Consider the following 72,089-nt stretch of genomic DNA (forward strand, 5'->3'; position numbering starts at 1 on the left):
CTGGGAAGCCATCTGGCCCTGGGCTTTTGTTTGTTGGGAGATTTTTGATGACTGCTTCAATTTCCTTAGTGGTTATAGGTCTGTTCAGGTTTTCTATTTCTTCCTGGTTCAGTTTTCGTAGTTGATACATCTCTAGGAATGCACCCATTTCTTCCAGGTTATCTAATTTGCTGGCATAGAGTTGCTCATAATGTATTCTTATAATTGTTTGTATTTCTTTGGTGTTGGTTGTGATCTCTCCTCTTTCATTCATGATTTTGTTGATTTGGGTCCTTTCTCTTTTCTTTTTGATAAGTCTGGCCAGCGGTTTATCAATCTTGTTAATTCTTTCAAAGAACCAGCTCCTAGTTTCGTTGATCTGTTCTACTGTTCTTTTGGTTTCTATTTCATGAATTTCTGCTCTGATCTTTGTTATTTCTCTTCTCCTTCTGGGTTTAGGCTTTATTTGCTGTTCTTTCTCTAGCTCCCTTAGGTGTAGGGTTGGGTTGTGTATTTGAGACCTTTCTTGTTTCTTGAGAAAGGCTTGTATTGCTATATACTTTCCTCTCAGGACTGCCTTTGCTGTATCCCAAAGATTTTGAACAGTTGTGTTTTCATTTTCATTGGTTTCCATGAATTTTTTAAATTCTTCTTTAATTTCCTGGTTGACTCATTCATTCTTCAGTAGGATGCTCTTTAGCCTCCATGTATTTGAGTTCTTTCTGACTTTCGTCTTGTGTTTGAGTTCTAGTTTCAAAGCACTGTGGTCTGAGAATATGCAAGGAATAATCCCAATCTTTTGGTATCGGTTGAGACCTGATTTGTGACCTAGGATGTGATCAATTCTGGAGAATGTTTCATGGGCACTAGAGAAGAATGTGTATTCCGTTGCTTTGGGATGGAATGTTCTGAATATGTCTGTGAAGTCCATTTGGTCCAGTGTTTCATTTAAAGTCTTTATTTCCTTGTTGATCTTTTGCTTAGATGATCTGTCCAGTTCAGTGAGGGGGGTGTTAAAGTCCCCCACTATTATTGTATTGTTGTCAATGTGTTTCTTTGCTTTTGTTATTATTTGCCTTATATAATTGGCTGCTCCCATGTTAGGGGCATAGATATTTACAATTGTTCAATCTTCCTGTTGGATAGACCCTTTAAGTAAGATATAGTGTCCTTCCTCATCTCTTATTACCGTCTTTGTTTTAAAATCTAATTTGTCCGATATAAGAATTGCCACCCCAGCTTTCTTTTGGTGTCCATTAGCATGGTAAATGGTTTTCCACCCCCTCACTTTCAATCTGGGGGTGACTTTGGGTCTAAAATGAGTCTCTTGCAGACAGCCTATTGATGGGTCTTGTTTTTCAATCCAATCTGATAGCCTGTGTCTTTTGATTGGGGCATTTAGCCCATTTACTTTCAGGGTAACTATTGAAAGATATAAATTTAGTGCCATTGTATTGCAGGTAAGGTGACTGTTACTGTATATTGTCTCTGTTCCTTTCTGATCTCTGCTGCTTTTAGGCTCTCTCTTTGCTTAGAGGACCCCTTTCAATATTTCTTTTAGGGCTGGTTTTGTGTTTGCAAATTCCTTTAGTTTTTATTTGTCCTGGAAGCTTTTTACCTTTCCTTCTATTTTCAATGACAACCTGGCTGGATATAGTATTCTTGGCTGCATATTTTTCTCGTTTAGTGCTCTAAAGATATCATGCCAGTCCTTTCTGGCCTGCCAGGTCTCTGTGGATAGGTCTGTTGCCAGTCTAATGTTTCTACCATTGTAGGTTACATATCTCTTCTCCCGAGCTGCTTTCAGGATTTTCTCTTTGTCTCTGAGACTCGTAAGTTTTACTATTAGGTGTCGGTGTGTTGACCTATTTTTATTGATTTTGAGAGGAGTTTTCTGTGCCTCCTGGATTTTGATGCCTGTTTCCTTCCTCACATTAGGGAAGTTCTCTGCTATAATTTGTTCCGATATTCCTTCTGCCCCTCTCTCTCTTTCTTCTTCTTCTGGGATCCCAATTATTCTAATGTTGTTTCGTCTTATCGTATCACTTATCTCTTGAATTCTGCCCTCGTGATCCTGTAGTTGTTTATCTCTCTTTTTCTCAGCTTCTTTATTTGCCATCATTTGGTGTTCTAAATCGCTGATTCTCTCTTCTGCCTCATTTATCCTAGCCGTTAGTGCCCCCATTTTTGATTGCACCTCATTAATAGCCTTTTTGATTTCGACTTGGTTAGATTTTAGTTCTTTTATTTCTCCAGAAAGGGTTTCTCTAATAACCTCCACGCTTTTTTCAAGCCCAGCTAGTATCTTTAAAGTCATGATTCTGAACTCTAGGTCCAACATCGTACTAATGTCCGTGTTGAGTAGGTCCCTGGCAGATGGTACTACCTCTTGTTCTTTTTGCTGAGGTGATTTTTTTCATCTTGTCATTTTGTCCAGAGGAGATTAGATGAATGAGAGAACAAAATGCTAACAGGTTAACAATGTCCCCAGCAAATATACTCTATACAAATCAGAAAAGACCTGAAACCAGGGAAAAAGAAAGGGAAAGAAAGAAAAAACAAAGAGAAAAAAAAAGAAAATGAAAAAGATAAAAACAAACAAAAACAGAACAAAACAAAACAAAAGAAAAAACAGAATATGATCAAATATGATCAGGCTAGTGCATAGATCAGTGCCACACACTAGATTTTGGGCGTATTTTGGTCTGTTAGAAGAAAGTGCCTCCTAAAATTTTAAAGGAAGAAAGACTTATATATGTACAAATAAGGGTTGATAAAATGAAGGGATGGAAGATGACTGTAAAATGAAAGGTTTTATAAGCGGAGTTGATAAGAAGTTGTTTGAAAGAAGAAAGAAGAAGATTTAAAAAAAAGAAAAAAGAAAAGAAAAAAAAATGGGAGAGACTGTCATCAGGCAGGAGACTAGAACAAAGCCATACACTAGTGATTTAGGGTATATTTTGATCTGTTAGAAGAAACTGTATATCAAAATTTTAAAGAGAGAAGAACTTATATATATATATTGCCAAAAATAAGGGTAACTACTCTGAAGGGATAAAATATGACTCTAAAAATGAAAAATAAAAAATGTTTTTTTAAAAAAGGGATTGATAAGATGTTGGTTGAAAAAGGGAAAAAGAAAAATTCAAAAAAAATAAAAAACAGTTAAAAAATTAACTTTGAAAAACTAATGGATTATGGTACAAAAGCCATGAATTCTATGTGCAGTATTCCCCTAGTGCTGGAGTTCTCCCATTCTCCATCGGTAAACTTGGTCTTGGCTGGCTGTTCTTGCCGATCTTCTGGGGGAGCACCTGTTTCTGTGGTTCCCAAATTTCTTTGCCGGAGGCGGAATTGCCCTGCCTTTGCCGGTCCGGGCTAAGTAATCTGCCCGGATTTGCTCTCAGGAGCTTTTGTTCCCTGCAAGCTTTCTGTACAGCTTTGGAGGACAAGAGTGAAAATGGCGGCCTCCCAATCTCTGCCCCAGAGGAGCCGAGAACTTGGGGCTCCACTCCTCAGTGTGCCCCCAGAAAAAAGCAGTCAACCACTCCCATCTCCCCGGTCTCCTGCCGCACTACATGCTCACGTGGCCTGTGACGGAGCATTTCTTTCTCTGACACACAACCCCATGTGGAGTCTCCAAACCCAGCAGATCCCTGTGGTGAGCTCCCGTGCCACTCCTCCTGGGGGAGGAAGGGGAGTCTCCCCAGATCTGCTGCTTGTTGGGTCCCTGCTGGAGGAGCAGTGGCCCGACTGGCCCGCGGATCATAGTTTATGGCAACCCCGAGCTGAGAGCCCACGCCTCGGCTCCGTCTCTGCAGCCGGCTTCCCCACTCCGATACCTGGGGGCTCTGCCGCACTCAGGCACCCCCGGTCTTTCTGTGACCCCGAGGGTCCTGAGACCACACTGTCCTGCGATGGTTCCACCCCCGGCTTAGCCACTTTATCGAGGTCCCTCAGCAGAGCAGACTTTTAAAAGTTCCGATTTTGTGCTCCACGGCTCTATCACTTGCCAGAAGCGGCCGTCGGAGGCCCCCTCCCCCGCCGTCTATCCTCCCGAATATCGCCTCGGATTCACTTCTCCGCACGTCCTACCTTCCAGAAAGTGGTCGCTTTTCTGTTCAGAGTGTTGTTGCTATTCTTTTCTTCGAAATCCTGTTGAGTTCGTAGGTGTTCAGAATGGTTTGATCGCTATCCAGCTGAATTCCTGAGAGCAGACGAAATCCAGGTCTCCTACTCCTCCGCCATCGTGCTTCGCCTGTTTTCAAACATTTCATCTGCCCTCCTCAGATTCTTTATTATGAGCCCTTTCTGTTTCTTCTATGTCCTTATTCTTCCATTCCCCTCTCTTGCTCACTTTTTCTTGAACCCAAACAAGGAAAAGATCTATGAACCATTTATAACTGAGTGGACTGTAAGTTTGTTCGTTCTTGTAGAAGTTCTCACTTTATATTCGTTTCTATATCTCTTTGTGCCTAGAGGAATCCCATTTAATATCTTTTGAGGGGAAGAAGCTCGTAACACATGTAGCCACTGTTTAAAATCTAAATACATCCTTCGTTTCTCTTACTCTGATATTGCCCTTAAGAGAATGTTGTGTTAGGATGAAAACCTTTCTGGCATGGTGGTAGAAAGTGGGCATATTGGAAGGAGTCCTGGATCAAGGATGAAACAAGTGTAATAAATGTAATCTCACAAATACCAAACCAAAGTCAGCCAAAAGGGAATTCTGGATGGTGGATATCATCTCAAGTTGGATCAGGAAAATCAAGGATTAAATGAGGCAGAAGTATGTACCCCAAGTACATAGATCACAGTCCAGAGGCAAAGATAGAATATTTATATTTCAGCCTATATATACCTATATACCTATATATATCTTTTTTAGGGTCACATCTTGTCAGTAGCCATGCTCAGCAAACACAGTCTGACATCTGAGCTCTTATCTCAATAATTCTTTCTTATCATCCATAGATCTATGTTGTTCTTTTTAAACCAGTCTAGTCCTATGACTACATAATTGGAAATTTTCTATGGTGCGTAGAACCCTAAATCTAGAATTACTTCTAGGGAAACTGACAGATAAGAAAGTGATGCTAATAAGTATTGAGTGTAGGTCATGTCTATGCATGCAACTAGAAACTACTTATAGGATCTAATTTAATATTCACTTCTATCTTTATTATCTCTATTTTATAGATGAGTTTCAGAAAAATAAGATCCCTGAGTAAGGTGCACAATGAAGTAGACCTCTATGGCAGCAAAGCCCATACTCTTTATTATCTCATGTTTTCCCCAAACCTGTCTGATCACTAGAATCACAGATTCCTTGGCACCTATCCAACAGAATGTATCAGAATCTCTAAGTCACAGGCCTAGGAATCTGTATTTTAAATAGGATCCCTGATAATTCCCAGGACCAGGCAATTTGGGAAACTTCTAAGCCCTGCTGTGGCCTAGAGAGACTGCTTTCCAGATGGGGTGTATCTTGGGACCTTGGTCAGTAAGGTGCTTGTCTACTTTGCTAGTTGTATTGGCAGAAAATCTTTGTCACTAGGATTCCCCAGACAAACTATTGTAATCTCGAAGCACAGAACAGGGACACAGGAGATGTATGTTGGGTCCCCTCTGGATCTCTGCCTAATCTCTGCTCTATCTCCTTTCCCATTCCTACGGCCTCCTTTCACTGATCCTCTAGGACCCTTTAGCAGTTGAGCTTGCCATGATCTGCCTTGACCTATCTCTCCCTTAGTTTCCCTGGCTGCTCTTCTGAGTTCTTTGGTTACTTTGTGATGCTAAGAAAGGTGTCTGAAGCAAGTTATCCCTGACTCCTTTTCTCAGCGAGGAGTTTATCCCTTTTGTTTTCTATTGGTAGATCAGAACAATCAAGATGCTATTACTTCTTTCAACTTTTTCCTCTGTTTCCTCATAAGAAAAATAAAGGTAGAAGGTGGGAAAAGATTTGGGGAAATGTGGTAAACTAGATCAACTCTTAAGGAGTCTTCCTAATACAACATCTTGTAATCCTATGAATGTTATTTAGTAGCAGTAGATGTTATTTCTAATGAGAAAGGAACACAATTGTTGTCTTAAGCCTGAAAGAAATGATGAGTTTGTTTTAAACATCTTGGTGTCTATGAAAGTACCTTTAAAACAAAAATTCAAGTGTGCCTGGATGGCTAACTCAGTTAAGCAACCGGCTTGATTTCAGCTTGAGTCATGATCTCAGGGTCAGGAGATCAAGCCCTGCATTGGGCTCCTGCTGGGTGTGGAGCCTGCTTAAGATTCTCTTTCTCCCTCTCCTTCTGCCCCTCCTCAGGTTCTCTCTCTCTCTCCTAAAAAAAAATCAATTGGCATTATTTACATAATATTATCTTCAAGAACTCCATAGGTTTCCATACAATTGATAATGTCATGCCCTACAGTAATCAGGGAAAAGAAGAGCTATGAAGGCAAGAATGTTTATAGCTATGGTTTCCTTGGTTCTTTTTGCCTATACAGAGAGGGCTTGCCTTACTCATGAATGGGACCCATGTGGGTGATCTGGAAGAAGATGAAGACTCCTTCCATTCTTCTCTTCTCAGCCTTCCGTTTTTGACTTGCCACAGTTTCTGAAATTTCACTATTTGAAATTCATGGCTTTGACTGAATTTATGAATCCCATGCTAAACTGCAAACACAACAGCAGAAGAATATTCTTCCACAATTTTTAGTCATTAACATGAGCTTATTAAATTATAGGAAATGAGTTAATAAGCTCTGAATATTAGTGGACATAAAATAGAAGATTCTAGAATTAAGAGACTGGTGTGTTGGTGTACAGGAATGTAGAAAAAGACAGCAATAAGGATGTTCGTGTGACACCCAAACCTTACCTGTAATAATAATTTAACAATATCTCACAGTTTCTCTCTCATGGATATTTTCTTGGAATTAGAACAATAATATATATTAAGGTCTGAAAACTTGACCAAGATCATAGAAAAAAATTCTATTCCCATGGATTCTTCTCCTTTTGAACATTCTTTCTCTGTTACAGACATTACTCAATCTGATAATACTCTGGTCACCTTGCTTTTCATTAGCAAATTCAGATTAATATAAAAGCAATCTTTAAAAAATCTTGCAGAATTTCAATGACTCTATCAATACCGAAATTTATATTAATATAGCTAGAATATATTACTCTGAATTATGGACCGGATCCTAAATGTTAATGGAGATAGCAAGAAACATTTTGGTAAGGTTTTAAGATATTAATATAGATTAATTTCTTCTTGCAACATGCTTACTTTTGGTGAGGAAAATGGGCAAGTGACTCCCTCTAGAGTGATTTCTCTGCTATTATATCATCCAGCATCTGCAAAAGAGATGCTTTGGAATGGCAAAAATAATTTAAAAAAAAAAGAAAGAAAAAAGAAAGAGAGAAAAGATAAAAAGGAAAGAAAAGAGTAAGTATGTCTGAATTTTAAGTCACAGTCTCTCCCCTGTGACTAGGTATTTACAAACATATTTGATTATAAGAAATAACATTTTGTTTGTTTTATTTTGTTTTGTTTTCACTTTCCTTCATTTGATTAGGGCTATTTGGTTACCCTGAAATACAGTTTCTACTGCAAAAGGCAAGACAAATGCATAATTGTTTCCCTAAGTTACTAATTTTCACAACAAAGAATCGGTGCAATAAGCACCTTCAAAGGATGGAAGCACACTGCACTGTGCAAGAAATTCTTTTTTCAATTTTCTGAATTTTAACTCAGAAAAGTTGAAAGTTGGATTGCACTAAGGCACCCTGGCTTTTTATTTCCTGAAACATGAAAAGATATTCTTGGAAGAAATACAAACATGGAAGAGAATAGATCTGGAGCCATACTGGAGTCACATCTCACATGTGTCTCAATGGATCGGTGCTCATGGGCACAATGCTTCATCTCTCTATGGCTCATTTTCTTTTTTTAATCTGCTAAGTGGAGATGGTGATAATAGCATTTCAGCTTCCCACTTAAGTACTATAGGAAGTACTGCCCATAAACCTGGTCAGGAAGCAATCCTGCACTGGGCCCTGTCCTTTAGGGGCCCCCCTACCATAAATAAATAAATAAAGAACATGATACCTGGTCTCCTTTGTCACTCGGGATTCCAGTGTCAGCACTGCCACAGTGTACCCTATACCTCTAAGCAGCCGTTAGTGTGACTACCACCACTCAGGCCTTAGTAAGTTCAAAACAAAACTTCACTGTGTCCTAAAGCTGTTAAGATCTGTAGGTCATGCTGATGCTGACATCAGAAATGGATACTGTTTCAGAGCACAGGGAGAACTTGGAAAGTGAAGGGCTTAGGTAAGAGAAGAAATCAATCAAATTTGTCACAACTTCTTTTCAGACAGCATGTGTGCAATATGTTTAATAACAAAATTGCATTTCCCATTAGTGCTGATCATCCATTTTCTTGCTCCTTTTTGGGTCTATTCCCAATGTTAGAGCTATAAGTGCAGCATTCAACACTTGCACAGGGAGGCTAGGTCATATTTTGCAATATTAAACATTGCTCTGAAGTTTGTATGTATGTTGGTGTAGACATAATATATTTGAAGCATGATATTGATGGCAACTAGATGGACACTGAATTCCACTTTTGCAAACTGTTTTATTTTTGTAAATATATTTAATAAGATATGATTAAATTGAAGGTATTTATGTGCATTATTATAATTTTATTTTACATTTTAATTTAAATAGATAATTCTGAATACTTTAGAAAAATAACTTTTTGAGAAATATGAAAATAATTTTAATTTTATATTTCCACATTTATCTTATTTTATATTCTTTGATAAAAATACTTGTATTAAAAAATACTTGTATTTTGGGGCGCCTGGGTGGCTCAGTTGGTTAAGCGACTGCTTTCGGCTCAGGTCATGATCCTGGAGTCCTGGGATCGAGTCCCGCATCAGGCTCCCTGCTCAGCAGGGAGTCTGCTTCTCCTTCTGACCCTTCCCCCTCTCATGTGCTCTCTTTCTCTCTCAGTCTCTCTGTCTCAAATAAATAAATAAATAAAATCTTTAAAAAATACTTGTATTTTGTAAACTTGAATAAATGTTTTGTTATCTAATCTTTAGTTCATTTAGAATGATTATATATTGGGATTATAATGGGAAAAAAAGATTAAAATGGAGTTCAACAAAATCCAGAAATATGAATTTAAAGATAGAAATGGATATATTCAAAAAGGCCATGTCCTTAAATACTTAAAAATTGGAAAGAATAAAAGTGAGCAGCCTGCACATACCCATAAAAAAGCACTTATGCAATTACTAGAACTAACAAAACCCTGAACAAACAGTAATAATTGAGAATATTTAACAAACACCAATATAACTGCAGAGTGAATGTGGTGGGGGTGCAGACAGTCTTGTAGAACCAAATTCTTAACCTGTAGGATGTGATGTTGTCTCTAGATGGATAGTGTCAGAATTGAGTTGAATTGTAGGACACCCTACTGGTGTCCAGAGAACCGCTTGTTGGTGTCGGGAAATCCTCTTCCCCAAGATGGAAACAGGATTTTAGGACACATTTAACTTACAACTATTTGTAAACACAGTAGAAATGTTGACTAAATACCTTTGAAGTAACTAGAATTAATTTAAGTAAGATAGAATTTATACTGAAGAGTTAAGCTAAACAACATTAATATCCACAAAGGTGAATTATGTTTGGAGGAAATTGAAATAAATTTTGAATGTGTGTTCTCTCCACAATTATCAACCATTTTTAAAATTGTAAGTGATGTTAGCAAAATTTATAAAAAACCCAAACAGATCCAGGTTCTGCTATTTTACTTTTAAAAGAATTACGATATATGTTATATATTGTCATATATATAATACATGTATTTTTTTAATTTAGAGAATTTCTTTGTCTAAATTAAAAGAAACCATGTGACGTATGTAACATTATATGACATTCCAATATAATATAAATTCTTGTATCTCTACATAGGAGAATATTCCTATGCACAAAATACTGGTAATAAGTTCTATAGACACTATTTTCTGGCAGTAATAATTAAGGTATAGTCTCAGTTAAGAAGAGATTTAGACTAATTGAACAAAATATTGATAATTCTGTTTTTTATTTGATTTCCCACCATTAAAAATTTGTAATAAGAATAATTTTAAAAATAGTGTATAGATGTAGGCATTGTTTTAAGAGATGATAAATATGACATGTGATAATTTATATGATAAAATTAAAATGTTTAAAAAGAATCCCGTAATGATAATAATTTATCACATATGGTTCCACTGCAATGTTTAAACATGATATGTAAAGTACATTTGAATCTAGTGTTGTGTAAAAATTTTATTAAGACTTACATTTCCTATTGCCTTAGCAGTTTCTCCAGATCAAAACTAATAAAAAGGAAAAAATGTAGAAACAACAAGATTGTCTCATCTCACATTACTTACTCCCAAATTACACAGATTGTGTTAAAAGCCTGATTCTGTTAAAAAATAAAATTCACAAGATTTAATTGGCTTTATTGAGCTATTCATAAATTGGACAGCATCCCAACCAGCAAGTAGAAAGGAGCTCTGAAGGACTACAGAAAGGGAAAAGTTTTTAAAGGCAGGACAAGGAAGTCATAAATGAAGGAAGGGTTGTTTTGGGTGAGGTCACCTTCCTTTGGAGGACAAAAAGGACCTAATAGGGGGTTACCTCATCTTCCTTTGGGGATTGGTAAGGGCCTTTGTGGCAGATTACCTCATTGGTAATTCTGAAAATTCCAGACTGACTGGTTAGAATTACGTTCCTGGGGAAAGTCGAAACTGCAATTAAGTCATGTATTAAATCTTGGTTTGGTGTCATGGGCTTAACTCAAGTGACTCCACCTTGGGCCTGTTGCTTCTTTTTAACAGTCATAACAATATAAATAAGAGCTTTTTACAGATATGATGTCACAAAAATAATATGTAATAATCTATCAAATATACATGTCTTTATTCAAATTATTCAACTGAACATTCACTGGCCCTTGAACAGAACATCTAGCCATTGAATTGTCTTTGATAATTACTGACTTTTAGTGATTAAAAAAATGCTTGTACTACACATATTTTAAAAAATAGAGCAAAGAGTTAGAAACCGCTGATAAATTTACCCAAAAGCAGTGTCCAGGGGATTCTGGAAGAGGACAGTTTACAATGGGTTGAGGAGTGAATGGCATCTGAATACTTGAGACTGGATCTTTTTATAAGAAGTATGACTGAAAAGGGAGTTGCCTGGCTGGCTTGATCAGTGGGGCGTGCAGCTCTTGCTTGATTTTTGGATTCTAAGTTCGAGCCCCATGTTGGGTGTAGAGATTACTTAAAGATAAAGTCTTAAAAAAGAAAAAACAAGTATAGCTGAGAAGTGAGTGAGAGAGATAATGAAACACTGACAGAAAGAAGCAATAGAGGAAGAAATTTGAAGATGGAATTGGGTCGGGGGAGGGAGAGAAACTGAGAGAAAGATAGGAGGTATGGCAGCTATGAAGAAAAACTGTCTGATCCTTATGTTCTCCATAGCATGAAAGATATGGAAAGGAGCTGGTGTAATGGTGAGTGCAGAGGCTTCCCCAGTGGAAGGCCTTGTGGGGTGGTGGGGGCATCAGTGGGTGTGAGCTGGGGGCAGGTAAAGATGGGCAGTCACCGTTGGTAGGTGGAGAAAGCATGACCAGGTAAATTGGAAAGGGGGAGCTTCTCAGAGAAGGGTAGATGTTCAAGATAGCAAATCCTAAATGCAAATCTTTCCTGATGTCAGGTACATTTTCATGGTTTGTTTATTTTTGAAAGGTGAAAAGGAATCTGGGTAAAATCACTAAGAAATGTAGACTCTCTCACTGAAAATCGTAGGTCGAGAGACTAGTGCCCAAATCACATGGCATCGAACTCCTCTGTACAAACTAGTTGGGATGACTGTTTCCAAAAATACTGATACATGCACATATATGAATGTAAACATGACTTCACAAGCACTTCCTTATTTCCAATTACATCTAATGCATGAGTTAAGAAATGCTTTTGACTTTTTATTGATTTCTCAGAAGCTTGTCGAGGGTTGAATAAAAAATGGCCAGATAGTCATTTTTTCTTTTTTTCAAGATTTGCTGCAAAATCTTTGAGATGCTGTGGTGGGGTATGATAAAAGGAGTGAAAGAAAGGGGGATAATTGTCATTCTATAATACCCTTATTTTCACGTGTGATTTGGCTTTCTACTAACAAAAGGATCAATGTGTGGCCAGCTGAAGCATAGATACCTAAATCCAACAGTATAGATTTAAGGAAAATCAGAGGATGGAAAAAAACATTCTGGTAATTTCATATTGAAGTATTCAACAGTAACTGGCAGACTTGGTATAAGATAGACATTAATCCTAAGTTTTAAAATACTTTCTGTTTCCTTCTTTATTCATAGAAATGCTTTACTGGATCACCATCTTGGGGCCTCGGGGATGCCACTTACCATTTTCTCATGCTTTGGTTTCTCAAAACAGGTGTTAATATATTCTTCATAGGGCTTCTGGGATGCTGTGTCTCACATTACACAATATCATAACATACGAATAAGTATTAGATCCTTTTTTTAGTGCTTTATCTTCTTTTTCCAACTTGAATGCAGAGATGATGCAAGTTGCTTCTATATATCCCCCATGTTGCATGTAGAAAGGCATAGCTTTGCAAAGTGTTTAGTACAGTATATGTTTATTAACAATTTTGAAACATCTCTGTTTGAAGCAGAAGGGCTGTTGTTAACTCTCTCTCTTATAGATTAAAAAAAATGGAGTCTCAGGATTATGGTGACCACATGTTTTTTTTCTGAATTAAAAGTTAGTGTGACAGGCAATGTGGAACTGAGACATACTATTTAATAATACTTTAATAATTCTCAGATATATGTATACTCTCTCCTAAGATGTTATATGAGTTGTTGAAGGGTGAAAATCCGGCTTTGCTGGTGCTGACTCTAGAGCCCAGAGCAAGGGATTTCTTGAGATGTACTCCAACTAGGTAGGGATAAATGAGTGAGAGAAGGGCATGGAAATGATGTTGAATGCAAAATCTTTTAAGTAGCTTGGGAAAAAATAGGACAGCAATCTAGAATAAGTGATATTTATATAATAGCTCTGAGTGCACAAATTGTCATTTTTCTCATCATTCCAGCACCCATAAATTGCTAGAACTCTACAAGTGAGAGTGACTCAGGATCAGCACCTTTTTTAAATGTGAGGACTCTACCACTGTTGTTCATTTTAAAAGAAAACTTTTCTGGGATTTACATATATCCATTAAGGAATATCCATTGAATCTCAATTAAATTTGGGGGGAATATGTGCTTGATTCTATAGAGAAGGGAGAGAAAGATGCTAGAAGAAAATAATGATTCTTTTTCCTTTAATTCACACTCATTTGTAGAAGAAAAAGTTTTAATGAAAGTATTAATTCAATGAAAATCATTAAACAAAACAATCTGTGGATTTAATTGTGGACTGTACATGGAAAGTTATTTCAAAGCAAATATGTGGATTCAAACACTGGTGTTTAAAAATCTATGTAGTAATTGGCAATTTGACTTAATTTAATCATGGCATTATTATTTTTTAAGTATCATTTAAAATAGCTTTTTTACTTTTACAAATTTACTGTAAAAATAAGAAACATACATTCAGCTTGAGGTAACCGCTATGATCACGTTGATCTCTAGTCCTCTAAATGTGTGTTGTGAAATATATAGATTTCTACTCAAATGCAAGTTCTGTAATGCCATCAGGGAGTGACTGAATGCATAAGTGCATGTTAACATAACTAAATCACAATGTATATGCAAATTTTTAAATATGCAGTTTTCTCATAAAATATTTTTCTGTTAACTATATGTTTATACTTTTTTTTAAAAGATTTTATTTATTTGACAGAGAGAGACACAGCGAGAGAGGGACCAAGCAGAGGGAGTGGGAGAGGGGAAAAAAAAGGTTTCCCACTGAGCAGGGAGCCTGATGTGGGGCTCCATCCCAGGACCCTGGGATCATGATGCGAGCAGAAAGCAGATGCTTAATGACTGAGCCACCCAGGTGCCCCAATACTTTTTAAGGACTACATGTAACTATATGACTTTTAGCAGTCCCTGATTTTGAATATTTAGATTATTTCTAATTCTTTTGCAAATTTATTTTTAAAATTTTCTACTTTATTGAATTATAATTGGTGTAGAACATTATGTACATTTAAGGCGTACAATATGATGATTTGGTGTACGAATATTACTCAACAATCACCAGAATTAGGTCAGTTAACACATCCAGCCCCTCACACAGTTTCCATTTTTATTTGTGATCTTTTGCAATTTTAAACAGTACTGCAACTGACATCCTTTGGCTACATTTTTGAATATATTTGTACTTATTTTATTAGAATCATTACCGAGGCATGGGGCTGTTAAAAATATGTGCCCATTTGAAAGATATACATCTCTCTCTCTCTCTCTCTGTATATATATATATATATTTCAAATTGTGCTAAAGAAAGATTGTGCCAATTTATCTTCTCATAGGACTAACACTGTCCATTTTTTACTCTTACCACTGATGAGTTATAATTTTTATGCAGTTTGGTATTTTTAAAAATCACATTGCCTGGTTTTAATGTTATTTGGTATGGTATGCTTAAACATTGTGTTAATATATTTGAGGGTCATTTCTGTTTTGTTGAAGATTTCAGAGACACTTTTCTCATATTAATTAAGCATTCTTTTCTTTTTATATTAGGGATTTGTCATATAGATTTTAGTGTATCCCCCAGTATTTTAATAGTATTTAAATTTTAATTTTTACTTATTTATAAAAATTTTAATTATTTAATATTTTAATATTAAATGTATTTGTTTTCAAATTAATTGTTCTTTTCCTTTAAGATACTGCCTTTGGGGCCATATTTTGGAAGAACTAAAATATAAATGATATTATATAGATCAATATTTCTATTTTCTTCTAACAGATTTTTTTATTTAAGCCACTATATATTTAATAAACTATTTTTAAAAAATTTCTCCTACCACTCAATCTTGAATTTGCTGGAATTTATATTGTTATTGGAAATGAGGTTTCTTTTCTTTTCACTGTATTTTCTGTATTGCCAACACTTAGGGAAGTGATGGAATTTTATTTGTCTGGTTTCTTCCCCTGCACCTTGGCTGAATTTTCTCATTGGTCAACTTACTGCCTCCCCACGCCCATACTTACTTAGCCTGAGGCCCTGCCACGTGAAAGCCAAGAGGGGGCAGTGCTGCTCATTTTTCTTCCTGGGTGTTAGCAGTGAGGAGTTTTTCCAGAGACACTGGTTGCATCATGATCTAATCTGCACTGATAGTCCCCAGGCCTGACTTTCATGGTTAGTGGAGTCTGCTGGGGCTCCCTGACTCCCTGCCTCCATCAGGGTCAGGTTTTCCTTTCATTCAGTGATTCAGGTGCTGGTCAAGTGACCTCTCACCTTAGTCTTGTCAGCATTGTTTCTTGCAGAAATCCCTTGAAATTTTGTGCAAGTGAATGGCACTGTTTCCTAGTGTTAGAGGTGTAGATTTTCCTTTTTGACGTTCCTTTTGTTATATTAATGGGATTTGAGAGGCAGGGACAGTTAAGTATGTAGGCTCCATTTTTGCCTTGAACCAGAATCTTCAAGGTCATTTCTGTTTGTTGGTTATCCAGTGTATATCATAATTTAGAGATTCAAAAGAGCAGAAATGAAAACACTTAAAATAGAAATGGTCGTTTCTTGAAGCCACATTTGCCTTTGTCTCTATCCATTTCCTATTACAGCTCTTAAGCTATGCTCTGCTATAATTGACGAGCACTGTCTTTGACAAGTAGATGAAGAATCAATGCGTATCATCTACTTCTTGATTGCATGGAGGAGGCTCACAATCTGGGGCAAGGGGGATTTGTGATTTTTTTTTTCCTGCTATGAATGTGTAGTCATCTACAATTCTGATTCTATTTCTAATTAAAGAATAGAATCAGTTGTTCACTTTTAGGAGCTTCAGGCAGAAGGAATCGTAATATTGAAGGAAGGAAGGCTTTCAGTACCGCAGAAATCACAGCTCACAGGTGCTTTAACTATGTTGGTTGCTTCTGTGCAGTGGGATTTCCAACACTTCTACCGCCCACTTAGGTATGAGCTTTAGAATAGCTCTTAGTGTTTGAAAGCATCAGTCTCTCGATAGCCAACACCACATTTCTGGAGAAGTGGCCACAAGGCACAAGGACATGCAAGGGGGAGCTCACTAGCTGAATGTTCTGCCATGTAAATCTTGTGACCTATACATGTTGGCCATAGGGCATGGAGAGCATTAGAATAGTCAGTTGCTGTGAGTGGCTGAGATTGGGGGTGGGGTAGGCTAACTGACTTCTCTGACTTTGAGAATAGTCGTCAGGTCTATGGAACACAGGGACTGCAGGAAGGTTGTTATGCCCTTGTCTCATTAGGGAACAAGATGCTCACAACCACTCAGGAAGCTTCTCATAGTACCTAGATCTCAGGTAATGCTTAAGCCCAGCCAAGAGTTTCTTCTTCTTTACGGTAAATAGAAATACCAGGCCTGTGTGATAGAGTTTTCTGGGCTCAAGTCTTTGCCTGCTATTCTGTATTGAGTTGCAGATCTGCTGGGATATTGTCTGCTATGTGAGCAACTCAGCTTCCATTCTGAATATTTTATACATTCTGTGTATGCTTGGCAGAAAAAGGGCTTTCACCAGTGATGAATTCATAGTACACACACTTCCTGAACTGTTTACTTTAATGACATCATTGGAAATTAGCCCTTGAAGTAAAAATTTAAATGAAATCCACAAACAAACAAGCCTTTGAATCAGCTAATAACTGCAGATGGGCCTAAAGAGGCCCTATATAATTAGACAGAACAACAGTTGGGAGGAAATTAATCGAGGGAAGGAGCATAAAGAGCACTGGATTCTTTCACTACAGCCTTGAAAAATTATTTAATGCCAAAGGGAATAGAAAAGGTCAGAATATGAAATGGGTACAATCAATCAATTCTTCTTTATTCTATATATTGACACACTTCCTGTATGTGGCCATGGGAGATACAAAAGAAAGGAAGGGAAGAAGAATTATTTATTTAACAGCTTCTGTGTGGTAGATGGGATACTTATTTTTAAAATATTTTATTATCTTTAATTTTGACAATATTCTGCAAGTTAGAGATTTTATAGGTAAAGATTTTACAGATAAGGAATCACCTCAGAGATGGAAAAATGCTGCACAAAAGAACATGAATGTGAATGTTTTTAAGGAGAAAGTCCCCCAGTTTGTGGAAATACAGAACACGGATTCCAACTGCAGCCAGAGTTCAAGGAAGGGAGGGGGCAACATAGGTTGGAGCAATCGAGAAAGGCTGCATGGAAATTAAGACAATAAATATGGCTCTTAACACATAAATAGAACCTTAAGGGGAGGTCAGAGGGATTAGCTTTTAGGAAAAATATTCTCTTTTGCTACTTTTTTGTCAAGTTATTTTTTTTCTCCTGAAGGGATGACCTATAAATGAGGGAGGAGACTAGAAGGAGATTGTGTGTGTGTGTGTGTGTGTGTGTGTGTGTGTGTGTGTGAGAGAGAGAGAAAGACAGAGACAGAGACAGAGACAGAAAGAGAGGAGGGAGATAGGGGTAGAGGCAGTGGGTAGTCAGGGGAAGCAACCTTGTGCAAGCTGGAGGAGGTGGTGGTGGCGGTGTAGAGAGCACCAGAGAAACATCTAGGGACAATTTCCTTCACAGCCTCATTTTTCTTACATGTGTGTGTTAGAGTGTGAGCTGCACTTGGTGGGGCTGTTTCTAAGCCTCTTCAGCCTGCTGGCGACTATGAGGGAACTGGCTTAGCTGAAGCTAAAGAGTCTGAAATGGAGATTCTCCATATGGAGGAAAATATACGTGTTTCCTTTAAGAATTTTTAACATGTTGAGTTTGTTTCAGAGTCAAGTATTAGAAAATTCACAATGTTATTTAACTGTTCTGGAAGGTAACTTTATAGTTCAGGAAGATCTTTCACTTCACTTCTTTTAGATTTTACCTTTGCAAGGATTCTGATGATGGAAAAGCTTATAAATATAATGTGTTACATACAATTATATATTATGTTTTATTATATTTTAATATAATCTATATAATTTAAATACAATATATTTAAATATATTATCTATTATATTTTATTATATACAATTATGTATTAAATATACAGTATATTAAATTTATATATGTATATAGAAGTGTATATATGTATATATAAATACATATATTTTTAACGCTGGTTTTTGCATGATGAAATCAAGGCTTTGAGGCATAATATAATTTGGCTGAGGACACACATCCATACATCCTTTTGTGTTCAAGATGAGTATCATTGTTTTGGTAAAGATATTTATGACATTCCAGACAAGGCAGAATTTATGGATCTCTCTTCTCTGTTTACTATCCTGAGTAAATATTTTAATCACGTTTATTACTTTCTACAATCATTACTACTATAGCTCTCTCTTGTTGCCTGTGCCTTACTGCTATTACCCAGAAATGCCTGACATTTAACAGGTTCTTATTAAATGTTTTTTTAATGAGCTGATGAAGAGAGTTTTGTGAAAATCAGAGAGACTGATTCTATGAATTTGGTGAGTCTAAACTGAAAAGGCTCCCCAATAGAAGGCTGTCTTATAATTTATACAAATAAGGGTGGCCATTCCAGACCCTTCACTTCTCTTTATGGCTGTCCTGGATCAGTCCACTTTGGCACAGGTGTGGTGTTAGAAACAAGTGAACGAGGTTCTATTTTCAAACTAAACAACAAGGTGTTTTCTACAGATAGACTGTCTCTTTTTCACTTTGGTTTGAAAAGGTAGCCACAAGCTCAAGAGTCATGGCTTTAAAGGCAGAAGGGGGAGAAAAATTAGTGGCAAGAAAAACAACAACAACAACAACAACAAAATTAATGGCAGGGTGGTAAACGTTCATTGAATGGATTTAATTATATTGTTAATTTGCAATCTCGTTGATTAAGTTTGAAGCCCTGGGTGTCAGTTATGAGAAAGGTATTTAATTCTCATTGTCAATGCTAATTTACTTTAGTTGAGTATCTCACTTGATTATCTTTTTAATATTTAAACTATTCTACACGTATCAGAAGGCTTCCTATCTTGTTTAGGAAGCCAGTATCCAGGTACTACCTGAGGACAGCTATAAAAACGCGAATAGTGTGCTGAGATTGGTCTTGGAACATCAAGCCTGCAGCATACTAGGCAATATCACTACAAAATTATCATTAAGAGTAGGGACTCTGGAGTCTGACTGACCCCAGATTTTTTTTTTAATTTATGTTAGTAATTTATTGAAGTGAAAATCAAATAACATAAAATTAACCATTTTAATCTTTTTAAAAAAGATTTCATTTATTTATTTGACAGTGAGAGAGCACAAGCAGGGGGAGCAGCAGAGGGAGAGGGAGAAGCAGGCTTCCTGCCCAGCAGGGAGCCCGATGTGGGGCTCGATCCCAGGACCCTGGGATCATGACCTGAGCCGAAGGCAGATGCTTAACTGACTGAGCCACCCAGGTGCCCCCCTGAATTAACCATTTTAATATGAATAATTTAGTGATATTTAGTACATTCGTGGTCCAACAGCCACATCTAATTCCAAAATATTCCTAAACTTTCCTTCACTTTTTAATCAGTTTCTCCCCCTCTTCCCCTCTTCTCAATGCCTGACAAGTACCCATCTGTATTCTGTTTCTAGCACTGGAATGAAATCATACAGCATATGGCCTTTTGTATCCAGCTTCTTTCACTTAGCATAATGTTTTGGAGGTTATTCACATTGTAGCAGGTATCAGCACTTCATTCCTTTTTATGATTAAATAATATTCCATTGAATGCATCTATCACGATTTGTCCATTCATTTGTCATTGTTATTGTGAGTAGTGCTACTATTAACATGTGTATACATGTACTTGTTTGAGTACCTACTTTCAATTACTTGGGGTATACACCTAGGAGTAGAATTGTGGGGTCATGATTAGGTTAACATAGTTAATTCCATAATTAAGTTTTTGAGGACCCATCAAGCTATTTTCCACAGGGCCACAATGGCCAAACCATTTTGCATTCTCACTTGCAATATTCAGAATTTCAATTTCTTCACATCCTCACCAACACTTGTTATTTTCCATTGAACTTGATTATAACTATCTTAGTGGATGGGAAGTGGCACCTCATAGTGGTTTTGATTTGCAGTTCCTTAATGGCTATTTTGAGCATCTTGTCATGTGCTTACTGGCCATTTGGAGAAATGTCTATTCAAGCCCTTTTTCTATTTTGTGAACTGGACTGGTTTTCTTCTTGTAGAATTGTAAGAATTCTTTTATAGTCCAGATACAGGACCTTTATCAATAAGTTACATGATTTACAAATACTTTCTCTCATTCTGTAGGTTATCCCACTTTTTGATAGAGTCCTTTGTTATAGAAAAGTTTTCAAGTTTGTGAACTCTAATATATCTATTTTTTCTTTTGTTCCTCGTGTTTTTGGTGTTATACCTAAGAATCCATTGCCAAATCCAAGGTCATAAAGATTTACCCTGTGTTTTCTTCTAAGGGTTTTATGATTTTAGTTCTTATATTTAGATTATTGATCCATTCTGAGTTAATTTTTATATGTGGTGTGAGGCAAGGGTCCAAACTCACTTTTCTGCATGTGGATAGCCAGTTGTCCCAGCACCATGTGTTGAAGAGACTACTTTTTACCCATTAGAACAAGACAAAGATGCCCACTTTCATCATTCCTATTCAACATTGTATTGGAAGTTCTAGCCAGAACAATTAAGCTAGAAAAAGAAATAAAAGGCATCCAATTAGAAAAGAAGGAGTGAAATTATCTTTATTCACAGATAACATAATCCTATCATGGAAAATCTCCAAAACTCTACAAGAAAACTACTAGTTTTATAAACATGTTCAGTAAAGTTGTAGGGCACAGGATCAACAAAAAGTTAGTTGTGTTTTTACACATCGGCAATGAAAAATTAGGAAAAGAAATTTTAAAAAATCCCAATTACAATAGCACTGAAAATAATAAAAATAATTAGCAATAAATTTAATCAAGGAAATGAAAGCATATACACTGAACACTATAAATTTGCTGAATTAAATTAAAGAAGGTTTAAGTAAACGGAAAACATACTGTGTTCATGAATTGGAAGATCTAACATTGTTAGGATGTCTATAATACCTAGAGTGATCTACAGATTCAATGCAACCTCTATCAACATTCTTATGGCCTTTCTTGCAGAATTGCAAAAGTTGATCCTTATATCTATATAAAATTATTTATAAGGGCCCCTGAATAGTCAAAAAAATCTTGAAAAAGAAGAACAAAATTTTGATTTCAAGATTTACCACAAAGCTGAATAATGGGATATTGGCATAAGGATAAACATATAGATCAATAGAATAAAACTGAGAACTCACAAATAAACTCATACATCTATTGCCAATTGGTTTTCGATAAGGGTGCCAAGGTCATTCAATGGGTAAAAAGTAGTCTCTTCAACACATGGTGCTGGGACAACTGGCTATCCACATGTAGAAAAGTGAGTTTGGACCCTTGCCTCATACTACATATAAAAATTAACTCAGAATGGATCAATAATCTAAATATAAGAACTAAAATCATAAAACCCTTAGAAGAAAACACAGGGTAAATCTTTATGACCTTGGATTTGGCAATGGATTCTTAGGTAAAACACCAAAAACATGAGCAACAAAAGAAAAAATAGATATATTAGATTTCACAAACTTGAAAACCCATCTTAAGGGGAACATTTTAGTCTTCCATCACTGAGTATGTTGTTAACAGTGGGTTTTTCACAAATGCCCTTTATTTATGTTGAGGAATCCCTTATATTCCTAGTTTTGTGTGTATGTGTGTGTTTTCTATCATGAAAATGTGTTGGATTTTGTCAAAAGTCTTTCTGTATCAATTGAGGAAGTTATGTGTTTTTTTTTAATCTTTATTTTATTAATATACTATACTGATTGATTTTCTTATATTGAAGCACCTTTACATTCCTGGGATAAATACTATTTGGTCATGGTATATAATCCTCTAATATGCTATGGAAGTTGATTTTCTAATAATTTGTTGAGGATTTTTGCATCTATATTCATAACTGATATTGTTCTGTAATTTTCTTTTCTAGTGATGTCTTTATCTTTGGTATCAGGGTAATTATGGCCTCCTAGAATGAACTAGAAAGTGTTCCTTTCTCTTCAATTTTTGGAAGTGTTTGAGAAGGATTAGTGTTAATTCTTTACTTGTTTGGTAGAATTTCCTGGTAAAGCTATTTGGTTTTGGGATTTTCTTTGCCGGGAGGCTTTTGATTACCGATTCAATCTCTTTACTTGTTGTAGGTCTGTTTAAATTTCTTCTTGAATCAGTTTTGGTAATTTATGTTTCTTGAAATTTGTCCATTTCATTAATGTTATTTAACTTGTTGGTATACAATTGTTCATAGTATTATTCTCTTATAATTATTTTTATTTCTTAAAACCAGTAGTAATATCACCACTTTTATTTTTTATTCTAGTTATTTGTGCCTTCTGTTTTTATCTTTGTCAGACAGCACTGTCTCTCCAGCATCCCATAAGTTTTGGTATGTTGTCCTTCCATATGTGTTTGTCTCAAGGTATTTTTTGATTTCCCTTTTGATTTCTTCTTTCACCCATTAGTCATTTAAGAGTATGTTGTTTAATTTCCACATATTTCTGTATTTCCAGTTTTCCTTTCAATAATTATGTCCAGCTCCATTCTATTATGTTTGGAGAAGATATTTTGTATGATTCCAATCCCTTAAAATATATTGAGTTTTTTTCGTGTGTGTGATCTACACATGGTCTATCTTGGAGACTCTTCCATGTACACTTGAGAAGAATGTGTGTTTTGCTGTTTTGGGCAGTGTTGTATATATGTCTACTGGGTCTAATTGGTGCATAGTGTTGTTTAATTCTTGTATCTATTTGTTATCCTCTAAGTGTTTTATCCATTATTCAAAGTAGAGCCTTGAAACCTTCAGCTATTATGGCAGGACTACCGACTTCTCCATTCAATGTTTGTGTCAGATTTGGGGACTCTATTATTTGGTGCATAATATTTATAATTGCTATATCTTCATTAATTGGCCCTTTAATCTGTATATAATGTATGTTTTTGTGTCTTGGATAGTCTTTGAACTAAAGTCTGTTTTGTTTGTCATTACTGTAGCCACCGCAAGATCCCTTTTGGTTGGTATTTGCATGGAATAACTTTTTTTTCTTTCTTTCGCTCTCAATCTATGTGTCTTTTTGGATCTAAAGGGAATCTCTTATAGACTGCATATAATTGTATCATGTTTTTTTAAGCCATCCTGCCAATCTCTGCCTTTTTAGTCCTTTTACATTTAAAGTAATTACTGTGAAGAAAAGATTTCTGCCATTTTGTTATTTGATTTCTGCATGCTTCATACCTTTATTGTCCCTCATTTCCTCCATGACTGCCTCCTCTTGTGTTTAGCTGATTGTTTTCTATTGTTCTATTTTGATTCCCTCTTCATTGTCTTTGCATATATTTTTTATATATTTCCTTAGCAGTTACCATGGGGATTACAATTAACATCTTAAATCTATAATGTCCTAGTTTAAATTGATGCCTACGAAGTTTCAATGCATATAAAAACTCTGCTTTTCTACAGCTCTGTTTCCCTTCCTTTATGTTATTATTCACAAGTTACATGTTTATTTGTTGTGTGTCCAATAACACAGACATAAATTTTTATGCATTTGCCTTTTAAAACATGTACAAAATTTTTTTTTTTGGGCATAAATGTAGTTTTTTTATTATGATGTTATAAACATGTACAAAATTTTTAAAAAAGTGTTATAAACCAGAATGCAATAGGTACTATCTTTTATATTTACCTTTACTGGAGATCTTTATTTTCTCTCTTAGCTTAAAGTTTACTGTCTAGTATCCTTTCATTTCGTCCTGAGAAACTTCCTTTAGCATTTCTTGTAGGGTAGTTCTACTGGTAACAAACTTCTTCAGCTGTTGTTTATATGGGAATGTCTTAATTTTTCCTTTAATTTTGAAAGATAGTTTTTACCAGATATAGAATTCCTGCTTGACAGTATTTTCCTTTCAGCACTTTAAATATATCATTTATTTATGTCACTGCCCTTTGGCCTCCATGGTTTCTGAAGAGAAATTGGTTGTTAATTTTATTGAGGACACCTGTATGTGACAAGTTACTTCTCTCTTGCTGCTTTGAAGATTCTCCCTTTGTCATTGGTTTGTAATGGTTTAATTATAATGTGTCTCAGTGTGGATCTCTTTGAGTTCATTCTTGGAGTTCATTGGGCTTCTTATATGTAGAGTCATGTCTTTTGTCAAATTTGGGGGTTTTCAACTTTATTTCTTAAAATATTTAATTCTACCTTTTTCTTTCTTCTTCTTCTTCTGGAACTCCAATAATGCATGTACTTTCTACTTGATGGTGTCCCACCATTTCCGTAGGCTCTGTTCACACATCTTCATTCTTTTTTCTTTCTGTTCCACAGATTGGATAACATCTTCGTTTCCTGATTCTTTTGCCTACTCCAATCTGTTTTTGAAACCCATAGTGAATTTTTCATTTCAGCTGTTGTTCTTTTCAGCCCTGTATGTAAAATTTCTTTTTATTTACATTCTCACTTCATTCATACAACATTTTCCTACTTTTCTTTAAATGTTTGTTTATGATTTCTTTCAGCAATTTGGGCCTATTAAGACGATCTATTTAAAACCTTTATCGGGGAGCCTGGGTGGCTCAGTCATTAAGTGTCTGCCTTCGGCTCAGGTCATGATCCCAGGGTCCTGGGATCGACCCCCGCATCGGGCTCCCTGCTCAGGAGGAAGCCTGCTTCTCCCTCTCCCACTACCCCCTGCTTGTGTTCCCTCTCTCACTGTGTCTCTCTCTGTCAAATAAATAAATAAAGTCTTTTTAAAAAATAAAATCTTTATCTAGTAAGCCCAGTGTCTGTGATCCTCAGGTAATTGTTGTCAATTAATATTCTTCCCTTCAATGAGCCATTCTTTACTATTTCTTTGTATGGCTTGTGATTTTGTTACTGAAAGTTGGACATTTGAATATTAAAATGTGATTGCTCTGAAAATCAGATTTCCCCTTCTTCTAGACTTGCTGTTCTTGATTGTTGAAGGCTGAAGTTGTTTAGTGACTTTGACAAAATATTTTGGAAAAGACTGTATTATGTTTTATGTGTGGTCATTCAAATCTCTGTTCTTTTAACTTGGATTTAGCTAGTATTTTGACAGATTTCCTTGAATGACAGGAGCATTTTATTTTAAAATTTTTTTTCAAGTTTTTATTTAAATTCCAGTTAACATACAGTATAATATTAGTTTCAGGTGCAGAATTTAGTGATTCATTGCACACATACAACACCCAGTGCTCATCCCAGTGCCTTCCTTAATACCATCACCTATTTAACTCATCCCCCCACCCATCTCCCCTCCAGTAACCCTCAGTTCATTCTATACATTGAAGAGTCTGTTCTATGGTTTACCTCTCTCTTCTTTTTGCCCTCTATGTCCATCTGTTTTGTTTCTTAAATTCCACATATGAGTGAAATCATATGGTATTTGTATTTCTCAGACTGGCTTACTTTGCTTAGCATAACACTTTAGCTCTGTCCACATCATGGTAAATGGCAAGTTTTCATTCTTTTTTATGTTTGAGTAATATTCCATTGTATATATGGAATATATATCCATATCTTCTTTATGCATCCATCAGTCAATGGACATTTGGACTTTTTCCATAATTTGGCTATTATTGATAACGTTGCTATAAACATTGGGGTACATAGATCCCTTCAAATCAGGATTTTGTATCCTTTGGGTTAATACCTAGTAGTGCAATTGCTGGATTGTGTGTAGCTCTATTTTTAACTTTTTGAGGAACCTCTATACCGTTTTTCAGAGTGGCTGCACCAGTTTGAATTCCCACCAGCAGTGCAAGAGTGTGTTCCTTTCTCTGTGTCCTTGCCAACACCTGTTGTTTCTTGTGTTTTTGAGTTTAGCCATTCTGACAGGTGTGAGGTAATGTCTCATGGTAGTTTTAATTTGTATTTCCCTGATGATGAGTGACATTGAGCATCTTTTCATCTGTTTGTTGGCCATCTGTATGTCTTTAGAAAAATGTCTATTCATGTCTTCTGCCCATTTTTTTACCTGGATTATTTGTTTTTAAGTTACTCAGTTTTATAAGTTCTTTATAGATTTTGGATACTAACCCTTTAATCAGATATGTCATTTATAAATATCTTCTCTAGTCCATAGTTTGCCTTTGAGTTCTGTTTATTGTTTCCTTCACTGTGCAGAAGATTTGTATTTTGATGAAGTCCGCAATAGTTTATTTTTGCTTTTATCTCCCTTGCCTTGGGAAACATATCTAGTAAGAAGTTGCTATGGCCAATTCGAAGAGGTTACTTCCGGTATTCTCCTCTAGGATTTTAATGGTTTCCTGTCTCACATTTAGGTCTTTAACCCATTTTGAGTTTATTTTTGTGTTGGTGTAAGACAGTGGTCCAGTTTCATTCTTCTGCATGTTGCTGTCCAGTTTCCCCAGTACCATTTGTTATCTTTTCGCCTTGGATATTCTTTCCTGCTTTGTCAAAGATGAGTTGACCATGTAGTTGTGGGTCCATTTCTGGGTTTTCTATTCTGTCCCACTGATCTGTGTGTCTGTTTTTGTGCCGTACCATAGTGTTTTTGTCACTACAGCTTTGTAATATAACTTGAAGTCTGGAATGGTGATGCCTCCCATTTTGCTTTTCTTTTTCAGAACTGCTTTGGCTATTTGGGGTTTTTGTGGTTCCATACATATTTTTAGATTGCTTATTCTAGCTCTGTGAAAAATGCTGCTGGTATTTTGATGGGGATTGCTTTACATGTGTAGATTGCTTTGGGTAGTATAGATGTTTTAACAATATTTTTCTTCCAATCCATGAGCTTGAAATATTTTTCCATTTCTTTGTGTCATCTTCAATTTCTTTCATCAGTGTTTTATACTGTTCAGAGTATAGTTCTTTTACCTCTTTGGTTAGGTTTATTACTTGGTATTCTATGGTTTGGGGTGCAATTGTAGATGGATTGATTCCTTGATTTCTCTTCCTGCTGCTTCATTATTGATGTGTAGAAATGCAACAGATTTTTGTGTGTTGATTTTATATCCTGTGACTTTACTGAATTTGTGTATCAGTCCTAGTAATTTTGGGGGGGAAGTTTTTGGGTTTTCTATATAGAGTATCATGTCATCCACAAATAGTGGAAGGTTGACTTCTTTCTTACCTATTTGGATGCCTTTTATTAATTTTTGTTGTCTGATTACTGAGGCTAGGACTTCTAGTATTATGTTAAATAACAGTGGTGAGAGTGGACATCCTTCACAGGAGCATTTTAAAGTTTCCTTTTTTCTTCATTCAGTATTTTCTTGTTTTTTGTACACCCATGACTACTTTTCAGATTTCTGGAAAAAAATGATTTTAACTCTTTCTTTCTTTTTTTAATGTTTCTGTAAAAGGTTGAGTGTTTGGGACTACCTGCTGTACCATAGTGTTGATGTCCCTTGGTGGTCTGTTTTGTCCTAGATTTTAATCTGTCACTTATTAGCTGTAGGATACTAGATAAAATATTTTAACTTTCCTTGTGCTTCAGTTTTCACATTTATTAAAAGTAGGTAATAATAGAACCTTCCTCTAAGGTGTAGTAAGAATTGAAGAAGATAATGCATTGTAAGTACTTAATGTCTGACTTATAACATGTGTTTAATATATGTATGAATTATTATTAATAATGATTAACCTAATAATGAGTTAGAATGGAGTGTTGGCTTAATTTAAGATCACACATAACAAATGATTATAAAAAGAAATACTCTTAGTTGTTCCACTGAAATACCTGATTTTATCTCTGACATCATCTTGGATTTCATATTCCTATATTCAACTTTTTATTTGTCATATCCAGAGAAAAACCTGAGACTTTTATTGTTTAACATGTTCAAATCTGAGCCCTTGGTTCTACACCTTCCCCATTAAATCTACTCTTGCTCCAGCCTTTCAGTGTCAGCAATAGTACCTCATTCCATCCAGTACCTCAGGCCACAAACTTTGGAGGCTTTCTTGCCATTTCCCTTTCTTTGATATCCAATTTGTCACTATCATGACTCACCTGAACCACTGAGACAGCCACCTAACTCCTTTCTTAGCTTTCATTCTTAATCTATACCCCTAAAGCTGATTTTTGACACAGCAACCAAGATAATCCTTTTCAAAAGGAAACAAGATCATGCAACTCCTGTACTTTGAACCACCTAATGACTTCTCATCACACTTAGAATAAAATCCACATTCCTCACTATAGCCAACAAGAACCTGTAGGGTTGGTCCCTGCTGCCCCCTGTTCTCCTTTTCTACTCTTTCCCTACCTACTTGGCTCCAGCAGTTCCAGCCTTGCCATTTCTTCACTATAGGATAGGCAATTGTCTCTCAGAACATTTGCACTTTCTTTCTACTTTACCAGGAAAAATCTTCCCACAGGTGTAAATCTTTCTCCCTTTTCTTATCTGTATTCAGCTCAGTATTATGTCTTTGGAGAGGCCTTTCCTGACCAGAAATAAGAAGCCTTATTTAAAGTAATATTCCATTAGTCCCATCCCATTTCCTACTTTGCATTTCTTTATAGAATGATTACTAGAATGTAAGATCCATGTGAGTAGGGACTTTGTTTCATTCACTGCTATAATACTAACATCTAGAACTGTGTCTAATACATATTGGGCATTGAGTAATTTCTGAATGAAGGAACAAATGAATGAATTCTCCTCCAGAGAAAGAGAAGTTGAAGTAGAATAATAAACATAAATAAAATAAAATTTGGAATGAGGCAGAATTTGATTTTCAACATCAGTTCTGTAATTTATTGGGAAGTTATTTAATCAGTCTGGACCTCAATTTGGAGAACATAAAATGGACACGGTAATATTTACTTTGGAAAGTTGTGCAAGCTTGGTTGTTAGGCATAGGAATCCCTGGTATAATGATTGGCAAAAGGAAGTACTTAAATAATCGCTGCTGTTGCTTCGGAGATTTTTCCTTACCCTCAGTTAGGTTAAAACTCACGAAACACTCGTTCATTTAAAGACAGTGTTATATTTTGGCCTCTGGACTCATAGCTACAGTATTGAAATTACTTGGTGTCTGACTATAAAGGTGGGTTTTCCTAAAATTGCTCAGTTGACTTAGAGGGGGTTATTTTCTCTTGTTTATTGTCTTTCCCCTTCCAAGAAGGTGCATTTTGGTTCCTATGTCTATGAGGTATCTCAAAAAAGATACCCTGTATATTGATAAATGGAACCAAGCTTGCTATTATGAACACTATTTTGAACTTTCAACTTATGAAACCAATTTCAATGGTGTCATAATTAATTCCTTCTTGAAACCCACATACAATTTTTTTAGTGAGTTGTTGAAAATTTAGTAAAATTGTATAGCCAGTCTTAAACTGTACTGTGGATGACTTCATCACAATGCAGCCAGAGGAAATAAAACAGATTACATAAGCCATACCATCCACTCAACCCCATTACTTTATATTCATAGATTAGTCTTTTGCCAGGGATTATATTTTATTGTGTCTAATTCCAGAATTGGGAGATGGAGTTGCATTGATGATCAGAGGACTGGCTTGGTACATAGCCAGGTCCAAATGGCTGAAGCTTAGTGTTTGATTCTGCTGATGTGCTTTTTTTGCTCAGATACTGGAACATCATCCCTACTGTTTCCCTTGGCTGCTGCCTCTGCTACAGGCCCTCACATGATGTTAAAGAAGCCTTGGGAATCAGTCTTTTAGACAGACATGAACTAAAGATTCTGACATAATTGGATTGGCTTCAAGAGACTAAATTTGTACTGAAAAAAAAAAAAAAGGCAAAATAAACCAGATTTAAGAAACCAAAGCACCAGAGGGTAGATGGGCACCTGCAGGATAAATGTTCTTAATTTTCTTTTTTTAAAACAATAATTATGCGTTATCTACAATGCTGAGTGGTAAAGATGAAATCTATGCAGTAACTCTGTGATTTGACAGCTGTACCATGCTTGCTGATACAGCTTTACATAATGCATTATACAGTTTGTACTCAATAAATATTTTCCCTGCACAATGGTTCTCATATGCTTCTTTGTCCTCTGCCTTTGATTCAGCAGCCATGATACTTAAGGAGTCTTCATCTTGTTAGGGAGATGCATTATCTTGTTGGCCACCAAGAGATTGAAATGGGGGAACAGCTGGGAACCAGCAGGGATGGGTGGGGGGGGGCAAAAGCTGTTCTGTAATGATTTCATTCCTCTTCTGTGACAGCTTCCTCCTGTGCTAAGAAGTGGATTCAACGTGACTGAGTACTCCCTTCCTATCCTATGGCAAGGATTTATTTACAAGACAAGCCTTGTAAACGGGAGTTTCAGAAGCTGCTCTATTTCCTTGTCACAGTGAAATAATGTGCTAAACCCCCACCCTGACACAGAGAAAAATCAGAGCTTAAATGTAACTGCAAAAATCCTCACATCTTTCTTTATTTTTCTTGGTAACCTAAATGGAGATCCCATGTGATCCTTAGCTTTGAGCAGTACTTTTCAGGGACATGGGATTTATTTAAAAAAGAGCTACTTTTAAAATTTGGATTCCAGTTTTTCACTGTGTTTTAATCAGAGGACTAAAGATATTTTGAAGACAATTACTAAGTTCGGGTAAAAACTCAATTTATATCTTATATTAATTATATTTCTTATGGCCTTCTTGTTCCCACGCCCTGTTTAGATGGAAACAAATCAAAACAAAGGGGTTAGACATAAATAAATATGATGACAAAATCAAGTGTACTGATTTGGCCAGATGTGTCTGGTTTAGTGTCTGGAAACATAAAAAAAATGCATGCACAGACAGTGTGAGGCATGGTTAATTATAATGAACATGCGAACATATGTTTAATTTCATATCTGTGCTAATCACTTTGCATATACTATTTCATTTATTATCCAAAACAACTCTGGAGATAGAAACAGCAAAGTAGAAATATGGCTAATAAACCTTGCCAAGTTTTAGAAGTGCTCTAATAACATAGGTAGGTACACAAAAGGCAAAATGTATTGTACATAATTTATGCATAATAATAATTTATTTCCTTTTTAATTTTATATTTTAAAAAATCCTGGAGTTTAATGAAGTCAAGTCACTTTCCCTAGGTTTTATTATTGGCAAATAATGGCATGACAGTTCTAGAACCCAGGTAGTATGCGATTCCTTTGGTAAAAAAGGGTTTTAAAACCCTGAATTCCTCCAACCTTGCCATTGAAAAGATTTTTCCATCTTACAGAAAGCAGGTGGGACAAACAGACTAGTAAGACAATAAGGTTTAGTGCATTCTTTTTCAGGAATTCAGTAAGAGAAAAAAATGTACAAGATTTGAAAGTTCCCTTTAAAAGACTCCTTTGGCTTTAAATTCAGACTTGCTCTTTTTTTTTTTTTTTTTACGTCTATTGATGAGAGAACTGGGATATGTATAAAAATATTCTCAGTAGTGTTATTCATAATGGCCCTAATTAGAAAAAAGTCCATACATTCATTGACAGAATGGATACAATTTAATAATTTATTTTATATTATTATTTTCTTTAGTGTTCATATACAATCTATTTTTTTAAATTAAAAAAATTTTTTTTCCATTCAGTACGTGCCCTCTTTAATACCCATCACCAGGCTAACCCATACCCCCACCCCTCTCTCCTCCAGAACCCTCTGTTTCTCAGAGTCCATAGTCTCTCATGGTTTGTCTTCCCTCCGATATCCCCCCCTTCATTTTTCTCTTCCTACTATCTTCTTTTTTTTGTTAACATGTAATGTATTATTTGTTTCAGAGGTACAGGTCTGTGATTCAACAGTCATACGCAATTCACAGCACTCACCATAGCACATACCCTCCCCAATGTCTATCACCGAGCCACCCCATCCCTCCCACCCCCCACCACTCCAGCAACCCTCACTTTGTTTCCTGAGATTAAGAATTCCTCATACCAGTGAGATTATATGTCTTTCTCTGATTGAATTATTTCGCTCAGCATAATACCTTCCAGTTCCGTCCATGTCATTGCAAATGGCAAGATTTCATTCCTTTTGATGGCTGCATAATATTCCATTGTGTATATATACCACTTCTTTTTTATCCATTCATCTGTCGATAGACGTCTTGGATCTTTCCAAGGTTTGGCTATTGTGGACAATGCTGCTATAAACATTGGCGTGCACATACCCCCTTGCATCCCTACATTTGTATCTTTGGGGTAAATACCCAGTAGTGCAAATGCTGGATCATAGGGCAGCTCTATTTTCAACATTTTGAGGAACCTCCATACCGTTTTCCAGAGTGGCTGCACCAACTTGCATTCCCACAAACAGTGTAAGAGTGTTCCCCTTTCTCTGCATCCCCACCAAAATCTGTCGTTTCCTGACTTGTTAATTTTAGCCATTCTGACCGGTGTGAGGTGGTATCTCATTGAGGTTTTGGATTTGGATTTCCCTGATGCCGAGTGATCTTGAGCACTTTTTCAAGTGTCTGTTGGCCATTTGGATGTCTTCTTTGGAAAAATGTCTGTTCATGTCTTCTGCCCATTTCTTGATTGGATCATTTGTCCTTTGGGTGTTGAGTTTAAGAAGTTCTTTATAGATTTTGGATACTAGCCCTTTATCTGATATGTCATTTGCAAATATCTTCTCCCATTCTGTCGGTTGTCTTTTGGTTTTGTGGACTGTTTCTTTTGCTGTGCAAAAGCTTTTTATCTTGATGAAGTCCCAATAGTTCATTTTTGCCCTTGCTTCCCTTGCCTTTGGCGATGTTTCTAGGAAGAAGTTGCTGCTGCTGAGGTCAAAGAGGTTGCTACCTGTGTTCTCCTTTAGGATGTTGATGGACTCCTGTCTCACATTTAGGTCTTTCAAACATTTTGAGTCTATTTTTGTGTGTGGTGTAAGGAAATGGTCCAGTTTCATTCTTCTGCATGTGGCTGTCCAATTTTCCCAACACCATTTGTTGAAGAGACTGTCTTTTTTCCATTGGACATTCTTTCCTGCTTTGTCAAAGATGAGTTGACCATAGAGTTGAGGGTCCATTTCTGGGCTCTCTATTCTGTTCCATTGATCGATGTGTCTGTTTTTGTGCCAGTACCATACTGTCTTGATGATGACAGCTTTGTAATAGAGCTGGAAGTCCGGAATTGTGATGTCACCAGCTTTGCTTTTCTTTTTCGATATTCCTCTGGCTATTCGGGGTCTCTCCTGGTTCCATACAAATTTTAGGATTATTTGTTCCATTTCTTTGAAAAAAGTGAATGGTATTTTGGTGGGGATTGCATTGAATGCATCGATTGCTCTAAGTAGCATTGACATTTTCACAATGTTTGTTCTTCCAATCCATGAGCATGGAACGTTTTTCCATTTCTTTGTGTCTTCTTCAATTTCTTTCATGAGTATTTTATAGTTTTCTGAGTACAGATCCTTTGCCTCTTTGGTTAGATTTATTCCTAGGTATCTTACGGTTTGGGGTGCAATTGTAAATGGGATCGACTCCTTGATTTGTCTCTCTTCTGTCTTGTTGTTGGTGTATAGGAATGCCACTGATTTCTGTGCATTGATTTTATATCCTGCTACTTGACTGAATTCCTGTATGAGTTCTAGCAGTTCCGGGGTGGAGTCTCTTGGGTTTTCCACATACAGTATCATATCATCTGCAAAGAGTGAGAGTTTGACTTCCTCTTTGCCGATTTGGATGCCATTTATTTATTTTTGTTGTCTGATTGCTGTGGCTAGGACTTCTAATACTATGTTGAATAGCAGTGGTGATAGTGGACATTCCTGCCGCTTTCCTGAACTTAAGGGAAAAGCTCTCAGCTTTTCCCCATTGAGAATGATATTCGCTGTAGGTTTTTCATTGATGGCTTTTATGATATTGAGGTATGTACCCTCTATCCCTATACTCTGAAGAGTTTTGATCAAGAAAGGATGCTGTACTTTGTCAAATGCTTTTTCTGCATCTATTTAGAGGATCATATGATTCTTGTTCTTCCTTTTGTTAATGTATTGTTTCACGTTGATTGATTTGCGGATGTTGAACCAACCTTGCAGCCCAGGGATAAATCCCACTTGGTCATGGTGAATAATCCTTTTAATGTACTGTTGGATCCTATTGGCTAGTATTTTGATGAGAATTTTTGCATCCGTGTTCATCAAGGATATTGGTTTGTAATTCTCCTTTTTGATGGGGTCTTTGGTTTGGGGATCAAGGTAATGGTGGCCTCATAAAATGAGTTTCGAAGTTTTTCTTCCATTTCTATTTTTTGGAACAGTTTCAGGAGAATAGGTATTAATTCTTCTTTAAATGTTTGATAGAATTCCCCTGGGAAGCCATCTGGCCCTGGGCTTTTGTTTGTTGGGAGATTTTTGATGACTGCTTCAATTTCCTTAGTGGTTATAGGTCTGTTCAGGTTTTCTATTTCTTCCTGGTTCAGTTTTCATAGTTGATACATCTCTAGGAATGCACCCATTTCTTCCAGGTTATCTAATTTGCTGGCATAGAGTTGCTCATAATATGTTCTTATAATTGTTTGTATTTCTTTGGTGTTGGTTGTGATCTCTCCTCTTTCATTCATGATTTTGTTGATTTGGGTCCTTTCTCTTTTCTTTTTGATAAGTCTGGCCAGGGGTTTATCAATCTTGTTAATTCTTTCAAAGAACCAGCTCCTAGTTTTGTTGATCTGTTCTACTGTTCTTTTGGTTCCTATTTCATTGATTTCTGCTCTGATCTTTATTATTTCTCTTCTCCTGCTGGGTTTATGCTTTATTTGCTGTTCTTTCTCTAGCTCCTTTAGGTGTAGGGTTAGGCTGTGTATTTGAGACCTTTCTTGTTTCTTGAGAAAGGCTTGTATTGCTATATACTTTCCTCTCAGGACTGCCTTTGCTGTATCCCAAAGATTTTTGAACAGTTGTGTTTTCATTTTCATTGGTTTCCATGAATTTTTTAAATTCTTCTTTAATTTCCTGATTGACCCATTTATTCTTATTAGGATGTTCCTTAGCCTCCATGTCTTTGAGTTCTTTCCGACTTTCGTCTTGTGATTGAGTTCTAGTTTCAAAGCATTGTGGTCTGAAAATATGCAGGGAGTGATCCCAATATTTTGGTACTGGTTGAGACCTGATTTGTGACCTAGGATGTGATCAATTCTGGAGAATGTTCCATGGGCCCTAGAGAAGAATGTGTATTCCGTTGCTTTGGGATGGAATATTATGAATATGTCTGTGAAGTCCGTTTGGTCCAGTGTGTCATTTAAAGTCTTCATTTCCTTGTTGATCTTTTGCTTAGATAATCTGTCCATTTTAGTCAGGGGGGTGTTAAAGTTCCCCACTATTATTGTATTGTTGTCAATGTGTTTCTCTGCTTTTGTTATTAATTGCCTTATATAATTGGCTGCTCCCATGTTAGGGGCATAGATATTTACAATTATTAGATCTTCTTGTTGGATAGACCCTTTACGTAAGATATAGTGTCCTTCTTCATCTCCTATTACAGTCTTTGTTTTAAAATCTAATTTGTCCGATATAAGAATTGCCACCCCAGCTTTCTTTTGGTGTCCATTAGCATGGTAAATAGATTTCCACCCCCTCACTTTCAATCTGGGGGTGTCTTTGGGTCTAAAATGAGTCTCTTGCAGACAGCATATTGATGGGTCTTGTTATATAAATCCAATCTGCCACTCTGTGTCCTTTGATTGGGGCATTTAGCCCATTTATATTCAGGGTAAGTATTGAAAGGTATGAATTTAGTGCCATTGTATTGCCTGTAAGGTGACTGTTACTGTATATTGTCTGTGTTCCTTTCTGATCTGTGCTGCTTTTAGGCTCTCTCTTTGCTTAGAGGACCCCTTTCAATATTTCCTGTAGGGCTGGTTTCGTGTTTGCAAGTTCCTTTAGTTGTTTGTCCTGGAAGCTTTTTATCTCTTTCAATTTTGAATGAGAGCCTACCTGGATATAGTATTCTTGGCTGTATATTTTTCTCGTTTAGTGCTCTGAGGATATCATGCCAGTCCTTTCTGGCCTGCCAGCTCTCTGTGGATAGGTATGTTGCCAATATAATGTTTCTACCGTTGTAGTTCACATATCTCTTCTCCCGAGCTGCTTTCAGGATTTTCTCTTTGTCTCTGAGACTCGTAAGTTTTACTATTAGATGTCGGGGTGTTGACCTATTTTTAATTATTTTGAGAGGGGTTCTCTGTGCCTCCTGGATTTTGATGCCTGTTTCCTTCCTCACATTAGGGAAGTTCTCTGCTATTATTTGCTCCAATATACCTTCTGCCCCTCTCTCTGTTTCTTCTTCTTCTGGGATCCCAATTATTCTAATGTTGTTTTGTCTTATCGTATCGCTTATCTCTCGAATTCTGCCCTCGTGATCCTGTAGTTGTTTATCTCTCTTTTTCTCAGCCTCTTTATTTTCCATCATTTGGTCTTCTATATCGCTGCTTCTCTCTTCTGCCTCATTTATCCTAGCCATTAGTGACCCCATTTTTGATTGCACCTCATTAATAGCCTTTTTGATTTCGACTTGGTTAGATTTTAGTTCTTTTATTTCTCCAGAAAGGGTTTCTCTAATAACCTCCACGCTTTTTTCAAGCCCAGCTAGTATCTTTAAAGTCATGATTCTGAACTCTAGGTCCGACATCGTACTAATGTCCGTATTGAGTAGGTCCCTGGCTGACGTTACTACCTCTTGTTCTTTTTGCTGAGGTGATTTTTTTCATCTTGTCATTTTGTCCAGAGGAGATTAGATGAATGAGAGAACAAAATGCTAACAGGTTAACAACATCCCCAGCAAATATACTCTATACACATCAGAAAAGACCTGAAACCAGGGGAAAAGAAAGGGAAAGAAAGAAAAAAGAAAGAGAAAAGAAAGAAAGAAAAGAAAAAGGTAAAAACAAAAACAGAACAATACAAAAAAAGGAGAATATGATCAAATATGATCAGGCTAGTGCATAGATCAGTGCCACACACTAGATTTTGGGCGTATTTTGGTCTGTTAGAAAAAAGTGCCTCCTAAAATTTTAAAGGAAGAGAGACTTATGAATGTACAAAATAAGGGTTGATACAATGAAGGGATGGAAGATGACTGTAAAGATGAAACTTATAAAAGATTTTATAAAAGGAATTAATAAGATAAGAAATTGTTTGAAAAAAGAAAGAAGATTTAAAAAAAAAAAGAAAAAAAGGGAGAGAATGTGATCAGGCAGGAGACTAGAACAAAGCCATACACTAGTGATTTAGGGTATATTTTTATCTGTTAGAAGAAATTGTATCTCAAAATTTTAAAGAGAGAACAACTTATATATTTATGCCAAAAATAAGAATAACTACTATGAAGGGATAAAATATGACTCTAAAAATGAAAAATAAAAAATGTTTTTTTTAAAAAAGGGATTGATAAGATGTTGGTTGAAAAAGGAAAAAAGAAAAATTAAAAAAAAACAGTTAAGAAAATTAACTTTGAAAAACTAATGAATCATGGTAAAAAAAAGCCATGAATTCTATGTTCAGTATTCCCCTAGCACTGGAATTCTCCCGTTCTCCTTGATCGGTAAACTTGGTCTTGGCTTGCTGGCTGTTCGTGCAGATCTTCTGGGGGAGGGGCCTGTTGCCGTGGTTCCCAAATGTCTTTGCCGGAGGCGGAATTGCCCCACCCTTGTGGGTCCGGGCTAAGCGGACTGCTCAGGTTTGCTCTCAGGAGCTTTTGTTTCCTGCAAGCTCTGGTACAGCTTTGGAGGACCAGGGTGAAAATGGTGGCCTCCCAATCTCCACCCGGAGGAGCTGAGAACTCGGGGCCCCGCTCCTCAGTGCGCCCCCAGAGAAAAGCAGTCACTCCTGTCTCCTTGGTCTCCAGCCGCACTGCATGCTCACCCAGCCTGTGACCCAGTGTTTCTATCTCTGTCACCCGAACCTGTGTGGAGGCTCCAAACCCAGCAGATCCCTGCAGTGCGCTCCCGCGCCGCTCCTCCCCGAGGAGGAAGGGGAGTCTCCCCAGCTCTGCTGCTTGTTGGGTCCCTGCTGGAGGAGCAGTGGCCCGACTGGGCCGCAGATCACAGTTTATGGCGACCCCGAGGTGAGAGCCCGCGCCTACGCTCCGTCCCTGCAGCTGGCTTCCCCGCTTTTACACCTGGGAGCTCTGCTGCACTCAGGCATCCCCGGTCTTTCTGTGACCCCGAGGGTCCTGAGACCACACTGTCCCACGAAGGTTCCACCCCCTGCTTAGCCACTGGAGCCACGTCCCTCAGCGGAGCCGGCTTCTAAAAGTTCTGTTTTTGTGCTCCGCGGCTCTATCACTTGCCAGAAGCGGCCGATGGAGGCCCCCTCCCCCGCTGTCTCTCCTCCCGAATATCGCCTCAGATTCACTTCTCCGCACGTCCCACCTTCCAGTAAGTGGTCGCTTCTCTGTTCAGAGAGTTATTGCTACTCTCTTCTTCGATCTCCTGTTGAGTTTGTAGGTGTTCAGAATGGTTTGATCCCTATTCAGCTGAATTCCTGAGACCACAGGAAATCCAGGTCTCCTACTCCTCTGCCATCTGGGCTATACTCTGAAGAGTTTTGATCAAGAAGGGATGCTGTACTTTGTCAAATGCTTTTTCTGCATCTATTTAGAGGATCATATGGATTTTGTTCTTTCTTTTATTAATGTATTGTATCACGTTGATTGATTTGTGGATTTTGAACCAACCTTGCAGCCCAGGGATAAATCCCACTTGGTCATGGTGAATAATCCTTTTAATGTACTGTTGGATCCTATTGGCTAGTATTTTGGTGAGAATTTCTGTGTCCATGTTCATCAAGGATATTGGTTTGTAATTCTCCTTTTGATGGGGTCTTTGTCTGTTTTGGGGATCAAAGTACTGGTGGCCTCATAAAATGAGTTTGAAAGTTTTCCTTCCATTTCTAGTTTTTGGAACAGTTTCAGAAGAATAGGTATTAATTCTTCTTTATTAATTAATTCTTCTTAAATGTTTGGTAGAATTCCCCCGGGAAGCCATCTGGCCCTGGGCTTTTGTTTCTTGGGAGATTCTTGATGACTGCTTCAATTTCCTTAGTGGTTATAGGTCTGTTCAGGATTTCTATTTCTTCCTGGTTCAGTTTTGGTAGTTAATAGATCTCTAGTAATGCATCCATTTCTTCCACATTATCTAATTTGCTGGCATATAGTTGCTCATAAGATGTTCTTATAATTTGTATTTCTTTGGTGTTGGTTGTAAGCTCTCCTTTTTCATTCATGATTTTATTTATTTGGGTCATTTCTCTTTTCTTTTTGATAAGTCTGGCCAGGGGTTTATCAATCTTGTTAATTCTTTCAAAGAACCAGCTCCTAGTTTCGTTGATCTGTTCTACTGTTCTTTTGGTTCCTATTTCATTGATTTCTGCTCTGTTTTTTATGATTTCTCTTCTCCTGCTGGGTTTAGGCTTTATTTGCTGTTCTTTCTCCAGCTCCTTAAGGTGTAGGGTGAGGTTGTATATTTGAGACCTTTCTTGTTTCTTGAGATAGTCTCATATTGCAATATGCTTTCCTCTTAGGACACTCTTTGCTGCATCCCAAAGATTTGGAACAGTTGTGTTTTCATTTTCATTGGTTTCCATGGATTTTTTTAAATTCTTCTTTAATTTCCTGGTTGACCAATTCATTCTTTAATAGGATGGTCTTTAGCCTCCATGTATTTGAGTTCTTTCTGATTTTCCTCTTGTGAGTGAGTTCTAGTTTCAAAGCATTGTGGTCTGAAAATATGCATGGAATGATCTTAATCTTTTGGTACTGGTTGAGACCTGATTTGTGACCTAGGATGTGATCTATTCTGGAGAATGTCCCATGTGCACTAGAGACGAATGTGTATTCTGTTGCTTTGGGATGGAATGTTCTAAATATATCTGTGAAGTCCATTTGGTCCAGTGTGTCATTTAAAGTCTTTATTTCCTTGTTGATCTTTTGCTTAGATGATCTGTCCAGTTCAGTGAGGGGCGTGTTAACGTCCCCTACTATTAATGTATTGTTGTTGATGTGTTTCTTTGCTTTTGTTGTTAATTGCCTTATATAATTGGCTGCTCGCATGTTAGGGGTATAGATATTTACAATTGTTAGATCTTGTTTGATAGACTCTTTAAGTATGATATAGTGTGTTTCCTCATCTCTTATTATAGTCTTTGGTTTAAAATCTAATTTGTTTGATGTAAGGATTGCCACCTCAGCTTTCTTTTGGTGTCCATTAGCATGGTAAATGGTTTTCCACCCTCTCACTTTCAATCTGGACGTGTCTTTGGGTCTAAAATGAGTCTCTTGCAGACAGTATATTGATGGGTCCTGTATTTTTATCCAATCTGCTACCCTGTGGCTTTTGATTGGGGCATTTAGCCCATTTACATTGAGGATAACACTTGAAAGATGAATTTAGTGCCATTGTATTGTCCGTAAGGTGACTGTTACTGTATATTGTCTGTGTTCCTTTCTGGTTTATGTTACTTTTAGGCTCTCTCTTTGCTTAGAGGACCCCTTTCAATATGTCTTGTAGGGCTGGTTCGTGTTTGCAAATTCTTTTAGTTTTTGTTTGTCCTGGCAGCTTTTTATCTCTCCTTCTATTTTCAGTGACAGCCTAACTGGATATAGTATTCTTGGTTGCATGTTTTTCTCATTTAGTGCTCTGAATATATCATGCCAGGTGTCTGTGGTTAGGTCTGTTGCCAATCTAATGTTTCTACCATTGTAGGTTAAGATCTCTTGTCCCAAGCTGCTTTCAGGATTTTCTCTTTGTCTCTGAGACTTGTAAGTTTTACTATTAGATGTTGGCATGTTGACCTATTTTTATTGATTTTGAGGGGGGTTGTCTGTGCCTCCTGGATTTTGATTCCTGTTTACTTCCCCAAATTGGGGAAGTTCTCTGCTATAATTTGCTCCAGTATACATTCTGCCCCTCTCTCTCTTCTTCTTCTGTGATCCCAATTATTGTAATTTTGTTTTGTCTTATGGTATCACCTATCTCTCGAATTCTGCCCTTGTGATCTAGTAGTTGTTTGTCTCTCTCTTTCTCAGCTTCTTTATTTTCCATCATTTGGTCTTCTATATCACTAGTTCTCTCTCTGCCTCATTTATCCTAGCAGTTAGAGCCTCCATATTTGATTGCACCTCATTAATAGCCTTTTTGATTTTGACTTGGTTAGATTTTAGTTCATTTATATCTCCAGAAAGGGTTTCTTTAATATCTTCCATGCTTTTTTCAAGCCCAGCTAGTATCTTTATAATTGTCATTCTCAACTCTAGTTCTGACACCTTACTAATGTCCGTATTGAGTAGGTCCCTGGCCATTGGTACTGCCTTTTGTTCTTTTTTTTGATGTGATTTTTTCCATCTTGTCATTTTGTCCCAAGGACAATAGATGAATGAGACAACAAAATGCTAACAGCGTAACAATGACCCCAGAAAAATATACACTAACAAATCAGAAGAGACCTGAAACCAGGGGAAAAGAAAAGGAAAGAAAGAAAAAAGAAAAAAAAGAAAAAGAGAAAGATTTAAAAAAAAGAATATGTTCAAATATGATCAGGCTGGTGCATAGATCAGTGCCACACACTAGATTTGGGGCATATTTTAGTCTGTTAAAGAAAGTGCCTCCCAATGTTTTAAAGAAATAAAATATTATATATGTACAACAATAAAGGTAAATATGATGAAGGAATGGAATATGACTGTAAAGATGAAAATTATAAAATATTTTTAAAAGGAATTAATAAGAAGTTGGTTGAAAAAAGAAAGAAGAGAAAAAAAAGGAAAGAAATAAAAGGGAGAAAATGTGATCAAGTAGGAGACTAGAACAAAGCTATACACTGGAGATTTAGGGTATATTTTGGTCTTTTAGAAGCAACTATATCCCAAAATTTTAAAGAGACAACAACTTACATATATATACCAAAATTAAGGTCAACTACTATGAAGGGATATAATATGACTCTAAAAATGAAAAATAAAAAAGATTTTTTAAAAAGGGATTGATAAGATGTTGGTTGAAAAAGGGAAAAAGAAAAATTCAAAAAAAGAAAAAGAAAATTAAAAGAATCAACTTTGAAAGATTAAAGAATTATGGGGAAAAGGCCATGAATTCTATGTGCAGTATTCCCCTAGCAATGGAGTTTTGCAGTTCTCATTGATCTTGGTAAACTTGGTCTTGGCTGGATGTTCTTGCTGATATTTTGGGGGCGAGGCCTGTTGCCGTGGTCCTCAAATGTCTTTGCCCGATGCAGAATTGTCCTGCCCTTGCCGGGTCCTGGCTAAGTAATCTGCTCGGGTTTGCTCTCGGGAGCTTTTGTTCCATGCAAGCTTTCCGCACAGCTTTGGAGTATGAGAGTGAAAATGGCGGCCTCCCAATCTCTGCCCCCAAGGAACTGAGAGCTCAGGGCCCCACTATTCACTGAGCCCCCAGAGAAAAGCAGTCAATCCCTCCCATCTCCCCAGTCTCCGGACACACTCCGTGCTCACCCAGCCTGTGACTGAGCGCTTCTATCTCTGGCACCCGACTCGGTGTGGAGTCTCCAAACCCAGCAGATCCCTGCAGTGCGCTCCCATGCCTCTTCTCCAGGGGAAGGAAGGGGAGTCTCCCCAGATCTGCTGCTTGCTGGGTCCCTGCTGGAAGAGCAGTGGCCCGACTGTGCCGTGGATCACGGTTTATGGCAACCCCGAGCTGAGAGCCCGCGCCTCGGCTCCGTCTCTGCAACCAGCTTCCCCACTTGGACACCTGGGAGTTCTGCTGCACTCAGGCACCCCCGGTCTTTCTGTGACCCCGAGGATCCCAAGACCACACTGACCCAGCGAGGGTTCCACCCCCCGCTTAGCCACTGGAGCTACATCCCTCAGCAGAGCTGACTTCTACAAAATTCTTATTTTGTGTTCCTGTGCTCTATCACTTGCCCGGTAGCAGCTGACAGAGGCCCCCTCCCCGCCATCTATCCTCCCGAATATCGCCTCGGATTCACTTCTCGGCACGTCCTACCTTCCAGAACGTGGTCGCTTTTCTGTTCAGAGTTGTTGCTATTCTTTTCTTTGATCTCCTGTTGAGTTCATAGGTGTTCAGAATGGTTTGATCCCTATCCAGCTGAATTCCTGGGACCAGATGAAATTTAGGTCTCCTACTCCTTTGCCATCTTGCTCATCCCCCCCAATTTAATATTTTATATAAGGGAACACTATACATCAATGAACATGAGTGAATGTGTGCTGTACATTCATTAGATAAGCACATGGGAATATCTCAAAAACATAACAATGAGCAAAAGAAGCTAGACCAAAGATACATACTGTATAATTTAATTTACAGAAAGGTGAAAAATAACCAAAACTGAACTACATTATTTGGAGGCTCACACTAGGTATTAAAACTATAACAAGAGCAAAAAATAATGGTGACCATAAAAGTCAGATCAGGGTTATTTCAGGTACAGCTGAGAGTTTTGATTAAGAACAGTATGTTGAATGCTTTTAGGATGCAAAATGGGGTTTTTGGTTTATTTGTTTGCTCTGTTCTTGGAGATCATTTTAGGAATGTTTATAAAAATTTATTAGACCACATTTATATTTTATAAATATTTCTGTATGTATGCTGCATTTTATATTTCACAATAAAAAAAAGTTTAAAAAAGAACAGAAAGATTCTTCCTGTTGGGAAGACATATTTCTCTGATGAGGGAAGTCATAGAAGGGGTTAGAATATTGACTCCTGTCCTCCTTGTGTGCCTTATCCCCTGTTAGAATGGATGCCAATCAGGCCAGCAGGGTCAGCTGTCTGCCCTGTCACCTCGTGATCCGAGCACGATAGGAAGCCTGGGCCACTGGGGAAATGCCTGGATCTTTCCTTCATGCAGAAGATGGGAGAAGAGTTGGAAATGATTTGGATAATGTTTGACACTGCTTTCACAAAGAAATAAAGGGACAGTGAATCATTGTAGCAAGTTTGCCTCTTGGGATTCTGCAATTTCTCTCTCATGGCAATAGAAAGAACCATTCTCTACCCAGACCATGAAGAGAAAACATCCTTTTCAGCTGCTCCAAAACAAGTCAATCTCACTCCAAAATCCGTTACATCATCATTAGTGATCATTTTGCATGGTTGCTGAGCTTAGTTCAGGGCCTGCTCATCTGTGAAATTAAGTCTGTCTGCCCCGCAGTTCTTTGAGTGCAAGCGTTCCAGGGAGGACACACAGTTGAAATAAGTCCGCTTGGGAGTCTAGGGCCCTGGACAAAAGAAAATACTGCCCTCAGAGCAGGGCTACCTCAAGCGGAAGCAGCTAAGGGGACTCTGAGCCTGAGAGCATGGCTCAGGAGCAGAGGCTGGGAAGCTGTCCGTGCTAGGGATGTCTGATTGCCTCGGAAGTCAGGGAGCGGCTGCTTGTCTTGCGGAAAACATGGCATTTGCATTGAGGTCCAGAGTGAGGATTGAGTATGAGTAGGGTACAAGGGCTTCAAGTGATGCTGACTTTAAAAAAGAGAGAGAAACCCAGCTTGAGAGTCTACACAATCTCCTTGGCTTTGCTGCTCAGTCAGTTCGTGCAGGCGGGCTGGGTCCCGACCTCGCTGCACTATTTCCGGTCAAGTCAGTATCCAAACAGGACAGGAAATCAGGTGCGCCCTGGAGGGCTGTGTTCCTACTGCCTGAAGGAACCTGGAACAGAATTCTAAGAAGGTAAATAAGGGTAAAGAATTAGATTTTCCCTCACTCACTCCATCTGTCCAGATGGGTCTGATTTATTTCTTTTCTTTTCTTTTTTTTAGCAAAAGAAGATATCCCCACTGGCTTGTAAACAGTCTGTGGCATTTTGGTGATTAATAGATTATTTTGTTTGTTAAAGAGCACATAGAAAATTACAGAGCCACTTGTTCCTTTTAATTTACTGAGCTCCTTACATCAAAGCAGAAAGATTGAGTCCTCTGCCTTTTGTAATTGTCTGCAGATGCTGCACAATCTGACTAGTGGAAATAAACATAATTGCAATTTAAATCTAGTTTAACGGGGGGGGGGTGTCATGGAAAGCACATCCACCAGCTGTGTGATGTTAAATAATTTCAATACTTTTCTATGCCAGGACTCCCCCATCTCTAAACTGGAGATAACCACTTTTTAAAGATTGTTTATGAGATTTACACACACACACACGAATATGTGTAATCTCTTTAATCTCATTTAATCCTATATGTATGTATATATAATAAAGCACATCATACCATGCTCAAAAACAAAAGGTATGGTGCCATGCTTTTCTCCAAATGTTGGGGTAGCAAAGTAATACTAATTTTTAATTGAATTTTGAATATTTTGGAATATTTTTTGATCCATGGTTTATGATATATGAGTAATTCTGAAAATAATTTAGTGAAAATGCATGAAAATAATTTAAACCTCCTTAATATCTTTAATCAAGATATTTCTTTTTTATTACTCACTTTATTTAAACTAAAAAAAAAAAAAAACCAGTTTACCCATTTCTTCCAACTCCTACCCGCTGCCTCTTGCAACCACCAATCTCTTCTCTGTATCTGCGAGTTTGCTTTTTTGGTCCCTTAAGTTTCATCCATTTTGCTGCAAATGGCAAGATTTCAGGTGTTGTTTTTATAATTTATAAAGAGAAAACATTGTTAATTTCGGTGGCCCCAAGAACATCAGGTTGATCAGATTGAGCAAGTCACTGCTCTTCTTAAAATTTAGTTTTTATTTTTACCATTTGAAATATGTCTGTTTTAGGACCCAGTTGTCCTTCTGGGTTTATAGGTAAAGCTCACAGCAGCATTCCCCTGCTCCCTCAGCCATCTCTGCTTCTATATCTCTAAATATCATGCTTAGATTTCATTTCTTGGTTTTATTAATGCTTGGGTAGAGCATTAGTAACTGAACTTCTTTGACCATCCGCATTACACACATGCAAACAGCCTCATTACCCTCGCTAGTAGAGGCGTTTTAATTTTGGTTTGGTCAGTGTTTCTCAAACTTTATCATGCAGAAATCACCTTAATACCTTGTTAAAATACAGATTTCTTGGTCCCACCCTTTTCTAGTTCAGTAAGGGAGGATCCAGAGAAATTGTATTTCAGTTCTCCAAGTGATGATGATGCTATTTGACTGGCTTATGGACCACACTTTAGGAGCCATTGGGTGAGATAAACATTTTATCTTCACAGAGCTGAGTTCTGTATGTATACTGCAGTTGCTTTCTTTTTCTCACCAACGTTTTTTTGTTCTCCCTGAAGTTAACTATTATCCGTTTCCCATTTGATTAGCTTTTTTATACCTATAACTAATTTATAGATATCATTAATTTATACTTGAACTCTCTCTTAATGGTGTAAATCTCTTAATATGTTCAGATTCATGAGGCAATTTTCAATACCATCTTCTTCAAAAATAAATACCCCAGAGGGTTTTGACATGCTCCAATGTGGACTAGCTCTTTTTTTTTTTAAACATACAGTGTTGTATTAGTTTCCAGTGTACAATATAGTGATTCAGCAGTTCCATATATTACTCATGCTCATCAAGACAAGGGTAGTTTTAGGACTGGCTCCTCTTTTTGACTGTCACACACAGCTGCCAAGTTGTGTCCTCTACATTCTCGTTCTTGTACCTTTCAAAATTTTTGATTGTATTTGTTTGAGTATCTGTAATATCCTTCATACCTGATTTAATGTGCACTTAATAAAATCTATCTTGAGAATAATTTATTTTTGAAAGCCTTGTTCCATGGTCTTTTGACCTCCAGTGCTGTTATTGGGTAATTTACCACCATCTGATTCTTGATCCTTTGTAAGATACAGTTTTCTCTCTGGAAGTTTTAGAACATTTTCCTAATCCCTAGTGTTCTGGAATTTTAAGGGGTGCCAGCCTAGGTCTGTTTTCCATTGTGCTGAGCATGAAGTGGGCTCTTCCAAAATGGAAACTCACATCCTACAATTCTGAGAAACTTTCTCAAGTTATCTCATGGATAATTTCTTATCTTCAAATTTCTATGCCCTGTTTTTCTGGGACTCCTGTTACATGTGTGTTGGGCATTCTGAAAAGATTGCCCAATTTCCTTCTTTCTCTGTTTTCCAACTCATTATATTTAGGTCCTACTTTCTGAAAGATTTCTTCAAGTTTACTTTTTCTATTATTTTTTCATTCTTAATTATTAACATCTCTTTTTGGCTGTTCTCTTACTAGTTTTTTTTTAATTTTTTTAAGCAGCTTGTTTTTGCTTTATAGATATGTCTTTTATCTCTTTGATGGTATCACTATAGATTTTAAAAATTTCCCCCCACCCAGGTACTATCTCTGTGTCCTTCCTGTTGCTTTCTGTGTTAGTTTTCTTTTTTTTTTCTCTTTTATAGAGAGTTTTTCCTCAAATATGTGGTAATTATTGACTGTCAATTTCTATTTAAGAGTGGACCTCTAAAAAGCTGACTGGATGCTTTGTATCAACAAATGGAGTGTTTGTCTCTCACTAAACCCCACACTGCCCAGGACCAGTGAGCCCTGTCTTCTTCTGTCTTTGCAGAGACAGGGTAAGTGATGTGGTAGAAAGTCTGTAGGATTTAATATATGAAGACCTGCATGTGGAGTCCTGAATCCCCCCCCTTAGAAGATGTATGAACTGGAGCAGATGTCCTGTTCTCCCAGTGTCAGTTTGAATACCTAGAATAGTGCTTGGCATGTATTGAGTGAACAAATATCTTCAACTGAGAAGTGTAGACTATAACACCCTCCTCCTCACTTTGTGGAGATACATAATTAAGACAGTGTGTAAAAGTCCCTTCAAATTGTAAAGTTCTAAAATTTCAGAGACTATTCTTAAAGGGACATTAACACTTACTGCACAAGTGCGATATTGTAGGGCAGACACGATCTTGGTCAATTTCATGGCATGGCGCATCCTTCGTGATACACGTGCTGGTATGGATGTAGTGCTTCTGGAAAATCAGAAGCATTTTTGTAATATATGAAAGCTACCCTGGAGAAGAGCAGGTGGGATTCAATGGAGTGGCAGTGGGGGCAGGGAAGTTATGTGACGTACACTTTGACTTTCTATCAGGAGGAACTCTCTGTCAATTAGAACTTTGAATCAGAGTTGAGCTGTCTTGATAGTTGGTGGGTTTCCTGTTCCCAGACAGTTAAAGCAGAATTGTCCAAAAATATTGCAAAGGAAATTTCCTGCTGGAATATTACAAAGGAAATTTCCTGCTAGGCATGGATTATGCTGTTAGACTAAATGCTCTCTAAAATTGCTTCTGTCTTTAAGATCTTAGTTATTACAGAATTACAGATTTTAAAGCTACAATCAATATTCCAAATGCCAGAAAACAGACATAAATGTTCTGAGTCAGATTTACTTGGGATGCTTTAGAAACATCTTTTGAAATGAATCAGTGAAGGAACAAAAATTCCCATCACAGGAGCACCTGGGTGGCTCAGTGTGTTAAGCATCTGTCTGCATCTAGCTCAGGTCATGATCTTGGGGTCCTGGAATCACCATGCTGGGTTCTCTGCTCAACAGGGATTCTGCTTCTCCCTTTCACTCTGCCTCTGTGCTCCCCCCCACCTCTCTCAAATAAATAAATACAATCTTTAAAAAAATTCCCATCACATCTAAATCCTTGGAGATGATTCTGTCTTTAGAAAATGTAATTTGAAGCATCTGGGTGGCTCAGTCGGTAAGCGTCTGCCTTTGGCTCAGGCCATGATCCCGGGATCGAGCCCCACATCAGGCTCCCTGCTCCATGGGAAGCCTGCTTCTCCCTCTCCCACTGCCCCTGCTTGTGTTCCCTCTCTCGCTGTCTCTGTCTCTCTGTCAAATAAATAAATAAAATCTTTAAAAAAAATGTAATTTGATAACAACTTTGAAAGGTCAAAGTCCCCCTCCCTAGGATGGTGTTTTCTTCACTGAGGCTAGTCCTTTATTAGATATTATCTTGAAGAAATGACAGGCCTTTGGGAAATGTGGACAAGAAGGACGGTGTGCTTCCAGTAAAGAGCAAGGTTTCTTTCTTGCCTGGGCTTGCGGCCCAGAAGACAGGTTGATTTGCATTTTATCTGCAGTGCATCACTCACTGATGTTCAACACTGTAGCACCGCCTGCCTTTGCCTGGATACAGACTGCATTCATTTGTTACCATCTGATGCCCGTTTACTTGACAAGCCAGGTTTTCATTCTCTTTTACCAAGACCAAGAAAAGAAACCATACTGTAACATCTTCTTTAGCCTTTCAAGGTCACTTAAGAAGGGAGCAAAAATAAAATATCACTGTATTTTTGTGTGAGCAAGGATCGAAAGGATAAAGTGAGCAAGAAACAAAAAAGTGGAGCCTTTAAAAACAGTTATATTTGCAGGAGGTGTAAATCAAGTGACATCATGGCACCTTTTCCCATCAACTCTCTTCTTGAAATCCAAGTGGAATTGATGGATTAAAAATAATGTTCCTTAGCTGTGATGGCTTTGCAGTGTTATTTTCTGACCAATCCATTTCAATACCTAGAGAATAGGTATTGCAGTGAAGGGTTGTCTAATGTCTTAAAGCTAAGCTTCTATTGATAACTTCTGCTCAGTCTAGGGTAAGGTGAGAGAGCCCACATAGCTGTAGGTGGCTGAGGAACAGTGCTAGAATACTCCAAGAACAATGACAATACACCCGACATTGGAAGGCTGCCTAGAACATGGACTCAATCCTCATCCACCGTCCACCCAGATGATCTCATCCAATACCAGGTTTGAAATTATTATATGATGATTTCCAAACCTCTCTCATGCCCAGATGTTTCTTTTGAATTTCTGGAGCATGCTTCAACTGTATAATGAACTCTTATATATGAATAGATTAAATGAACTAAAACTTAATCTCTCTTTTGGGGACTAGGTAGAGGGTTGACCCATACTAGGATTCCTTATACACAAGGTATAAATATATTATACACACGAGGTGAAAAACCAAATGGGAATCATTATACTCCTCTATCATGGATTGGCTACTACCTAACAGCCTTAACACAGAGCTTGCCCCACTCTTGAAACTTTTTTTTTTTTTAGAGAGAGAGAGAGGGTGAGAGAGAGAGAGGTGGGGGAAGGACAGAGGAAGAGAGAGAGAGAGAGAATCTTAAGCAGGCCCCATGCCCAGGAAGGTGACTGACCCTGGGCTCGATCTTAGGACCCTGAGATCATGAACTGAGACAAAATCAAGAATTGGTTGCTTAACTGACTGAGCCACCCAGGTGTTCCTCAACTCCTGAAACTCTTAAAAACGCTTAAAAACACAGCTCTTAAAACTGATTTGGAGAGTGCAGCTTAAGCCTTGAGTTCCCAGAGGGATTTCCTGCACCCTCTCTGTCTTGAACATAAAATGGCTAAATCTTCAGATTAGACCCCAGACCAACTACTGGGTGCCTGCCCCCTCGTGATTATACCCAGCCCATATTTGTTTTCTATGTGGGAGATCAGAAGCACAGAAGTGGCAGAAAGGAAGGCTGCACAGGCTTCTGAACTTGACTTTGCACATGTTTTTTTCACCCATTGAGAGGCCTTGCCTTCACTGCCTGATGATTTTCTACTCATGAATCTAGATAAAAAGTAAATGTCAACTTCTCTGTGAAAATATCCTGATTTATCCAGCTTAACGTAGCCAGTGTGTTCCCATAGTATGCTGTCCCTGAGCCTGTGGTCCTCAGACATATTCTTCATCCTTCCTGGTTCTGCCCTTATTGGTGGGGGGAGGGTGGCCTTTCCAGCCTGCATTCCCCAGGCTCCTGTGTCGGCTGACTTAAGGCTGGTGTCAGCCAAGGAGAGGAACTAGCAGGAGATGGGGGCTAGGAGGATAGAAGCTGAGGTCTGCCCCTTCTCTCTGCACTGAGTGGCTTTTCTAGCAGTGGTTATATTCCCTCTGAAATTCCAGCTCCCTTTCGACATGCTCCGTGGGGGAGAACTCCAGCTCTGGTAATACCGTGGTATTGGTTTTCTGGGGCTACTGTAATAACTGACTACAAACTACACACTTAAAACAATGGAAATGTATTCTCTCCTGGTGGACAGAAGTCTGAAATTCAGGTGTCAGCAGGGATGTGCTCCCTTGAACAGCTCTAGGAGAGACTCCTTCCATGTCTCCTCCAGCTTCTGGTGGTTCCAGGGGCTCCCTGGCTTGTGTGGCAACATCACTCCCATCTCTGCCTCTGTCTTCACATGGCCTCTCCTCATCTCTCTATGCATCTTCTACTCTCTTGTGATTTATAAGAGCAACTGTATTGGATTTGGGGTCCACCTGAGCAATCCAGGATAATCTCATCTCAAGATCCTTAATTTAATTACGTCTGTAAGACCCTTTTTCTAAATAAGGTAATATCCACTGGACCTAAGGATCATGATGTGGACATATATTTTTAGGGGCCAGCATTCAACCCACTACAACTATGTCTTTTCTCTTCCTCCAGTCTCTGCCTGGTAGAGGCTATCTGCTGTGGGATAATTTCTATGTCATCTCACTGTCCACTCTGTAGCTTCTCAGATTCTGCCTCTTCCAACTACTTACATTAAATTTTCTTATTACTTGAAATGGTTATAGTGAGATACTGATGGATATGAAATAATGATTTTTATATGCGTCTATTATAGATCCATTGTACAATGTATTATCATGCTTTGTTTACATGTGGACATCCCCTGGCGTGCTGTGTAACCTTTTCAGTTTTCTTTTTTTTTTTTTTAAGATTTTATTTGAGAGAGACAGAGAGAGAGCAGAAGCAGGGGAGGGGCAGACGGAGAAGCAGACTTCCTGCTGAGCAGGGAGCCCAACTCGGGGCTCCATCCCAGGACTCCAGGATCATGACCTGAGCTGAAGGCAGATGCCCAACTGACTAAACCACCCAGGCGCCCCTAAACTTTGTTATTTTTTCTTTTTGTGCCCAGGGCCCAGCACAGTGCCTGGTTTGGAAAGTGTTTGTTAAAGAATGGGTTATGACTATTGGTCTGAAAATGAATGAGGAACATGTGCTTAATGGGTCTACAGTCGGGGATGGATGTATAAAGTGTCTATGGGACTATTAAAAGAAAAATGTTCACATATTTCTACCAAACATGCACTTCTACCAAAAATGTTCATGTACTTCTCACTTGTAGAGAAAAAAACATACATGTGTGACAGAGAATATGTTAGCTCTTATTAGTCCAATACAGATAAACAGCACAAGACAGAGTGCATCCAACAGAATTTTATAAATATTTCTTAGCATCTTCTTATCGCAGTTTCACTTGATATAATGTTCAACATAATTATTTCATGCCAAATACCTTCCAAACTTCCCCTCTTGTTACCCATAGTCAACCTTTCTAGGCAGATTGCTCAATCTGCTTCAAATTACCACAAAGGATTTCAGTTTGGGGGTGTGTGTTCTGTATGGATATTCATGGTTATTGCTCAACAGGTCATCTCTTTTACAGACTGTTTTCCGGACAAAGTAGAGCTTTGGTGATTTTATTTCCTTTTTGCAAAGTCTCCTGTGGTTTTGCTTTTTTTTTTTACCAAAAAGTTAAAGTAGCATTAAAGCTTTCTTTCCCCTTGAGCACTCAAATCTTCTGTCCTCTGCTGGCATGCCTTTGGATTACTGAACCAATTGACACCCCTATAGTCTTTCGTGTATATATCTTTGCACTTTAATCCTCTACAACTGACATCAGTTCTGCTTGTCAAAACTTTCTGTGGTTTTAAAGTCATTGTATTGACCTGGCTAAACCTTTGGAACTAGACAGATTTTGGTTTAAACACAGGTTCTAGTATTTATTGATGGCACATGAACTTGAGAAATTCATTAATCTCTTGGAATTTTGGTTTTCTCCTCTGTAAAATGTAGATATTCATACCTACATCAGAGTGTTATTTCTAGGATTAAAAGAGAAAATAGATATGATATGCTCATCATACAAATACTTAAAAATCTACAAAGCTGTCCAGTCATCACAACAATATATTTTAGGATGTTTTAATTACCCATCACCCAAAATAACCTCGTATCCATTAGCAGTCATGCCCCATTTTGTTCAATCTCCCTTATCTCTAGGCAAATACTAATCTACTTTCTATTTCTGTGGATTTGCCTATTCTGAACATTTCATATAAATGGAATCCTGCAATATTTGGTCTTTTGTGATTGGCTTCTCTCATTTATCATAATGTTTTCAAAGTTCATTCTTATTGTAGCATGTATCAGTATTTTATTCCTTTTGTTGCCAGATAACATGCCATTATATGGATATACCACATTTTGTTTATACATTCATCAATTGACGGACCTTTGGGGTGTTTCCATCTTTGCCTATCATGAATAATGCTGTTATGATAATCTGTGTATAAGTCTTTGTGTGGACATATGTTTCTTCTCTAAGTAAATGCCTACGGGTGGGATTGCTTGTTCATAGGGTCTGTCTGTTTAACATGACGAGAAACATCGAAGTATTTTCCCAAGAGAATGCACCAATGAATTTTTATTTTCCAATGTTAATGTTGATCTTTTATTAGTTGTTATCATTAACAGCACTGTACCATTTTGCACTGATAATGCTCCATTTTACTTATAACTTCCTCTCACTTGGTTTTGTGATGCTTTAACATTCTGATTTCTCACATGTCGTTTCTGTGACTCTTCCTCCCCCTGCCCCAATTCTTTTCTCTCTCTACCTCGGCAATTTCATTCTGCGAAGCATACCTCACTTTGTAGCCTTGTGTTGATTCAAATCAGTCAACATGATTTAAAGTCTTTCCTGAGCTACCGTCTCACAAGCTCTCTCTTGGCAACTCTGTGGTTTCAAACGCAGTGTGTCCACAAGAGGGCTCATCTCCTGCTCTGCAAAACTGGTCTTTCCAGTTGCTCTCTTGTTTTAGTGTCTCTACTGTCCTCTCCACTCACTTGGAATTTCTGTCATTTGTTTCCTTTCCTCTCCCTTGTCCCATCTGCCCCATTAGTTTACCAGTGCCTGTCCACTGTATGTGTCTGTTATCTCAGAGACAGCGCCTTTCTCGGTGTCACCCTCCCATTCTGCTCAAGCACCATGATTGCACATTTTGATTTCCATACGTTCTCTTTACAGTTAAAGACAGATTCTTATTTTTCCTTTTCATTTTTTTCTACGTTTATATCTTACTTACCTAGTTCAAATCACATTCCTGTGACTCCTCTTTTCAAAATCTTCAGAGGTTCTATATTATCCTTTACTAAAGAATAAATTCTTTAGTGGTACATTCAAGTCTCTGGTATACTTTCCTAGTCCTGTCTCCTATTTACTCCTATACAGAGCATATGTTTAAATCAATCTCAGTTCTCTTTGTTTATTTTTCTGCCTCCAGCTTTGTTCATGCCTCTCCTTGGGATGTCCTGTCACTGCATCTGCATAAGGCAATTCCTCAAGGCCCTAATAAAATGTGTCCTCCTCCACACTGATACCCATGATCTCCCTAGACTGAATTTATCACTCTTTCCTCTCAACAATGTCATTTTCAATTAGGTATGACAGTCCCTTGGTGCATATGTAATCTTCCCTCCTTAAATCTGCAGTCTTTGAGGGCAGAGGCCATGGCATATTTATCACGATTAGAGCATCTACCGTTTCCTGAATGCATACTATGACCTAGACACTGAACTAAGTATTTTGTATTGTGATATCTTCTTTAATTATCAAAACAGTCCTCTGAAATAGGTGTATTTTGAATCCTCATTTTATAGATGAGGCAATTAATGCTTAGAGAAGATAAGTAACTTCCCCAAGGCTAAACAGCTTCTAAATGGCAAAGCTAGAATTTTATCCTTGATTGACTCTAAACCCCGTGCAAATAACTATGTCCTTATCACTTTCTCTACAACACCTAATTTAATAATGCCAGTTAAATGAATAAAAAAATGGTCAGTGTGTGCTGCTGAAAAGACACATAAGGTTTGGTTCAAATTGAAGTTGTAACACTTTCTTGGAGTGAATTATTTACCATGCCTGAGCTGTTTACTCATTCATTAAGTATTGGACAGAGATAATAACCCCTGCCTCACAAGGCTGTTGTGAAGAGGAAATGAAACAGTGTACATGATAGCATCTACTAGTATGCTCTCAGTAAACATCAGTTGATAATAAGAGAAATAAAGTTCCATTTTTACTGTTCCTCTTTGATAAGGTTGGCTGTACTTGGAGATAGCCACATGACAGGAAAGGTATGCAACCAAGGTAGTTGTAACAATTTCACAAACTCCATCCCAACAGGACATACACTTTATTATTTACTGTGAAAGTCACTCAATAGTCTTTGACCTAAAATAGAACTAAGTAGACTTGAAAAACTCTATGGTACTTCATAATTAATTGCTGTTTTTACTTCATTTATCTATCATGTATGAATGTATGTATGTATCTATCATCCATCCATCCATCCATCCAACCATCCATCTCTCTTTCTCTTTCTGCCTCTCATCTACATGTTTAATTATAATATCCTTTAATTGACCAGGTAACCCTGTCACTGGGTTTCTAGGAGTAACATGTGCACAGTTCTTTGCCCTTCTTACTTGAGCTTCAACTCTGTTCTTCTTTATATCCCTCAGGTGGGCTCAAATAGGCAAGTGAAACTTGGTCCTCTTCTTTCTCATCTTTTTTCTCTAGGTAAGTTCCTCATCTTTCTCTTGCTAACCACAGGGTTTCACCATGGCATTTCAAATATTTCCAAACATTGGTGTCCATAATAATTTTGTTCCTTCTAACAAAGCCTTTTATTAAATTAAAATTTTAAATTATAATAGTATATGAGTATATACACTTTCACTAAACTGTACTACTCGTTACTGTTGTTCTTATTTTCATTTCATTTCATAAATGCCCTTTGACATTTTATAAGATCCCATTAGTAATCAGTGGTTGAAGGAATATTAGCTTCGATTTTAAGAAACAAGACCAAGGATCATAGGGGAAGGGAGGGAAAAAGAAAATAAGACAAAAGCAGAAAGGGAGACAAACCATAAGAGACTCTTAACTATATGAAACAAACTGAGGATTTCTGGAGGGGAGGTTTTTAGGAGGATGGGGTAACCCGGTGAAGGGCATTAGGGAGGATACTTGATATAATGAGCATTGGGCTTTATATGCAACTGATTAATCACTGAACTCTACCTCTGAAACTAGTAATACACTGTTAATTAATTGAATTTAAATTTTAATTAGCTTCATTGGTTGGATGAATTCTATCTCAATCTTATTTTCTCCGTTAAAAAACAACAAAACAAAACAAAAAACAAAAAAAAACAAAACTTGTTTAAGAGACCTGGGGAAAGATAGACAGTTCTCAAGCAGGGGGTGAGCAGGAGAAAAAGTGGGTGAATGTGACATGGAAATACAGAATTAATTCTCTGGTCGCTCTGGACCATTTAACTATGGGTAAGCTATATCAAAATGTCATAATAAAGATGAACTTACCAGTATGTTCCCAAGTCTATGGTTGGGGAATTGTAGCTGAAGACTTTTCTAATGCAATTCCTATTTGGTTGACATTCAGGAGAAATGCATAGTCTTTTAAAATTACAGTTGCACATGAAACTTGTGTGCTGCTTTATTTATTTGTTTTGGATTTTCTCTAATGGGAGGTCTAAAATTCAATCTTCATAACCTGGAGGGATTTCATAAATGCAGGGTGCAATTTGAAAAACTGAATGAGTTTTGAAAGCTCTGTGTTTTAAATGCCTTAGAAAAAAATCTACAATAAACATCCAAGTCATTTCTATTTCAATATTAATAACATGTAAAGATTACATCTCATATTAATGATATTAATTACATTAAATATAATATAATTTCAAGGAAGTCTTTGATACTATAAGGTGACATTATCTGTGCTTGTGACTGCCTGTGGAAAGAGTGCTTCATTGATCTAGAGACAATAACTTTCTGTAAGGAACAACAGTGCAGAGTTGCTTGCTCTGTCCTTGCTAGTCTTTGTAAGGTGTCTATTAAAAGATCTTTCTGCTGATTGTGTTGTAGGTAGGAAAGGATGAACAGGGGAACACTAGTAATGCTGCTGGTCTCCACATTTTCTTTGTCCTGATATTAAAGAACACTTTCCCATCCATGCTCATTGACTTCCTCCAAGCTAAACACTCTCATCAGAAAATAATGAGCTTCAGTAACACTTGCCAAAATAACATAACCCAGATGCAAACTGAAGACCCTGGAAGAGGACTCTACCAACTCAAACTACTTATTTTTACTTTATAACTTAACCACTATAAAGCTTATTGTTTCATTTAATGTCTGTCCATGGAGAACAATTTCTTTCTTTTTTTTAAAATTTTTTATTGTTATGTTAATCGCCATACATTACATCATTAGTTTTTGATGTAGTGTTCCATGATTCATTGTTTGTGCATAACACCCAGTGCTCCATGCAGAACGTGCCCTCTTTAATACCCGTCACCAGGCTAACCCATCCCCCAACCCCCTCCCCTCTAGAACCCTCAGTTTGTTTTTCAGAGTCCATCATCTCTCATGGTTCATCTCCCCCTCCGATTTCCCCCCCTTCATTCTTACCCTCCTGCTATCTTCTTCTTTTTTTTTTCTTAACATATATTGCATTATTTGTTTCAGAGGTACAGATCTGTGATTCAACAGCATGGAGAACAATTTCTATCCATATCATTAATTTGGATAAAATCTTATAAAAAAGTAAATATTTTGCAACTTTCTTCTAAAGTTTGGGATGAAATGAGATTTCACTTATATTTATATTTTTATTAGTAGCAAAAAAGACAGAAGGTGATATTAGGATAGTAGATGCCATGCAGATGAGCAAAATCTGAACAAATAATAAGAACTAGGACTAATCCAGGTGCTGACCAAGCACTTTTATAAGCATTACTCAGTTGATTTGCACTATTTTGCCAGGAAGTAGGCTGAGCAGATATTCTTATTCCCATTTTGCTGGGCTCAAATGTTATGGATTTATACATATTCATTTAGGAAGTAAATGGAAGATTTGGAACTTGAAACAAAGTTTTCTGAATATAGATCTTGTCACTGCATTAGGAGGAATAGAAACCTACATGGACAGACAATAATGCAGAAGGAGAACCTCTGTACCTGGGGTAGACTGAGCATTTTTGGCCTAGAAGCACATTCATAATAATGTGTGCACTACTAGGAACAGTGTGTAAGACTGCAAAGGGATGTCTCCTTCTAAGGAATTTGAAATATTGGTGGGTCTTATAAAAAATAATTTGAAGAAAAATTGCATTTTTATTGAGAATAATTCTATATTTAGGTTTCAGTGGCTCAAATAGACATGGAAAGTTATCTGTTTTAATAAATACTTGACTAAAACAATGGATAATATGATTTCTTTAAAGTTCTATTTGATTGCATTTGGATAAAACTTAGAAGCCTATATTAATCATATTTTTTTCAAGAAAATGGAAATTTAGAAAATTCAATTCCAGAAATATTTATTGCTTGCTATATGCCTTTTTTATACACTATTTTTATACCTATTTTTTATACAAGTTATAGAGATAAATGACATGCTGATTGCTCTCAAGAGACTCAATCTTAAAAGAGATAAAGGCTTGTGATTTATAAGTTATGATATGATTTGGATGACATGATAAGGCAATAATAGATGTATGTAGGAAGAAGAGAGTAACAGTATCCTGAAGTATCAAGAACAGCTTTCCAAAGGAGATGACAACTACCTGGATTTTGTTTTAAGATTTTATTTATTTATTTGAAAGAGGGAGAGCACACAGGGAGAGTGAGAGGGAGAAGCAGACTCCCTGCAGAGCAGAGAGCCTGGCACGAGGTTTGATCCCAGGACCTTGAGATCACAACCCCAGCCGAAGGTAGACACTTAACCCGTTGAGCCACCCAGGTGCCCCAACAACTACCTGGATTTTAAAGAAAGAATAGGGCATCCATCAGAAGGCCATGGTCATTCCAGCCAAGGAAAAATGGGGCCTGGGACAACCGTTTATTCTTCCTAGAGCTTTATATTACAGCAATAAATAACCCTTGCATATTGTAGTAGAAAGATCACAGGGCTTGGCATTAGTACATTGGATTTCTGTAGTAGAAAGATCACAGGGCTTGGCATTAGTACATTGGATGTGAGTCACTGGAAAAATCACTCCATTTCTTTGGGCCTCAGAATAGACTAGATTAAGTCTAAGGTTTCTTCCATGTCTGATTGCGATCAAATTCATTGACAAAGCATGACACAGGAGCAAGGCTCTAGAGCAAGCTAGAGCGGTGTATAAATTCTAGTTTGACCACTTCCTTGCCACATTAATTTGGGGAAATTCCTTAATCTGTCTGAGCCTTTGTGTCTTGATCAGTAAAAAGAAAAATATATCAACCTCAGAGACTAATTATAAGGATTATGTAAGATAATGTATATAAAGTGAAGTAATAAAGATCCTGACTCACATTTTTGGAGCCATTACACTTTCAGCTATAGCATTTAGGGGAGAATTGGATACTTTGGGGGCAGGTGATGAATAATTAAATAGATAATATTAAAATGAACTTTTATTCTTCATTGAATATGCACTTATTGGTTCTACCCAATTCACAGATAAAATAGCCTTAACATAATGCTGAGGCTACTGTGGAACTAGTCTCTTGGACACTGATGATGGGTGAGCTCTATTAATACAGGGAAGAGGTGAGGGCAAGGTTGTGGGTTTGATCCTCATTAGAGGACTTAAGTTCACAATATTCCATTTTCAACCATTGGCTCCTGGGTGCTGGTTGTTAGTTGGGTGCTGACATGTAGCTAGGTCTGCTCAAATTTACCTCAAATCAAATACCTCCTTCCTTCCAGGTCATAAGCCCCCTAAGTTAGATTCCCCCTGCTAGAAGTCTATAAAATCCTATTTCATACAAGTCAGAGAATATATCTTTATAAAAGCATATGGACCCTCCTACACTGTTGGTGAGAATGCAAGCTGGTGCAGCCACTCTGGAAAACAGTATGGAGGTTCCTCAAAAAGTTGAAAATAGAGCTACCATATGATCCAGCAATTGCACTACTGGGTATTTACCCCAAAGATACAAATGTAGGGATCTGAAGGGGTACGTGCACCCCAATGTTTATAGCAGCAATGTCCACAATAGCCAAACTATGGAAAGAGCCAAGATGTCCATCGACAGATGGATAAAGAAGTGATACACACACACACACACACACACACACACACACACACACAATGGAATATTATGCAGCCATCAGAAAGGAATGAAATCTTGCCATTTTCAACGACGTGGATGGAACTGGAGGGTATTATGCTGAGCGAAACAAGTCAATCAGAGAAAGACATGTATCATATGACCTCACTGATATGAGGAATTCTTAATCTCAGGAAACAAACTGAGGGTTGCTGGAGTGGTGGGGGGTGGGAGGATGGGGTGGCTGGGTGATAGACATTGGGGAGGGTGTGTGCTATGGTGAACACTGTGAATTATGTAAGACTTGAATCACAGACCTGCACCTCTGAAACAAATAATACATTATATGTTAAAAAAAAAAGAAGAGGAAAGCAGGAAGGGAAGAATGAAGCGGGGGAAATCGGAGGGGGAGACGAACCATGAGAGACTATGGACTCTGAGAAATAAACAGGGTTCTAGAGGGGAGGGAGGTGGGAGTATGGGTTAGCCTGGTGATAGGTATTAAAGAGGGCACGTACTGAATGGAGCAATGTGTGTTATATGCAAACAAAGAATCATGGAACACTACATCAAAAACTAATGATGTAATGTATGGTGATCAACATAACATAATAAAATAAAAAAAATACCAATATGGGAAATAAACTCTTCCAGGGTTTTCACCAAAAACAAACAAACAAACAAAAAACATATGCAAGTTTTAAAAACAAAGGATCACTGGAGAAAAGAAGCCATGGCAAAACTCATGACTTTTGAATTCAGTCACTTGCATGGATCCATGAAAATTGCTAAAAACAGAAAAAAATAAAACAATTTAAGTAGAATTGATAATGTAGAAAAAAAAATTACTGTTCAACTGTTGTGTGCCTGGTTTGACCTGCCCTTGTGTTTCTTTTTATGATCACAAGATATTCTTCAGCAATAACCATCAAGAAACTTTGAAAAAAATAAAGGTTTTTACTTATAGGACCTGGAAATTAAAAAACACGTGGCATCACATAGCAAGGTCACAGGTAGAGGTTAAGAGAATGAGAGTGCACAGAACTAAGGTTCTGCTTTATTGAGTCAAAGGTGGGAAACTAGGATTTCATCACTTTTTATTGGTGAATTTAAAACATAAGAGTGGGAATTTAAAACACAGGAAAAGAAAACAAAAAACAAAAAACAAAAAAAAAAACAGTGACCCAAAAGGTCTGTTAGAGAAATCAAACAAGATCTCTAAAACAGAGGAACCTTAAGGGTGGGGGTGGCCTGACCTTTCCTCTAATCATGTGGCTGGCAATGTGTTTATTTGAGAGAGCTTTCCTTAAAGTGGATGCCTGGAAAATCAAAGCTCAAATCAGGCTTTTGCATTACAAAAAGAAAAGCCAACTGTGAGGACTAAAATTGCAACAATGAAGCCTATAATTATAAAATTTACAGGGGGAGAAACGGATTATCTAGGTAGGCATAGAACAGTAGGGGTTCACAGAAGACTTGAAAATCTTTATTTTTTTATATTTAATGATAATTTTAATTTCTCACTCTAACATTTTATAAATTTGATCTCAGAAGAATTCTTTTCAGCTTGTCCACATAAACATCCCTCTTATTTATCATGTTTTAATCCTATGTAGCTTGATAGGGCCTGGCTCCTTTTTTTTTAAGATTTTTTTAGAGCAGTTAAAGGTTTACAGTAGAAGGTACAGAGATTTCTCATATACCCCTGCTTCTACAAATGCATAGGGTTTCCCCATATCGACATATCATAATCTCCCAAGTTGGTATTGTGCTCCATCTAGTCATCTGTCCTCCACCCTCAAACCCCTGTCAACCAATGAACCTTTTTTGTCTCCATAGTTTTGCCTTTCCCAGAATGTCATATAGTTGAAATCATACAGTACATAGCCATTTCAGATTGGTTTCTTTCATTTAGTAATATGCAATTAACTTCCTCTGTGCCTTTCCTGATTGATAGTTCATTTATTTTTAAAACTGAATAGTATTCCATTGTCTGGATATACCACAGTTCATCCATCCACTCATCTCTTGAAGGACATCTTGGCTGCATCCAAGATCTTGGCAATTACAAATAAAGCTGCTATAAACATCTTTGTGCAAATTTTTGTGTGGATATGATTTCAGCTTCTTTGGAGATGCACCAAGGAGTGTGATTTGCTGGGTCATATGGTATGAGTATGTTTAATTTTGTAAGAAACTGCCAAACTGTCTTCCAGAGTAGCTATAACAATTTACATTCCCACCATCAATGAATAAAAGTTCCTTGGAACTCCACATCCTTGCTAGCATTTAGTGCTGTCAGTGTTTGGGATTTTGTCCATCTAATAGGTGTGTAGTGGTATCTCATTTTTATTTTAATTTCCATTTCCCTGATGACATATAATATGGAGCATCTTTTTATATGCTTATTTTCCACCCAAATATCTAGTTTAGTGACGTATCTATTAAGGTGGTTGGCCCAACTTTGGGTTGTTGGTCTTCTTATTGTTGGGCTTTAAAGGTTCTTTGTATACTTTAGATAACAGTCCTTTATCAGACATGTTTTTTGCAAATATTTTCTCTGTGACTTATCTTCTCATTCTTTTTTTTTTTTTGAGATTTTATTTATTTATTTGACAGAGAGAGACACAGCGAGAGAGGGTACACAAGCAGGGGGAGTGGGAGAGGGAGAAGCAGAGTTCCAGCAGAGCAGAGAGCCCGATGCGGGGCTGGATCCCAGGACCCTGGGATCATGACCTGAGCTGAAGGCAGATGCTTAACGACTGAGCCACCCAGGTGCCTTTATCTTCTCATTCTTTTGACATTGTCTTTCAAAGAGCAGAAATTTTTAATTTTAATGAGGTTATTGGTCATATTTCTTTCACGGATTGTGCTTTAGTTTTGTAAGTAGAGTTATTGTCATATCCAAGATCATGTAGATTTTCTCTTGTTATCTTCTAGGAGTTTTATAATTTTGTGTTTTACATTTAGCTCTATAATCCATTTTGAGTTAATTTTTGTGAAAGATGTTAAAGGCTATGTTTAGATTATTATTATTACTTTTTTTTTACATATGGATGTCCAGTTGTTCTAGAACCATTTGTTAAAAAGATCATCCTTGCTCTATTGTATTGCCTTTGATCCTTTGTGAATGATCAGCTGAGTATATTTATGTGGGTCTATTTCTGGACTCTTCTGTTTCATTGATTTGTCTATTCTCTCACTAATACCATACTCTTGATTACTGTAGATTTATAGCAAGTCTTGCAGTCACGTAGCATTAGTTTTTCACCTTTCTTCTTCAATATAGCATTCAGAGTCTTTTGCCTCTTCATACAAATATCAGAATCAGTTTGTCAATATCCTCAAAATAACTTGCTGGGGTTTTGATTGGGATTACACTGAACCTATAGGTTCAATTGGTTCAATTGGGGAAGAATTGACATCTTGACAATATTGAGTCTTCTTATTCATGAACACAGAATATCTTTCCATTTGTTTAGTTCTCCTTTGACTTCATTCATCAGAGTTTTGCAGTTTTCCTTATATGACTTATGCATATTTTCTTAGATCTATACCTAAGTATTTATTTTTTGTTGCTAAAATAAATGGCACTGTGTTTCTAATTTCAAGTTTCATTTGTTCATTGCCTGTAAATAGGAAATCAATTGAATTTTGTATGTTAATCTTGTATCCTGCAACCTTGTTATAATTGCTTATTAGTTCCAGCGATTTTGTTGTTATTGTTGATTCTTTTGGATTTTCTACATAGACAATCATGTCATCTGCAAACAAAGATAGTTTTATTTCTTCCTAACCAATCTGTATACCTTTTATTTCCTTTTGTTATCTTATTTTTATTAGCTGTAACTTCCAATACGTTGATGAAAAGCAGTGGTGAAAGGGGATATCATTGACTTGTACCTGATTTTAGTGGAAAGGCTTTAAGTTTCCCACTATTAATATGATGTTAGCTGTAGGGTTTTTTTTTTTTTTTGGTAGATATTCTTTATCAAATTGAGAAAGTTTTCTTCTACTCCTACTTTACTGAGAGTTTTTATAATGAATGGGTATTGAATTTTGTCAAATCCTGTTTTTGCATCTTTGTTACGATCATGTTATTTTTCTCTTTTGGCCTGTTGAAGTGATGGAGTATGTTAACTGATTTTCAAATATTGAACCAGGCTTGCATACAGCCCACTTGATTATGGTGTAGAATTCTTTTTATGCATTGTTTGATTCAATTTGCTGAGATTGTGTTGAGGATTTTTGCATCTATGTTCACGAGAGTTATTGGTCTATAGATTACTTTTCTTTTAATATCTTTGTCTTGTTTTGGTATTAGGGTAATCCTGGCCTCATAGAACAAGTTAGAAAGTATACCCTCTGCTTCTGTCCTTTGAAAGAAATTATAGAGAATTGATATAATTTCTTTGTAAATGTTTGATAGAATTTACCAGGGAACCCATCCGGGCCTGGTACTTTCTGTTTTGGGGAATTATTAATTATTGTTTCAATTTCTTTAATACACATATACCTATTTAAGTTGTCTACTTCTTCTTGGGTGATTTTTTTCAGCTTGTGTCTTTCAAGGAATTGGTCCTTTTCAGGTAGGTTTCCTTGCCTTGTTCCTGATCTTAATGGGAGAGCTTCTAATTTCTCACCATTAAGTCTGATGCTAGCTGTAGACATCTTCTACAAATTCCTATCAAGTCAACAAATCTGTGGAATACACAGGCTCATGTATATATTGACTCTGGTTAGTAAGACCTACACCAATTTAATAAAAATATAGACTTTTTTACACTCTCTATATTAACCATTTCTATCTTATGACTCCACCAATGTACAGAATTATTCAAATCTGCTTCTTCTGTGTTGTTAACTTGTTATTTGATAACTTGATAGGAATTCATGGGCTTATGACATTAATAGCTGCAGGCTTCCTTTGGAAGAATGGATTCCAGCTCTGTCATTCAATAGCTAAGTGACACTGCAAGTTATTGAAGGTTTCTGAGTGTCAGTTTCTCCCCCAGTTAAATGGAGAAGTAAAATTCCTTCTTTACATAGAGATTATAAGCAAAAATGAGACAACATATATGTGGATTTACAGCACACATTGTTAACATATATTAAGTACTTAACAAATGTGGGTCAAATAGTGGAATGTGTAAAAAAAAACAGTGTCAAATATTTTCATCTATTAGACAAACATATGAAAGAACTCTTTACTGGTTGGTGATGATTCCAATATTACAAATGTATTTGTTTCTTTAACTGATAAAAAATTGGATCCAAGTAAGAGTTTCTTTCCACAATCTTTTGGGATAAAATCAAAATGTAACCCTCTGTTATTTCTCTTTTGCATTTTCCCTCCTTCTATTAGATTAAAGTACTTCACATTACCCTTCAGAGGGTAAATGAATTGAATGTATCTTCAAAGGGTTTTTGAGAAAATGGAATGGGTGAATAAATGAGAAAAGATAACTATCAGCTAATCTCTCACCTATAAATCAGAATTTTACATATTCTAGCACACAAGAGAACAGAAAATGTCATGTGCCCAGTAATGTATTCAAAATCAGAGGGACAGCTTATGATTTACATTTTATAACACAGAAGAAGCATATTTGAGTAATTCTGTACATGGATGGAATCATAAGATAGAAATGGTTAATATAAAGAGTGTAAAAAAGTCTATATTTTTATTAAATTGGTGTAGGTTTTCCTAACCAGAGTCAATATATACATGAGTCTGTGTGATCCATATCATTCAAATGGGACTTCAGTGTTGATAAGGCTCATGTTGATGAAAAAAATTCTCAGAAGAAATGGAAAAATAAAGAAAGAACCAACTCTACCTCTGTTTTCTATCTGGAAACAGTGTAACTGGAAATAGTAAAACTGCTTTGAATTATATTTCCCAAAGCCTTTGCTTAAATCAGCAATTTAAAATTCTATATATTTTTTTGCAATTAATCAAATATACTGAGAAATACAAAGTTTTATCTCTTGGGGTAGAAGGGGAACCATAAAGGGAGGTACCAAAATAATTGTACACCCCTGTGCAGGGGAATTGTAGTTAAGTAGTGTCAGTCTTAATTCTGGTAGCAAGAATGATTTCCTAGCATACCTGATGGCCTGTGATAATATGATGAAAGATACAGAGTAAAACAGAAACACCATATTTAATAAAATTGTATTTTAATGAGTTCTAATCAACTCAACTGCATATTACTCATGTCCTCTGATTAAAAATCATTGATTTAGAGACTACTAATTTAAAATGGAATCTGGCTATAAGCCTCTGGTGAATCTTCTCCAATTTCCCACTAAATACGTATGAAGGCAATGTATGAAACCCCAGAAGAATATAAACTTAAGACTGACAGGTAACCTACCAGGATCTGTAAGGAATTAACTGGGAGCAGACTAAACTAAGATAATGAAAATATTCATGCAAAAGAAAGAACATTAAAATTTCTTATAAAAACACTTCCCCATCTCTGTATTCCTTCTCTGCCCCCTGTCAGACACACTTAAACACTCAAGGTCTATTCCTGCTAGAAAATGGCCCCTCTGCAATATGGGTGCTACATCTCGAGCATCTAGGTTATTTTTGTCCTTTCCTCTTTAAATAAATATATTTATTTGGGACGCCTAGAATGCAACTTGCATTTAGGATGGCAATCAAGGCTGATAGCATCTCAGAAGTTATAGTTCCCACAAGTAAGTCGCAAATGCACTCTACTAATGATGTATTTAAGAATTTAACTTTACATATATATACCACCCCAACTTAAAATAATGAGAATCAAGAAACAAGAATAAGAAGAGAAAGTCAGCTGAGGGTTTTGCTTGTCATTCTGCCCTCCAGCTTTTAAACAGAAAAGAGAATTTGTCCAGTTAGCCTATGGCAAGAGAACAGTGAGAAAGACAATCAACAAATCCCACCTAGTCTATTAGTAAATAAGCAAGCTGAGAAAGAAATCCCACTTTTTTTTTTTTAGATTGAGCCAAGATTGGTGTGACCATATGTCCTAGTATTTCTGGGAAAGTCCCAATTTTCCACTGTTATTCTAATATCTTATCTGGTTTCCTATTTGCCCTAAACTTTTTTTTTATTCAAAATTTTATTTATTTATTTGAGAGAGAAAGAGGAGAGACAGCATAAACAGGGGGGAGGGGCAGAGGGAAAAGCAGACTCCCAACTGAGCAGGAAGCCCAATGCAGGGCTTGATCCCAGGACCCCAAAATAAAGACCTGAGCTGAAGGCAGACCCTTAACTGACTGAGCCACCCAGGGGCCCCAAATTTTTCATTTTTAATGAAGTATTGTTATCAATAGTAGAATAATAAGCTTGTGAATTGTGCTTTTATATTCTGGTCATAGTCTTGACTACTAGGGTGTAAGATTTCAAGTTAACATGTGGATAAATAGAAAAGGTTATCAGCAATAACACTTTTCTCTTGTCTTTACCTACTCCAGATTCAATGTAACTAACATCTTCCTTTCAAAGGGTATACAGAGAATTCACTGATAAAATAAATGAGCTTGGCTTGGAGCTAGGGACAATTAACTCTTTTTGGTCTGGGAGGTGGTATGAGAATTCAAGATGATGGCCCTGTTGGTTAATTGGTGTATTAGCCAGTTGTGCCAGGTAACTGCTCTTTACTTTTTAAAGGGATTCTTTGCTAACATTTTTTTTAATGGCTCAACATTTTTTCAATGCTATATCTGCTTCCAAAATATATATAAATTTTTAAGTTATCTGGTATAATGTTTGATATATGTCAATTAGTTCATTTTTAACTTTGTTGTTTAGATTTAAATATACTTACTGCATACTGGGTTTTGTCTTTTCTATCATTATTAAGCGAGTTCTGCTACTATGATTGTGGATTTGTCTCTTTTCCATTTATTTCAATTTTTGCTTTATGTATTTTGAAGGTAAGTTATATGGTGCATAGAAATTTAAACTGTGTCAGACGCCTGGGTGGCTCAGTTGATTAAGCAACTGCCTTCAGCTCAGGTCATGATCCTGGAGTCCCAGGATCGAGTCCCACACCGGGCTCCCTGCTCGGCGGGGAGTCTGCTTCTCCCTCTGGCCCTCTTCCCTCTCATGCTCTCTATCTCTCATTCTCTCTCTCTCAAATAAATAAATAAAATCTTTAAAAAAAATTTAAACTGTGATATCTTTTGGTAGTTTGATTTTTTATCATTACAAAATATCCTTCTTTCTTTGAATTAATCTTTTTTCCTTAAAGTCTACATCATCTGATATTTGTGCAGGTAAAATAACTCCTTTTTTATTTATATACATATATATCAACCTGTTAATATATAACAATGTATAACATACAAATTCTGTATATAAGTTTATAATTACTATATATAATAGAAATGGATATACCCATTTGTTTTCACTTTTCTTTGTCTTTAAAGCTTTGAAATATTCTCTTTTAAAGAGAATAGAATTACTTGTGTTGTTTTTATACTGTATTGTTGTTTGATCTGTTTTGTTAATCTGAATCTTTCACTTGGAGTATTTAGTCCACTTACATTTAGCATAATTATTGATGTAGTTGGATTTTATCTTCCATCTACTTTTTATTTTCTATTTTACCCTTCTATTTAACATTATGTTTATTTTTCTAATTTTGGGGATATTTTGGGGGGAAATTAAGCAACTTTTTAAATATTCTGTTTCCTTTTATTAACATGTACTTATTTCTTTATTTTATCAGGGGCTACCTTAAAGAAGACAACATGATTTATGGCTTATCATCCGTGCAAATTCTTACTTTAAAAATTTTTTTTATTGTTATGTTAATCACCATACATTACATCATTAGTTTTTGATGTAGTGTTCCATGATTCATTGTTTGTGCATAACACCCAGTACTCCACACAGAACGTGCCCTCTTTAATACCCATCACCAGGCTAACCCATCCCCCCACCCCCCTCCCCTCTAGGAACCTCAGTTTGTTTTTCAGAGTCCATCATCTCTCATGGTTCGTCTCCCCCTCCGACTTACTCCCCTTCATTTTTCCCCTCCTGCTATCTTCTTCTTCTTTTTTTTTCTTAACATATATTGCATTATTTGTTTCAGAAGTACAGATCTGTGATTCAACAGTCTTGCACAATTCACAGCGCTCACCATAGCGCATACCCTCCCCAATGTCCATCACCCAGCCACCCCATCCCTCCCACCCCCCACCACTCCAGCAACCCTCAGTTTGTTTCCTGCGGTTAAAAATGCCTCATATCAGCGAGGTCATATCATACATGTCTTTCTCTGATTGACTTATTTCACTCAGCATAACACCCTACAGTTCCATCCACGTCGTTGCAAATGGCAAGATCTCATTCCTTTTGATGGCTGCATAATATTCCATTGTGTATATATACCACTTCTTCTTTATCCATTCATCTGTCGATGGACATCTTGGCTCTTTCTACAGTTTGGCTATTGTGGACATTGCTGCTATAAACATTGGGGTGCACATACCCCTTCGGATCCCTACATTTGTATCTTTGGGGTAAATGCCCAGTAGTGCAATTGCTAGATCGTATGGTAGCTCTATTTTCAACTGTTTGAGGAACCTCCATACTGTTTTCCAGAGTAGTTGCACCAGCTTGCATTCCCACCAACAGTGTAGGAGGGTTCCCCTTTCTCCACATCCCCGCCAACATCTGTCGTTTCCTGACTTGTTAATTCTAGCCATTCTGACGGGTCTGAGGTGGTATCTCATTGAGGTTTTGATTTGGATTTCCCTGATGCCGAGCAATGTTGAGCACTTTTTCATGTGTCTGTTGGCCATTTGGATGTCTTCTTTGGAAAAATGTCTGTTCATGTCTTCTGCCCATTTCTTGATTGAATTATTTGTTCTTTGGGTGTTGAGTTTAAGAAGTTCTTTATAGATTTTGGATACTAGTCCTTTATCTGACATTTACAAATATCTTCTCCCATTCTGCTGGTTGTCTTTTGTGCTATGGTGAGCGCTGTGAATTGTGTAAGACTGGAACGTGTATTCCGTTGCTTTGGGATGGAATGTTCTGAATATGTCTGTGAAGTCATTTGGTCCAGTGTTTCATTTAAAGTCTTTATTTCCTTGTTGATGTTTTGCTTAGATGATCTGTCCAGTTCAGTGAGGGGGGTGTTAAAGTCCCCCACTATTATTGTATTGTTGTCAATGTGTTTCTTTGCTTTTGTTATTAATTGCCTTATATAATTGGCTTCTCCCATGTTAGGGGCATAGATATTTACAATTGTTAGATCTTCTTGTTGGATAGACTCTTTACGTAAGATATAGTGTCCTTCTTCATCTCTTATTACAGTCTTTGTTTTAAAATCTAATTTCTCTGATATAAGAATTGCCACCCCAGCTTTCTTTTGGTGTCCATTAGCATGGTAAATAGTTTTCCACCCCCTCACTTTCAATCTGGGGGTGTCTTTGGGTCTAAAATGAGTCTCTTGCAGACAGCATATGGATGGGTCTTGTTTTTTACTTCAATCTGATAGCCTGTGTCTTTTGATTGGGGCATTTAGCCCATTTACATTCAGGGTAACTATTGAAAGATATGAATTTAGTGCCATTGTATTGCCTGTAAGGTGACTGTTACTGTATATTGTCTGTGTTCCTTTCTGATCTGTGCTGCCTTTAGGCTCTCTCTTTGCTTAGAGGACCCCTTTCAATATTTCTTTTAGGGCTGGTTTTGTGTTTGCAAATTTCTTTAGTTTTTGTTTGTCCTGGAAGCTTTTTATCTCTCCTTCTATTTTCAATGACAGCCTAGCTGGATATAGTATTCTTGGCTGCATATTTTTCTCGTTTAGTGGTCTGAAGATATCATGCCATTCCTTTCTGGCCTGCCAGGTCTCTGTGGATAGGTCTTTTGCCAATCTAATGTTTCTACCATTGTAGGTTACATATCTCTTCTCCCGAGCTGCTTTCAGGATTTTCTCTTTGTCTCTGAGACTCATAAGTTTTACTATTAGGTGTCGGTGTGTTGACCTATTTTTATTGATTTTGAGAGGGGTTTCTGTGCCTCCTGGATGTTGATGCCTGTTTCCTTCCCCACATTAGGGAAGTTCTCTGCTATAATTTGCTCCAATATACCTTCTGCCCCTCTCTCTCTTTCTTCTTCTGGGATCCCAATTATTCTAATGTTGTTTCGTCTTATCGTATTGCTTATCTCTCGAATTCTGCCCTCGTGATCCTGTAGTTGTTTATCTCTCTTTTTCTCAGCCTCTTTATTTTCCATTATTTGGTCTTCTATATCGCTGATTCTCTCTTCTGCCTCATTTATCCTAGCCGTTAGTGCTCCCTTTTTTGATTGCACCTCATCAATAGCCTTTTTGATTTCGACTTGGTTAGATTTTAGTTCTTTTATTTCTCCAGAAAGGGTTTCTCTAATAACTTCCACGCTTTTTTCAAGCCCAGCTAGTATCTTTAAAATCATGATTCTGAACGCTAGGTCTGACATCGTACTAATGTCCATATTGAGTAGGTCCCTGGCAGATGGTACTACCTCTTGTTCTTTTTGCTGAGGTGATTTTTTTCGTCTTGCCATTTTGTCCAGAGGAGACTAGATGAATGAGAGAACAAAATGCTAACAGGTTAACAACGTCCCCAGCAAATATACTCTATAGAAATC

Source organism: Zalophus californianus, chromosome 2 (assembly GCF_009762305.2).
Source record: "Zalophus californianus isolate mZalCal1 chromosome 2, mZalCal1.pri.v2, whole genome shotgun sequence".
NCBI classification, from domain to species: Eukaryota; Metazoa; Chordata; class Mammalia; order Carnivora; family Otariidae; genus Zalophus; species Zalophus californianus.